Source organism: Peromyscus leucopus, chromosome 20, assembly GCF_004664715.2.
Source record: "Peromyscus leucopus breed LL Stock chromosome 20, UCI_PerLeu_2.1, whole genome shotgun sequence".
NCBI classification, from domain to species: Eukaryota; Metazoa; Chordata; class Mammalia; order Rodentia; family Cricetidae; genus Peromyscus; species Peromyscus leucopus.
In genome coordinates, this window is record NC_051080.1 from 35794716 (window position 1) to 35859851 (window position 65136).

Genomic DNA, 65136 nt, shown 5'->3' on the forward strand with positions numbered 1-65136 from the left:
AAAAAAAAAAAAAAAAAAAAAAGTAGGACATTTGCCTAACATGAACAAGTTGTTGTTTTTTGTTTTGTTTTTTCCTTTGTGTAACAGCCCTAGCTATCCTGGAACTCACTCTGTAGACCAGGCTGGCCTTGAACGTAGAGATCTGCCTGCCACTGCCTCCCCAAGTCCTAGGATTAAAGGTGTGCATCACCAGGGCTAGAGAGATGGCTCAGAGGTTAAGCACACTGGCTGCTCCTCCAGAAGACCCTGGTTCAAGTCCCAGCACCCACATGGCAGCTCACAAGTGTCTGTAACTCCAGTTCCAGGGGATCTGACACCCTCGCACAGAAACACTTTCAGGCAGAACTCCAATGTACATAAAACTAAAAAAAAAATAATAATCTGTGCTGTGGCCGCCACTCTGCTAACAAGCCAGGTTATTATCTGACCCTTATCAAGTCACCTCTTCTGAACCTCTCTGGCTGCTTCCCTGAACCCCATTAGGTGGGAGGCAGTGGCTGGAGCCGGCATCTGCCAGGGCACTGGCGCCTGCCCTTAAGTGCTGCTGTGAAGGCACGTGCTCTGTCTGTACTGTCCACTGTCCCTCCAGATCATTCTTATAGCACGTCTCCAAGGAACCGAATGTAGCCAGGGCCCCACCTTGCCCCGAAGGATTCTGGAATCTTGGCCCCATTTGCTTCCACCTTTCAATCCAGACACACGGAGCACAGAAGAGGTCTCGGTTTAAAAGCATCACTGGCCTGAGAGACGTGGCCCCTAGCTATGTCCCCACCACATCTACCACAGGGGGATGACCTAGGCCTCCCTGCTCATGGCTTCAGCTGCTCTAGAATGTGTAGAAATGGCTGTGGTCACAAAGTGTCCCCTATGACCTACTGGAAGTGATTAGCTGCTGGTCATACCCAGTTTCCTGGCATCTCCAGCTTCTGAAACCCTCGGACTCCAGACACACCTGAGTCCACAGGCTTGGAGGCGGGGGGCGGGGCTGGTGGAAGCTGAGCCCCGGAAGTCACATGGTATTGAGCAGGCTATGGCCAGGTTTGGAGGGAGGTAGGATAGTTTGGGTGAGAGGGGAGATAGTTTGTTTGGGTGGGAGGGCCTTGCTTTATGCTAGGGCCATACAGACCTTTATAATCTATTGGTTATCATCAGCCCCGTCCCCACCTGCCCTTTTCAGACAGACTCTTTCTATGTAGCCCAGGCTGGCCTCGAACTCATAATCCTCCCATCTTAGTTCTGGCATTGCATCACCAGGTCTGCCTAATTTATTTATTCTTAATTGTATTTAATATTATCCTACCAATTTAACATTTGTAAGATTCTTCTTAATGTTCTCAATCGTTTTTTTTTTTTTTGTGTGTTTATGATAGACAAATGTCACCTCATGTAATTCTCCTCCTGTCCCCTAGGGGGTGGCTGGAGTTAGCATGACAGTTTTATAGGTGACGCAATTGAGGCCAAGTCACCTAGCCGAGGTCTTGGTCACACCTCTGTCTCCCTTGCATTGACAGTAAGGCCCAGAGAAGGGAAGCCACTGAGTGAGGTCATCCAGCTGGGATGGGACCCAGGTCTGTTAGAGGCAGAGACTGTGAACACTGACTGGGCAGGAAATCAGAGCTGGGGACTGCCCGCTGGACCCAGTCACATGAACAGGGGGAGGGGATGGGGCTAAGGATGAAAGCAAGAACCAGGTGCCATGTCAGCCCGGGGTGCATGCTGGGTGGGGCCTTTGGAAGTGCAGGGCTTGGGTTGAGAGTCCGCTCCCTCCCGGCCTTCATGCCATGCTGTCCGTCCCCTGGGTAGTCAAGGCGCCAGGCCCGGTTGTGGATCTGACACCTCCGGCTGCCTGGCTCTGATCAGAATCTGGCTATGGGGCAGGTGTGAAACTGAATCCTGATCGGCTCTCTTTGGCCTGGATGTGGCTGCAGACCCCGAGCCCTTCCTCATCCCAGCCTGGCCTGGCTCATGGTGGCTTTCTTGAATTCTAGAGCACTTCTGCCCACCCAGGGCACTGCCTGGGCTACAGCCTCTGTCCCAGCCGCCGGGCTCCAGGGTCCCCAGGGAGACTCCCACCGGGCCTGCTCTCAGGTGAGCCGCCAGGATCGGGTTCCTCTGGTTTCGTGTCCTGCATTGTTCTTGGCTGGGCCCCGGCTTATGAAACAGTAATGAAGGGCCCTGCTCCCGAGGCTGGCCCCTCTAAGGTTTCTACTGCCTGGAACACCACAGCCGCCGCGGCCCAGAGTCAGGGCCTGGGCGGGCGGCAGTGTGGGGGCCTGAGCCGGAGCCCCCCGGGAACGAGGGTGCTGACAGCCGCCAGCTGCCACGGCCGGAGCCCGCTGCCCAGGTAACCCGAGAGGAGGCGGGGCACAAGGTGCCATGGCCCTGTCTCCCACCACCAGGGGAGGGCCCCGCCATTCTGGGAGGTGGAGGGAATGGGGGGGCCTTCTTTGAGGGGAGCAGCCGTTCCTTCTGGCTGAGCCCAATACCAGCCTTTCCAGGGGTGGCCTTGCTGTGGTGTGGGAAGCGCCAAGGGTGCACCTCCAGCTTGGGGCTGTGACCCTCTACTCTGGGGTCCCTGCCTCTCCTGTAGTGGAACAGAACCCTTCACTTCTTCTAGATCTTGCTGGCCCCTCCTCCTTCAGACCCCTTCTTCCATTCCAGACGAGGCCGGTTCTCTCCTTCCCTCTCGTTTTCTGGATGCAAGGCTGCATCGGGGCCTCTGGTGCATTTCCCATTCTCAGGCATGAACACATGCATTTGTGCTTGTATGATCTTGCACACATATATGCATTGGTGTAGCTGACAGGCTTGTACACATGCAGTTGGACACATATCCCTCAACAATGATGTAACACATGGGTGCCCCAAACCACAGGTATTTATCCGCATTACACACACACACACACATGTACCTCGACCCATGCATGTACACATGTGTGCATATGTACTCCAGGTACCCTGCTGACTCTAATCAGAGTCCCCAGGGCACCTCCAGCTGATGGAGTGGCTAGTCTTGAGCAGGAGATCCCAGGAGATGACTTCTGGAGACACTCACCAGTCTCAGCTGGGAGGGGCTGTCTGGGGGAGGGAGAAGGGGAGCCCCACGTGGGCCTGAGCTGTCTCCTCTCTCCACTGCGGGCCCAGGAGCCTCACAGCCCTTCCAGTGCCGAGGCACCTTACTGCGACTTGCCCTGCTGCCCACCGGCCTCTCAGGACCCGCTCGACACCACCACCTGTGCTGGCCACTCTGTGGAAGGCCTTGGCCTCAGGCAGGGGTCTCAGAGGTGGGTAGAGCCCCCGGCTCCATGGACGGGTTCCTTGAGGGGAGAATGCCCACACTTTCCCTACATGCAACTCTTCATGATGGCAGTGTCCATCTACAACAGCTGGCATGGGTCACGTGGCCAACCCACAAAGTCTGGGCACAGAGGACTCTGACAGCGAATGTTTTTTAGGGGTCCTTGGGACCCCTGGAAAGCTCACATTGACCTGTTCTTGTTTTATCTGAGTCTCTGACCCTGACCCTGGCTGTCTTTCCTGATGGCCCGGACTGTCCCATAATTCCATGGGGTAGGGGACAGCTATGTACATCTCCTGGTTCCTGTGTGCGGTTTTAAAAGATTGAAGGAGCTGGGTGAGGTGGCAGATGGATGTGATACCGGCACTCAGGAAGTGGAGGCAAGAGGATTTGGAGCTCAAAGCTAGCTTGGGTTACATGGCTAGATTCTTTCCCCCCACCCCCCTAAAAGATTGAAGGGGCCTCTCAGCCAGGGCACCTGCTGTCACCCCTCTAGGCCGGAACAGACCCCAAGTTCTTTACTGGGGTCATGAGCTTGGGAGGCCGTGGCTTGGGGGTCCAGAGAGCTGGATCCCAGTTTCACGTCTGCTGTGATGGACTGTGGGAGCTTGGGCATGCTGTTCCGTCTTTTTATTCCTCACTTTTCCTGTTTGCAAAGCAGGATGGGCTGAGAGTGTAGCGCGGTGACAGGCGGTGTGCCCAAGATCCTGGGTTTGCTTTCCAGTACTGCAGAAATAAGTTTTAAAAAAGAGTGGCTGGACCAATTCCTCGTTGTTTGAGGGCACGTGTTCCCCTCGGGTGGGCATCATTTTAAGAGAAAGAGAAAAGGGAGGCTCTGACAGTCGGTGTATTTCAGGAAGTCCAGGACAAATTACGAGGAATTTTTCCTGTAGGACTGTCAGCGCGTTTGATTTGCCAACCTGCATTGCGTGGTTGAGGCACGAAGGTTGGGGTGTGTGTAGAATGTTCTATATTTCTTTCTCTATAGATCTCTTAGCGCGTCATGACGCCTTACTATTTTATAGGCCCGTGTGTGGGTCACTTTGGGAATGCCGTGAGCTGTACACCTCTCGAGTGGGGGCCACAGGGACCACTGCTGTACGGTGCACTCATTTCCACAGCTCTTGCTGTTGGAACACACTTTACCTCACAACACTTAACTGCCTTCACCTGCCAGCCTGGCTCAGTGTCCCCACACCTGTTCACTGAAAGGGGCTGGGAATGGGGCCTTGGCCAGGCTCTTGACCCCTCAGGGCTGGCTTTCTTCATCTATATGGTGGGACTCTCTCCCTTGGGAGGCTGCTACAGCTCTAGGAGGTGGCCCATATAGAGCCCAGCCCAATGTCCTCAGCACTGGCTTCCTGTTCTGTGGCTGCAGCCCCCGGCATGGTATGAGCACACCTGCATGTCCCTGGTGGGCAGGCAGGACCCAGTCCCTGACGCTGTTGCCTTTTAGGGGGAAACAATTGGTCTCTCTCCTCTCCCAGGGTCTGCTTTCCAACAGCAGCTCTCCCTGCAGAGAGCCTTGCAACTGCCCCAAGGAACAGGCCCCAGGACCCTGAGGTGGTACCCTATCTGGAGGGCTCGACCTGTAGTAGCTGGGACAACGAGGACCCCAACTCTGACACCAGCTCCAGCCAGGACAGCAGCACCCCTCATGATACCAACACTTCTTCCTCTGTGGTGAGCTGAGGGCCAAAATCTGGGAACAAGAACAGGTCATCCAGGGTCCTCGGCCCTGGAGATAAGAGCGCTAAACCTCCAGAGGAGGGCTGAGCCTCTCACAGCAGAACCCTGGGCCAGGCTTGGCCGTTGCCTTCGCTGATGGGAGGGTGCGGCTTCTGCTGGGCTGCCTCGGGGCGGGTGTGGGGTAGTGTAGACAGGTGGACAGAGGCATTTCAGTCCAGTAGGGACTTTGGGTGACTCCCTAGTCGGTTCAGGTCTCAGGGCTGGGAAGCAGGCGTGAGGCTGGCCCCAGCTCTGCCCTGGCCACATGCCGCTGAGACCGAGACCGTGACCAGTCCTGGTGCTGATTTCCAAAGGCAGAGGGAAGGGAACAGGCTTGGGAACTGGCAGGAGCTGGTGGGAGAGAGGAGCCAAGAGGCTCAGACCCTCCCCCCCCTCCCCCCACCTCCATGAAATGACGGGGAAGAATGGGTTCCACATAAACATCCCACCCAGCCTGTTCACGCGTGTGGTGGGTACCATGCAGAGGTCTCAGTGGATCTGAGCTCCTGCATGGCTCTCCATCACCCTCTATGCTAGAGACTGCTGTGGTCCTGTTAGGGGAGGAGGCCCAGAGCAGGGAAGTAACTCACCTGAGACCACCCAGCTGCAAAGCAGTAGGGCCTAGGATTCGAACCCATTTCTTCCATTCGTGTGACTTTGGCCCAGATTTTGATTTCAACGGCTGGTCCTCTTTCTCAAGGTTGACAGAAGGTTCGCTGAGTTATCACCGGCCGAGAGCCCCACTCAGGTGGCAGGTGCCCTTAAAAACCTGTTCTTCTGCCCTTCATGCTGGGATACAGGCGTGGGGCCCTCTTCTCCTCCCCGACAGCTCTTTCCTCTCCCAGCAGGATTGGGACACTGTTGAGAGGCCAGGGGTGGTCCCCAACGGGGACAGACTCAACGTGATGATCCCGAGGAGGCCTCAGGAGGGGCTGAGAGCTGACAGTGCTCGTAGGGCCACCAGGTCCCCGGCCAGAGGAGACACAGCGGGCCAGAGAAAGGAGGGTGAGTACTTCCGGGGTCGTCTCACGACCACGAAGTGGTGACGGCTTGGGTCCTCCCCCAAACAATCACCTCACTGCCTCGGCTTCCTTTGAGGGGCAGAATCTCTCTCTCTCTTTTTAAATTTATTTATTTGTATTTTATGTGCATTGGTGTTCTGCCTGCATGTATGTCTGTGTGAGGGAGTCAGATCCCCTGGAACTGGAGTTACAGACAGGTGTGAGCTGCCATGTGGGTGCTGGGAATTGAACCCAGGTCCTCTGGAAGAGCAGCCGGTGCTCTTCACCACTGAGTTGTCTTTCCAACCCCGAGGGCCCGAATCTTAATAATAGAAGTTCTTATATCATGTGCCCTGCTGCCCAACTTAAGGACGCTTTCCTCAGTTGAAAGATTGGGAATTCGAAGTTCTAAGAGGCGGAAACTGGCTGAACCCAAGTGGAACACCTGCCTTAAGTAGAACGGTAAGGGTGGGACTTCAGGGATGGCTGGACCCAGGTGTTCCGACGGTACCCAGACCTCCTCTCCATTCTGCCTTCCGCGGAAGTGGCTTCATTCCTGGTCAAACACTTCTCCAATAATAACGTGATGACCACCAGAGGGGCCAGCCTGTGTCCCACGGAAGAAGGGCACATCTTTCCTATGACCACAGTTAAGTCTCAGGAAGGGTTATCCCAGGGACCACTGGGGGTCATCTCGATCACCAAGTCTGGCCTCCTGTGCAAACCCCACAGCCTGAGCTAGGAGGAGGGGAGAATCCCCAGAGGAAGCCAGGGTGCTGTTGTGAGAAAGAGAGACAGAGACAGAGAGATGGGGGAGGGGACTACTGTTATGTCAAGTTCATGGAGGTTGGGGAGGTTGGCCAGCATCTTGCTGGGATGTGAGTTCAGTATAGTGGGCACCCAATTCTGGCCCTGGTATCTCTCTTCAGTGGGTCAGGAGTTGGGGCTAGAATGTCAGAACACCCACCACCTTCCCTGATGGCAGTCCTGGCTTCCATGGTCCTTAAGGAGTCTTATCAATATGCATGTGTGAAGTTTGGGAGAAGATGCTCTGGGATCTCAGGGGGAGTTAGATTGACCCTTGCCCTGGAAAGCTCAGCATCTAGCAAAGGACAGACAGAAGCTAGCTCTAGTGGTCCAGGACAGAGGAGGAGCAGACACCGGCATGGGGGAAGAGAAGGAGTCTTTTGTTTTGGTTCCTTTTTGCTTTTCCAGGCAGGGTTTCTCTGTGTAGCCCAGACTGTCCTGGAACTCACTTGGTAGCCCAGGCTGGCCTCAGAGATCCGCCTGCCTCTGCCTCCCGAGTGCTGGGATTAAAGGCGTGCGCCATGACTGCCCAGCTATGGAGGGCCATTTTTATTCAAGCCACCACAGATGGGTACAGGGCTGGCACAGGAGAGGAGGGCTGTTAGGACCGAGGAGAGCCGGACAAGGAGGCATGACTATGTGGCCCGTTAGCAGCTGCAGTTTAAACGTGGATGGGGTGCGCACCAGGGGCAGGCTGTGCTGGGCCTCCTCGGCCTTGCCAAGGGGTTGAGATTCTCTTCTCTAAGCCAGGTTTGGGCAGGGGGTGAGGAGTGATGTTATCGAACCTAGGCCTTGGGATGGTGCTGGGTGCCAAGTCAGAATGCATTGGAGCCGAGTGAGGCAGGAGAATGGGAAGTCACGTGAGCCACCTAGCAACACCTGGTTCAGCCCGGAGTTGTCACTGGCTGATGGAATCTCACTTTAGAGGTTTCCCGCCAATGTTCCTCAGACCACACTTGACCTGCGTGCGTGTGTGTGTGTGTGTGTGTGTGTGTGTGTGTGTGTGTGTGTCTCCCTGAGGCTTGAGAGCTTTGCAGATGCCTCCGCAGCCAAAGAGGCCACTTAGTGTCCCCATGTGGGACAAAATGCCCCTCCCTGTGAGGCCTGGGGACAGGAGAGGACATAGCACCTCATCCTTTCCTTTTTAAATCCTGATGCTAAAATGTTCCAGCTGGGTGTGGGGGTGCGATGTCTGTGATCCTGGCTCAAGTGAGCTTTGGCCTCTATGTAGCTGAGGCTGGTCTGGAATTCCTGATCCTCTGGTCTCTGCTTCCTCCGTGCTGGGATTACAGACAGGCCGCACACACCCAGGCTTTGCTTTCTTGCTTTGAAAGTCCCTGGGCAGTGGGTGGTAGCCTCTCTGTGACCTACTTAGAATCTGTGGCCGCTGGCCACCTAGTGGCTACTTGCAATATTGCAGTCAGGGACTGAGCCTCTGCTGGGCACGTCCCAGTCGGGCCCCTCACTGGGGGAAAGGCGGATGCAAGACACAGGTTGCCCAAGCACAACTGTGTACCGGTCTTGCATGGAGGCCTCATCCTGTGAGAACCGGGCTCCTAGGGCATCTTGATGTGGGGTAGCAGGAGACAGCCAAGCCAATATATGGCACAAAGGGTAAGGTCACTACAGATGAGGCAGAAACAGAGCCAGAGGTGGGAGCACTGTGTGTACTGCACACCTACTGGGTGCTGAAAACCTCTGCAAGTCCCAGAGGCACCATGGGAACACCAGGCCATATCACACAGGGCCGCTAGGGGAAGAGCAGGTAGTCAAGGAAAAAGACATGAGGAGGGTACGTGGAAGGCAGCCCTTGGCCAGGAAACATAAGTTCTAGAAGGATGCTGTCCGCTTCAGACAGAAGCAGCAACAAGAGCAATGGCCCTGGGTGGTGAGGCTCCTGTGCTGTGCTGGAGGACCTCAAAGAGTGGGTGCTGGACCCTGGCAAGTGGGCGAGGGTGGGGTGTGGAGGGAGACAATCCCTGCACAGCCTGGGTCTTGGTCCAAATCCCGCGGGAAGCCCCCAGAGGGTATTTTCTTTCATTTTGAAATCATCTTAGATTTTCCAAGATGGTAGCTATGGTGGCTACTGGACCCTTGACCCAGGTCTCCCTGATGTTGTTAGCTTCACGTACAGGTATGCAGAGGCTGGAGTGAAGAAATTAGCATTATCCCAGCACTCTGTGAGTTTGAGGCCAGCCTGGTCTACAAATCGAGTTCCAGGACAGTCAGGGCTACAGTTACAGAGAGAAACCCTGCCTCGAAAAACCAAACTACACAAACAAACAAATAAGTCAGTAACGTTGGTGGGGGCTGGGATGTGTCTCAGCACCTGCCTGCAGTGTGAGACCTTTGACCCCAGCCCCAGAAACAAAAAAGAACACGAACACAAGAGCTGTAAACTACAGATGAATCAGGTCCACTTCTCCTCCTCCTCCGATCTCTTTGGGTTTGTTTGTCTGTTACAAGATCTTGTTCTGTAGTCCTGGCTGGCTTCAAACTCTGGAACCCTGGGCAGCCTCAACCTTGCGGCAATCCTCTGGCATCCTCCATCTCTCGGGGTTTAGTGCTAAGGTTATAGTCTCCAACAGTCCGAAATCCTTCCCTGTCCCGGGACATGACGCAGGATCTCACTGCATTTAGTCAGCTGATCTTCTCTGGTCCTTCCTCCTGTGACAGTTTCCTGGCCAGTCCTTACCTGCCAGCCCCTCAAGGTTGTGAGCAGGGCAGACCTACTCACGGTGCTTTGTGGGGGAACGATAACTCTGGGCAAAGAGCAGCCATGCTGTAGGGGAGGACTACTGAGATTGAGCAAAAATGACAGTGACCTTGCGGAGGGGGGGGGGCTGGGGATGACAGAAGCAGATGGATTTAGAGGACGTCTTGAGGCGCCTCAGGGCCACTCCAGTGTTGAGAGTTCAGACTCTTCAGGGACACCAGCTACCAGTGTAGCAAGATCGGAGGGGACAGGGGTCGAGTGTGAAAGAAGTGTCCTCATGAAGGCAGCCATGGTTTGCTACTGCAAGAGGAGGGACGGGAGCACACACAGCCGATGGTTAAGGGATTGAAAAGGGTGGAGGTTGACCCCAAGTTCACGGCAGCCAGGAGCCATGACGTGGTCACTGTTGAGGGCAGCTCATTCGTCTCTAAGACCAGCACCCCTCTGACGCCCTCGAGGTGCCTAAAGTGTTAGTTGCTTTATACCTGACAAAAGAAATTTCAGGAAGGAAGGCCGAGGATAGATACAATCCAACATGGCAGGGGAGGCTTGGTGGGAGTGTGATGGCTGGTCATGATGGATCTGCAGTCAGGAAGTACCTACAGCTTCCTCCCTTCCTTCCTTCCTCCCTTCCTTCCTTCCTTCCTTTCTTTCTTCCTTCCTTCCTTTTTCTTCTTTCTTCTTTTTTTTTTTTTTCCGAGACAGGGTTTCTCTGTGTAGTTTTGGTTCCTGTCCTGGATCTCGCTCTGTAGCCCAGGCTGGCCTCGAACTCACAGAGATCCACCTGGCTCTGCCTCCCACGTGCTGGGATCAAAGGCGTGCGCCACCACCGCCCCCCCCACATTGTTTCTTAACCTTCCTAAGGCTGCAAACCCTTTAATATAGCTCCTCATGCAAGTGATCCCCAATCTTGCTGTTATTTTTGTTGTTGTTGTTGTTGCTACTTCATAACTGTAATTCTGCAACTGTGACGAATCGTAATGTCAATATCTGTGTTTTCCTATCATCTTAGGCGACCCCTGTGAAAGGGTCATTCGACCCTCTGGGGGTCGCGACCCCCAGGTTGAGAATCACCCGACCTAGACCACCACCGGTGCCCAGCACAGGCTCCCTTGCCTCCGCGTGTCCTCGCTTTTTAAAAGTTCATTTATTTATTCGTGTGTGGGTGTGAGTTTACACACACGCTCGCGCACACGTGTGCACGTGTGCCGAGGAGCTGGTGTGACGATCAGAAGAGAACCTCCCTCCTGGAGGAGTCGGTCTTCTCCACCCCGTGGGTCCTGGGGATCAAACTCACGTCATCAGGCTTAGCCGCAAGCACCTTCACTGGCTGAGCCATCTCGCTGGCCCTTGCTTGCTTTGGTCCTTTTAATTCACCCTGGAACTCCAGCACATGGGATAATGCTCCCCATATTTCAGCCGGGCCTCTCTTCTTCAATCACCCCAGTCTAGCAACGCCCTCCCAGACACGCCCAGAGGTTTGTCCCCTGGGTGAGTATATCCTGTTGACAATGTTAACTGTCACATGCGGTAGCCTGGTTAGGTGCCCGTTCTGCTCTGTGCTAGCCCTGGGCGTCTGCAGCCCTCACAGACACATAGGCGCCCTGTCTGTGCATATTCCCAGCACCTGGCATGAGCCTCTGGGGCAGGAGGGGTGGGAAGAGTCCTCGGGCGTAGGCACGGGCACTATGCCCTGGCACCCATGAAAAGGATTTCTTAGAAGGGAGGATGATTTGTGGACATCCCACCCAGGAAGTAGAAGTGAGGAGTCAAAACCATCAGACAAGCTGCTCCTGGTCCGCTTCTGCCTCTCTGGGGTCACTGCTCTCTACACCCTTGATCTCCTGTGACATATCCACGACCTTCTTGCTCTGGCCACCATTCCACGAGTCATTGTGAATCCCTGGCCTGGCAGCAGATGGGTGCCTGAGCCTGGTCTCAGCCTGAATGGGAAGGGTGCACCTCTTTGACTAGACACTGAAACCTATTAGAAGCAGGCTGGGGGCTGCCCCTGGATTTTTCTGTCCTTCCTGGATCCCTCTCTTCACCTTAAACATCCTCGTTTCTCTCCAGATTCTGGCAGTGGGGGAGAAAGTGCTGGCCAGCACTGGGCGAAGCTGCGGGCAGAAAGCGGCTACTTCTCCTTGGAGCGACATCGCTCAGGGCAAACCCAGGCTTCCTCCGGGACACCACCGGGTGGACCTCGGACCGCCACCCAGGCTTCTTCTGCTCAAAGAGATGTTTTCCAGGATGCTTCTTCTGCACAAGCACCCTCCCAAGCTTCCTCTCTACCCAGAAACACCCAAAGGGACGCCCCCAGGACCTTAGCCACACAGCGGAACACCCCCAGAACGTCCTCTCCTTCGAGAGGTTCCCAGAGGGACACTCCTAGAACCATGTCCACCCAGAGAAGCAGCACTCCGCTGTCCTCTCCTCTCAGAGCCCCTCAAGAGGGCCTCAAGACCTCCACACCACAAGATGGCCCCCACGTTGCATCGTCTCCTTGTGCCCAAGCCTCCTCTCCCAACAGAACCACCCAGCGGGAAAATCTCACGACTCCCTGTGCCCAGAGGGACAATCCTAGGAGCTCCTCTCCCAACAGAACCACCCAGAGGGACAACCCCAGGACTCCCTGTGCCCAGAGGGACAATCCCAGGACTCCCTGTGCCCAGAGAGACAATCCCAGAAGCTCCTCTCCCAACAGAACCACCCAGAAGGACAATCCCAGGACTCCCTGTGCCCAGAGGGACAATCCCAGGGCCTCCTGTGCCCAGAGGGACAATCCCAGAAGCTCCTCTCCCAACAGAACCACCCAGAAGGACAACTCCAGGACTCCCTGTGCCCAGAGGGACAATCCCAGAAGCTCTTCTCCCAACAGAGCCACCCAGAGGGACAACCCCAGGACTCCCTGTGCCCAGAGGGACAATCCCAGAAGCTCTTCTCCCAACAGAGCCACCCAGAGGGACAACCCCAGGACTCCCTGTGCCCAGAGGGACAATCCCAGGACCTCCTGTGCCCAGAGGGACAACCCCAGAAGCTCTTCTCCCAACAGAGCCACCCAGAGGGACAACCCCAGGACTTCTTGCACACCTCAGAACACCCCCAGGAACCCTTCTACCCAAGGAGGCAAGACTACAGCCTCCTGTAGCAGATGGGAACATCTCCGAAGCGCCTGCACCCAGCGAGACAACCCAGGACCATCATCATCATCTTCCTTCCCACGAGACAACCCCAGGGTTTCCTCTCAAGGCTGCACCCAAAAGGACAACCCAGGAGCATCATCTCCCCGCCGGGCCACTCAGGGGAGTAGTTCCCGGAACCCTTCTCCCCACTGTACCAACAAAGATATCCCCTGGGCCTCCTTCCCCCTTCGACCCACCCAGAGTGACGGTCCTCGAACCTCATCGCCATCTCGCACCAAACAGAACCAGGTGCCTTGGGCATCCATTTCCCTCCGGCCAACCCAAGGGGACAGGCCTCCGGCCTCAGCTCCTACCAAACTAGCCCATCACGACCCTTCCCAGCACTATTCGCCGTCCCCGGCCACCTCCTCCTCTCATAACCCAGGCCATCCAAGCGCCTCTCGGACTTCATCGCCTCCACACCCAGCACCCCGAGGGGCCCCCCAGATCGCTTCCGAGTCCGCCCAGCCACCATGTGCTGTGTGCATTGGGCACAGGGATGCCCCTCGCGCCTCTTCACCCCCTCGCTATTTTCAGTACGACCCTTTCCCCTTCTTTCCAGACCCCCGCTCGTCTGAGAGCGAGTCGCCCCACCACGAACCCCCCTACATGCCACCTGCAGTGTGTATCGGGCACCGTGATGCCCCCCGGGCTTCTTCACCACCTCGCCATACCCAGTTTGACCCCTTCCCCTTCCTCCCAGACACATCGGATGCCGAGAACGAGTCCCCCCAGCATGATCCTCCGCAGTTTCCCCCACCAGTGTGCATCGGGTACCGTGATGCCCCCCGGGCCTCTTCCCCACCGCGCCAGTTCCCAGAGCCCTCCTTCTTCCAGGATCTCCCCAGGGCCAGCACAGAGAGCCTTGTCCCTTCCACAGACTCTATGCATGAGCCTCCCCACGTCCCCACGCCTGTATGTATCGGACACAGAGATGCTCCCTCCTTTTCCTCCCCACCACGCCAGGCGCCCGAGCCTTCCCTCTTTTTCCAGGATCCCCCTGGCGCCAGTATGGAGAGCCTTGCCCCTTCCATTGACTCTCTGCACGGCTCCCCGCTGCTGCCCCCCCAAGTGTGCATCGGCCATCGGGATGCACCCAGAGCCTCCTCCCCTCCCCGCCACCCACCCGGTGATCTAGGTCTCCTGGCCCCCTCCCCTCCCCCAGGGAGCTCAGGCTCTCGAGGCTCAGCACCCCCAGGGGAAACCAGACACAACTTGGAGAGGGAGGAATACACCATGCTGGCCGACCTGCCCCCACCCCGGAGGCTGGCCCAGAGGGGGCCAGAGCCCCAGGCACAGGGCAGCAACGAGGGCCGGACCCGCAGCCCTGGCCGGGCGGAGGTGGAACGCCTCTTCGGGCAAGAGCGCAGGTGAGCCAGGGCAGGGGCAGCCAGGTGGGCTGGGGAGGAGAGCAGTTGGAAAGTTCCAGAAGCAGGAGTTCAAGCCCGGCTGCCCACTGGCTGGGCAGTCTTGGGCAAGCCACTGTGTCTCTCTGTCTGTACCTTAGGATTTTTTTCCCCCTGAGGTTAAAGTAACAGCGTGGGTAGCCAAGTAGTTACAAACCAACAAACAGCTGGTGTCTGGCAGGCTTAGTTTAAATCTAGGGTCAAAGCTACCCGGTATCCTGTGATACCTGCTTAGAGCAATTGAATCTGCTTGGGCCTCAGTTTCTTCCTCTGTCAAATGGGGAAAAACTAAAAGCACATTGATTTCAATGAGGCGGAACTCTTGAAGGGTTTGCTCCAGAGCAGTGGGTTTAGTGTTTCTTCCCCGCATGAGGGAGGAAACAGAAAGTACCCATGACTCTTTCCCTGTGCTTTGTAGGAAGGCAGACATGCTTGTTTTACATGTGCAGCCAATGGCTGGGGTGCAGCTCAGTGGTGGGGTGCTTGGCAGCATGCACAGGCCCTGGGTTTGAGCCACTAAGTAGATAAATGTCCTGGGTTTCATTCCTCTGGGTGCTGGGGATGGATCCCAAGACGTGCGCCTGCCAAGGAGATCCTCTGCCCCCATCCCAGAGCGGTCCACAAGAGCTCCTAGAGTTGCTGACTTTCGAAAGTTAGGGATTACTTTCCTGGGACGTGGCCACAGAGTCCCAAATCCTAGTGGCCTGTGAATGTCCTAAAGCGTCAGTAGCAGGTCACATGAGAGGAGAAACATCCCCCTCCTGCTCTGGCTGGGATTTCTGTCCTCAGCAGAGCCAGCCCCTGAATTTTTAGAGATGTAGTTCCACTAATCATAGACAAGAGAAGGGGGGGGGGGTGCCTAGAAGGCTGGAAACTTTTTGTGTATTATCTAATGGGCTTTAGATCCGACTGAACAGAGCAGCCCTCATGGTGACATAATTCTAGATCATTTCCAGCACTCTGCCCCCCTTTTTCCTTTTGGTTTTTCAAGACATAGCCTTGACTGTCTGGAACTCACTCTGTAGACCAGGCTGGCCTCAAACTCACAGATCCGCCTGCCTCTGCCTCCCGAGTGCTGGGATCAAGGGTGTGCGCCACCACCGCCACCGCCACCACCGCCTGCCTCCAGCACTGTAAGATTCTTCTCTTCACTGCCCCTGAGTGCAACATTTCTATAAGATCTGAATTTGGATGAGAAATCTTTTTTTGTTTTTGTTTTTTGAGACAAGATTTCTCTGCGTAACACCCTTGGCTGTCCTGGTACTCACTCTGTAGACCAGGCTGGCCTGGATCACAGAGATCCGCCTGCCTCTGCCTCCGTGCTGGGATTAAAGGCGTGCGCCACTGCCACCGCCCAGTGAGAAGTCTTATTTCTTATTCAAATGATCATTTCAGTAAACTGTATCCGTTCACTATCCAAGAGAGAACCTTTGTTGACCCCCCACACTAGTGTATTTCTCTCTTTGGTCTTTACAAAAAGGAAAACCATTTTTAGGGGAGAAATGGGTTTGAGACAGGTTCTCGTTGCAGCCCAGGTTGGCACTGAAGTCACTGGGTAGCCGAGGATGACCTTGAACTCCTGATCTTCCTGCCTCCCTCTCCCAAGTGCTAGGTGTACAGGAGTACGTCATGCTGGCTCTGCAATAGAATTCACAAATAAGTCTACACATAAGTATTCTCTCTCGTAGTGACTCATTTTTGAAATAGGGTTTTGCTATGTAGCCCAGGCTGGCCTTGGACTCTAGGTCCTGCCCCAGGTTCCTGAGTGTGGGGATTACAGGCATACCGCACCACACTGGGCTCACACAGTTACTTCTGTTCTCTGTCCTAGAATATTGTCTTCCCATCTCAGTTTTATAACTTTGGGGTATTTTCCCTATCTAGTACTTTTCCGGGTGAAATACCATCTGCCCTCTGAGGACAGCATGTATTTTCATAAGAGGCAGAATTTATGAGGTTGGGGGATGGGGGTGTGCAGGGTTGTCTTTTCACCGTCTCCCATTTACTCCTCTGACATATATTTATTGAGCATCTACTTTGTCCAAGCATTGTTCTAAGCCTGGGACATTTTTCTAGAAGGATCATGTCAAAGACTTAGGCATTTGGCTGGTGTTTTGGCCATCCCCCCACCCCCAGCCCCTTAAATGCCTGAATTTTGAAACAGTCTTCCTTGGATCTGCTAAACATGGTGTCTTTGTTTTGTTTTGTTTTTAAACAGGGTCTCACTATATAGCCCTGGTTGGCTTGGAACTTGCTATGTAGACCAGGCTAGCCTGGAACTCATAGAGAGATCCACTTGCCTTTGTCTCCCAGTGCTGGGGATGAAAGGTGTGTGCCGTTCTGTTCTGTTCTGTTCTGTTCTGTTGGTCCTTTGACACTATTTGGAGGCCCCTACACCCATCCAAGTATCCAGAGGAAATTTATTTCCTTGGTCATCCACGGTGCAGCCACATCAACCCTTGGGGACAGGTGGCTCTGGGTGGGTCCTGTTGCAGAAGAGCTGGGTCCCCATGGCATGGGGCTCAGAATCTTCTAGAGTTCTTCAGTGCTGTCTTTCAAAGCTTATGAGCAATAGGGGAAGATGTATTGGAAGGAATGGCCATTGAGCAAGCTGGAATTTGTATGGAAAGTGCATGTTTGAAAGAGACCAAACATTTGTGCTTCCCTGCGAGGTCCCCATCATTTTGGGGACTTTCATTGAAGCCCTAGACCCCAGTTCTGGGGGAAACTTGTCCAAAGGCCTCAAATTTGATTTTAAATGGAGCTTCACCTGGGTGTGGTGCACACCTTTAATTCCCAACACTTGGGAGGCAGAGATAGGCAGATCTCTGAGTTCAAGGCCAGCCTGGTCTACAGAGCAAGTTTCAGGACAGCCAGGACTGCACAAAGAAACCCTGTCTCAGGGGGAAAAACAGAGCCTCATTCGGGGAGCCCTCAAGCTTAGAATTCAGGGACCTTAGGACAGCTAAGGACTCCAACAGCTTCCAGATCTAATTCTAAGGACATCAGCAGAGGCCACAGGACAACAGCAAAGCCTGATGCCACATTTTCAGTTGGTTTGAGACAGGGTCTCATGTAGCCCAGGCTGGTCTCCAGCTCTCCATGTAGCCAGTGATGCCCTTGATCCCCTGGCCTCCCTGCCCCACTTCCTGAGCACTAGGATCGCTCAGGCGTCATCACCACCCACGGTCCATTCCCTCTGCAGACCTCATGGTTCTTCAGCTGTGGCCGGACTTTAGAGACAGTCTCCACAGACACCTGCACAGCCCCCCTCGGTATCCTTTGGGGACTCACCCTGGGCTGGCTGAAAAGGTTTCTCCTTCCTGGTTCTGCTCAGCCACCAGTCATGGCCACTGACTCATGTATTTTACTTATTTTTGCTGTGCTGGGGATGGACCCTATGGTCTCTCACATACCTCTTTCCATGACCAGTTTAGATGAAGTCCAATAGTCAGACCCCACAGGAGGTATCTGTTCATGAAGGCCGAGTCTTTTGTCCCTTAGTAGGAGAGAGGACAGACTGCCCCCAGAGTCTGTTAGCTTTATAATGGCAACACCATGTTGAATATAAGCATGGCCGATCGTTTGTTTTTGTTTTTGTTTTGTTTTTTAGTTTTTTTTTTAAGACCGGGTTTCTCTGTGTAGTTTTGGTGCCTTTCCTGGAACTCACTCTGTAGACCAGGCTGGCCTCAAACTCAGAGATCTGCCTGGCTCTGCCTCCAGAGTGCTGGGATTAAAGACGTGCGCCACCACCACCCGGCCCTGGCCACTCATTGTTAACCCACACAAGACGGGGATTTTGGCGCAGGCTGAAGGTGATCTCTGTTGGGTATGGTGACATTTGCTGGTGACCTTTCTGGATTGCTGGGTTGGAGAGAATGTCTCTTTGTAGCCACCTGGCTAGGCTCTCTTTCACCAATGGCTGGAAGGGTTTTCGAAGCTGAGTACTGGAGTTCTGTGAGCTCCAAGAGGAACACCGAAGGCAGCTGGCTTGAGGAATCCTCATTTTGCGTGTGGATGGGGAAAGGGCAGAAAGAGCGGAAAGCGAGGCACCTAACGCTCCCCTCTCTTGTCCCAGGAGTAGGCTGTGCAAGGTTAAGTGGGACCTGGCACACACGAACGCTTGGCATCTAGAACATAGGAAGTGCTCAATAAATATTTTCTTAAACATTGTGATTATTTTTTGCTCAGTGCCTGGTACACAATAGATGCTCAATAAATCTGAGTTCCCACAGGGCCCAGTCTAACCCTTGTCAGGGGTGGCTGCTGGGTAATAGGAAGTGCTGAAGGAGGTGGGAGGGAGCCGTGGCCAAGAGCTGCCTCCTCCCCACCCGCTGCTTCCACTCTCCTGTGTCTTCATGGCCTTAGAAGATGGTGCTCACTGCTCCCATTTTCCAGAAGGGGAAGCTGAGGCCTTGAGAGGGTCATCCTCGCTTTGGGCTTTCAATGAGTCTCTTCTCTGGGGTGGGCTGGGAATGCTGGGTGCTGGAACGGAGTCCCAAAGGCCCTCTGGAACAGCTACATCTACTCTTAGGAAGTCGGAAGCACCGGGGGCCTTCCAGGCTCGGGATGAGGGACGGTCCCAGCGGCCCAGCCAAGGTCAGAGCCAACTTCGAAGACAGTCCAGCCCCGCCCCCAGCAGGCAGGTGAGCTCTGCTAGCCACCAGCCCTCCCCATACCCTGGGTTCCAGGCAGGTGTCCTGGGCAGGGAGGTCCTCTGTGAGAAGGGCAGGGCCCCAGCATGGGACCATACTGCACTCTCTCCAAGGGCCAGAGGCCCTTGACAAGATGTGAAGGACTCCCTACAGATCCTTTGAAGACAGCCCCTCCGAGCTGTTCCCATGGAGGCATCTGCTATCTTGAGATCTCAGAGAGCCTCAGGTGCATTGGGGCCCCCCCTCGTCCAGCATAGGGATTGGATCTCAAATGAAACTTAGAGGACCAGGCACACCCCAATGGCACAGTTAGCCATGGTGGAAATTCGGGCACCCGATAGCTCAGGTTGGAAAGACTATCTTAGGGAGGGGAGCCCAGAAAGTGAGCAGCTCTCTGCAGATCTCTTTCTGCAACCGAGAAAACTGGGTGAGAAGAGAGAGGGTGCAGCGTAGAGGGAGCCCCGGCTTTCCACCTGCTTTGGCCTAGGCTTCTAGGAAGACACAGCCTCACCTCACAGCCTCCCTCCTTCTGGGGCTTGGCTAAAGCAGACAGCCGCTACCCAGTGCAGTCCGGAGCCTCACCCACCCCTTCACCTCATCCACAGGTGACCAAGCCCTCTGCCAAACAGGCAGAGCCAGCTCGGCGGAGTCGAACAGAACCCCCGCATCCGAAGAGTCCCGAGAAGCGGCCTGAGGGAGACCGGCGGCTCCAGAGGCCCTCAGCACCTGCCAAGACATCAGCCCGGCCCCCGGAGAGGAAGGCTCAGATAGAGAGACCTCTAGAGAGTGGTTGCACTGGCCTGAGGCAGCCTCTGGGAGGGTGGCAGAGTCAGGAGGAGCTGTCAGGACCCCAGAGTCCCAGCGGACACCCAGAGAAGAGCTGGGGAAGCCAGGAAGAGGGTCCAGGACTGGGGGGCTGGCCAGAACTTGGGAGTCCCAGCCTGGAGGGGATATGGAGGGGCCCTCCCCAGGAGCACAGGGAAAGGTGGGGACAGTCAGAGGCCTGGGAGCAGCCTCCCAGTAATGGGCTACAGGGGGGCCCCCCAAGGGGCCTTCAGGAGTTGTCCAGGCCTCACCAGCCTACAACCCCCCCAGACAACTCCCGGGCAGGCCCAGCAGAATGCGTGTGTGCCCGGCAGCCTGAGGGCACCGCTGCTATGGGCTGGAGGGCTGAGGGAGCATCCTCACATCAGTATAGTCCTGAGAAGGCACCCGACCTTGACTGGAGGGACCTGCTGGGCCTTCTCCGGGCACCTGAGGATGGGGCCTGGACCCGGCTCCCAAGGCTGGACTGGGAAGGCCTGCTGGAGCTCCTGCAGGCTCGGATGCCCCAGAAGGACCCTGCTGGGCACTGGCGTGACCCAGCCAGGGCTTCAGGACCAGAGCTGGGCTCCCCGGGAACAGAGGACACCCTGAAGACAGAGCCGCAGACCCAGCCTGAAGGATGGGCCAAGGCCACCCAAGCCAATGGACACAGCCTTGAGCAGCGGTCCGAGAGCCCAGCACAGCTACCCAGCCCTGTCTGTACCTCCACCCAGTGGCCAACAGCCAAAGTGACAAGTGGACTGGAAACGTCAACTCTGGCTGCTCTGGAGCAGACAGCTCACCTAGGGAGCCACAGCCCACCAGACCTGGGGGTAAGTCTGCCCCATAGCTCAAGGGTGCCCAGCAAAGGGTGTCCACTGTTCCAAATTATGTGCACCCCGCCCCCTGACAGCCTCTGGCAGTGGTGTGACCAGGTCACAGGCAGTGTGCTAGGCCACCCATGTGCCATTCACGGTGAAGAGACAGCTGCCGCTGCCCCCAGTTTATAGATGATGAAACTAAGACCCGTACTCAGGGGCCATACCTGTGGGCGTTTTGATGGATGCTATTAAAGTACCCGCTCCGGAACCTGTGCTGCTCCCCTTGAGGCCCTGTGGAGCCCCCCCTCTCCCCCACCACCCTGTGGCTGTTCTCAGTTAACTATCTAATTCAGCACCAGGACACCAGGGGTGCAGGGTCAGATGACGTGGCCCCTACCCTTAAGTTGCCATCAGGCTATGGGGAGGCAGGGCGATTGCCGGATGCTCAGCAGAGGGGTGGGGTGGGGGTGGGGGTGCAATGCTGTCCTCCAGTGGCCGCTGGCTTGCTGCAGTCCGACTTGTCACAAGGGAGGTGGGAGGTCAGGAAGACTGGGGTTCCTCTACTTGAGGCTCAGGATCCCATGGAGACTAGGGGGATGGAGGGATGGAGGGATGACTGGAGGGATGGAGGACCTCTGGCCACTTCAGTAGCTCAGGCAGGGAGAAGACTGCAAAAGTGCTCACTGGGTAAGCGTAGTATCCAGGATGGATCCAGGGTTGTCCTCGGTGATGCCTCCAAGCCCAGAGCATTGATGGGGGACAGGGGTGGCCGCACTCTGACTGCGGCTCTGTAGAAACACAAGGTGTCACACCTGTGTCAATCCAGCATGAAGGACATCCCATGGATGACAGAGCAGAGAGCTCACAGGTCCTGCTGGGGCTCCAGGTACTTCTCTAGTGACGATCCTTGCCACCTCATTCAAGGCCCCTTCCTCTTCCTTCCTCCCCATACTTTCCTCTCACTGTGCGGAGCTGGATGGAGGACTCTGTGTATGTTTTTGCACATACTGTTCCTGTTGCTGAGGTTGACGCGATCTCCCCTTGTCATCTACCAAATGTCTGGCCATTGTCTAAGTCTGAGGTCTAATGGTCTGTCCTCCAGTACTGACTCCACCCCAGGGCTGCTGACGGTCCGTCAGTCACGTCGGATGTTCACTTCCCCTTAGAATCATGGGCACTAACTAGGGATGTGGCTCAGTGGTAGAGCCCGTGCCCAGCATGCCCAAAGCCCTGGGTTCAACCTCCAGCACCATAAAGCAAGCCAACGTGAGCTCCACGGAGGGAGGGGCTGTGATCACTTTATCTCTGTACCTCTGCCTCTCAGCCCAAGGCCTGATAGAGAGGAGGTGTTCGACTCGGTGGATGGCAAATCATTGAATTCACAAATGCTTCATTGTACATGAGAGCAATTGGATGGGACAGTAGCTGGGTGGTGGGTGGGCAATGAATGAATGATGGCTGAATGAATGATGGTGGGTGTTAGGTAGACGGGGGTGGGTGGGTGGGGGTGGGGGTGGGTAGTGGTGGTTATTCGGTGATGTTTGAGTATATGGTTGGGTGGGTAAACATTAAGTGGAAGATGATGGATGGATATAACGTGGATGAATACATGTTCCATCGATGGCGAGTGACAGCTGGAAGGATAGAGAGATGGGCGGATGCATAGGAGGATACATGATGGTAGACGGATGGCTAGATAATGACTAAATGAAGGGTGGGTGTAGACTGGGTGATGGGTAGTGATGTGCAGCCGGTGGCGTGAGGACAGTATAGGGTAGATGTGGGCTGGTTGGACTGGCAACATGGATCCAGTGATGATGGATGTACAGAAAAAATAACCGGAAAATTTAGAAGGTGGATGGATGGGTGAATCATGCGGGATGAGCTAGGCTAAGCTGTATTCTTTCTTATCTTCAGTTCCAGCCAGAGGAGCCTGAGGCGTCAGAGCCGAGCAGAGTCGAAGACTCGCTGGATGACCAGAAGCAGGCTGACTCGGTAGTTGGGTCCTAGGCTTGGGCACATGGGGAGGGGAAAGGAAAGGAAATCAGGCTGGAGGTGGAGGTGGGAGGAGCTCCCCCAAAGAGCTCTGGAGCCATCCAGACCCAGGCTGGCTCTGCTATGGGGCTTTGAGAAGAGAAACTTAGGAGGAGGTGAGCAGACCCACCCATCACATGGGACCTCGGTGGGGATAGATAGTCCTGGGGTCAGAGTTCTGCTTCGGACTTACTGGCACACTGTCTTTCCCTGAGCAAATGGCAACTTGGCCCCACTAGATCCTGAGGGCAATGTTCTTTTGGGTCTAGAGGGCTGGGCCAGGCTTCCTGGGTGGGGCTGGGCCATGCTTCCTGGAGCTGGGGTCAAGAGTAGAAAAGTGAGTCGAAGGAGGTGCAGCGGCAGCCCTGAAGGCCGTGGAGACTCTCCAGGGGCCTGGAGACTGGAGCTATATGCAAGGGCTGGACCAGGGGGCTGCCTGGGGCCCGGCTGTTGCCGCATAGCTGTGCCCTGCTCCTCTCTGCAACTTGCAAACAGACCTTTCTCACCAGAAACCTCTGGAGGGTGGAGGCGGAGGCAGAGGCGGAGGCAGAGGCGGACAGCAGGCGGGAGGCACAAGCCAGGAGACTGTGACCACGCTTTTCTCTTCCCCACGGTCCCCTGGGCTGCCTCCTGAAAAGCCAGAGGTGACGGGTCACCTCAGTCTGGCCCGGCCACTGGTCATAGCTGGGGACAGGCGTATACTATCCAACCCATTTGTGCAGACAAGGAAACAGCCAGTGTGTGGCTGGACCCAAAGAGAACCCAGGACTCTGGTCCCCTAGCTGGGGCTCTGTACCAGGCCTTTTCTTTTAGGGTCACCAACCAGCTCCCAAATCATGACACAGAGACTCATCATTAGTTTTGAATACTCAGCCTAGCACGTTTCTGCCTAGCTCTTTCAAATTAACCCGTTTCTCTTTATCTACCTTTGCCTCCAGGATTATTACCTGTCTTCCTTCTGTGTATCTTACTGTCACTGCTTCTGGCTGGCTTCTTGCCCGGATGGGTGTGTCCCTCAGTCTCTCCTCCTTCTTCTCTTGTTCTTCCCTCTCTCCAGCCTAGATTTCTCCTCCTATTTATCCTCTCTGCCCACCAGCCCCACCTATCCCTCTCCTCCCTAGCTATTGACCGTTCAGCTCTTTATTAGACCAATCAGGTGCCTTAGGCAGGCAAGGTGAAACAAATGCAACACATCTTTACATAATCACACACACACACACACACACACACACACACACACACACACATCCTTACATCTTTAGACAAAGGCAGTATGAACAAACGTAACCCACCTTCACACAGTTCAAGTAATGTTCTGCAGCATAAACAAATGCAACACATCTTTACATAATTAAACAAATGCAGCATGAACAAATGTAACACATCTTTGCCCAGCTAAACTAATATTCCACAACAGGGCTCCCTCTGCTCCCCATCCCCGCCTCTGTCCAAGTTGCTTCCTGGCTCTGTCCTCTCTATGTGTCTCTATCTGCTGGGTGGCCAGTCTCCCCTTCTGTGACATGGGGAGGGGACACAGGACTCCCATCACTGACAACTCACTCTTCCTCTTTGGGGCTGATTTCTTCATGCTTCCTGGGGCTTGGTCTTTGTGAGCAAAGAGGAAATTAGCAATATGGAAGGCCTCTCCCCCACCGCCCCAGGCCACCTCTACCGAACAGAAGTGTTACTACCTCATCCATTCACTCACTCACTCATTCCTACTCAGAACACTTAGCGAACACCTTCTGTGTGGTGGTATGAGTTGAGGTGAGCCAGAGCGGTGCCAGTGTGGTGGTCAGGGCTGTGGGCTGTGATGGGATGTGATCATGGGGGGCACTCCTTCCCTAAATGCTCTCGGGTACTGTGTGTGCTCTGATGCTTCAAACTCCACTCCAGAGACTTGCAGATTCTAGCCAGAGAACAGGGACATTCTGCCCCCCACTCCTCAACCTGCCGTGTGGCTTTGGGCGGGTCCCTCTGCTTTGCTGGTGCCTCAGTTGCCCCAACAAAGATGACTTTAAAATGGAAGCTCTAGGACTATGCGATAGACATCTGTATTAAGTCCGTGACTCATTCCTTTCATGTTAATGCCCCAAGATCCAGGCAGGTAACAAAGGTGCTAAGAACAGGAGTTGGGGGTCACATGTGTGACCCCCCATGTCCCCAGGGGTTTGCTGCTGAGCATACAATGGACTTAGAGTCTCCACAGCTTTCCGATTTTTCAAGACAGTTTCTCTGTGTAGCCCTGGCTGTCCTGGAACTCACTCTGTAGACCAGGCTGGCCTCGAGCTTGCCATGCTGCTGAAACTAGTCTCGAGCTCTGGTCCTCCTGGCTCCACCTCTGAAGAGCTGGGATTACAAGTGTGCACTACCACACTTGGCCCAAACTTCTTGGTTATTAATGTTAGAACCAGATGCAAGATGATGGACGTGCACCGTGTGAGCCAAATATCTGTGACCTGTACCCTTCTGCTTGGTAGTTTGACCTAGGCTTTTGGACACAGATTCCAAGGGTGTGTGGAGTCCTAGAGACCTTGTTGCTCAAACACTATGTAGTGTGAGCAAGATAACCAGTTTTTTTTTCCTTTGTAGCTCTGATGGGGGAGGTAGGTGGGAGCCCTGGGCCTTTGCAGTAGCAGAATGGTCAGGGGAGGCTGTAGCCAGAGATGCCCCATCCCACCAAAGGGACCTACAGCCAACACTGGACCCTGTTTGACAGGCAGACAAGAGGCCAGCAGAGGGCAAGGCTGGGAGCCCACTCAAGGGCCGACTGGTGACATCATGGCGGATGCCCGGGGACCGGCCCGCGCTGTTCAATCCATACCTGCTGTCTCTGGGGGTCCTCAGGTGGCAAAGGGTAGGCTGGCTCCTGAGGGATTGGAGGGGAGAGGGTGGATAGAGAAGGGAATCGGGGAGGAGGCTGGGGCGAGCCAAGAAAGAGTGGGGGCTGAAAGGGAGGAGTGGGGGAACCCCGTGGATGGAGAGGATGCTACAAAGCTCTGTCAGGCTTTGGAAGGTGGGCTTTTCTGCCTCTCCTGCAGGGCACGGATCCTGAAAGCTTTTAGGATGAAGGACTTTTGGGTAATCTCCAATCAGCAACTGCTGGCCTGGGCCAGGGAGCCAGGTGGTGGGAGGGATGAAGGAGGAGGGCCCCAAGGGGCTCTGGATTACAGAGTGTGTCTCAGACCTGGGCCCAGGCCAGTTTCACAAACATCTGGCCTTACGTAACCCATCTCCTGCCCAGAGAGGCCTGTAAACACTGGGGCCTCTGGTCCGGGCTTCCTCCAGGGCAGGGAGAGGAGGTAGCTATGACTTGTCCCCTCCCAGCGGGCAAGAAGCAACCAAGGGCTGGTTTTGGGGGTTAACTGTGTCAGGAACTGGGGGAGGCCTGTACTTTCCTGTTGGTGCTGGGCCCTGACACTGCAGGGCCCTCGGGGGCACATGCCCATTTGACAGAGGTGGGCACTGAGGCTCACAGAAATGAGCGGACAGCCAGGATATCGCAGGGCTGGTTTTTAACTCAGTCCCAAGTGAGAGAGTTCCAGAGGAAGTCGGGGCGCTGGATACCATGTCTGTCTGTCACGTCTGTCCGCTGGGGTGATTGATGGAGCTGTCCAGGGCTGAGGGGAGGGTACCAGAAGCTTGGGATGCTCAGAGGCTGGGGGAGGGGCACTGCCCGAGTACTGCTTCCCATCTGTGTCAAGGATTCCTCCCTGCCCCTCCCTGCAGGCAGGGGCACCCAAGGCAGCCAAGCGAACATGGCTATCTGGGTGCTGTGGTCCTTCGAGCCACGGGCAGGATTTGCCTTATCAACCTAACTAAAGGTCACCAACACACGCAGGGCTGCGAGGAGTAGCAGGGAAGGCCTTGGCGGAGAGAGGGTGAGAGAAGTGGGGGGTATGATAATAGATGTGCTCTGGACTCCAGGAATCCCCCGGAAGGGCAGACCTTTGTACTCTAGACTACCATGTCTGTGTCTCCTCTACATCACCGAAATTGTAGTTAGTGTAGCTACCATACTCCCCACCCCACGCCCCACGAAAGACGCGCCTGACTGTGTTTGGTCCTCTTCTCAGGGACGATTAGATTCATGTTTTCCACTTGCTAATGAGGAAGTGCAGTCTCTTGTCCCATGTCACACATGGGTGCGTCTGAGATGCAAACCCTGCTCTGGCTGGTCTGAGCATTGAATACTTACAAACGTACCCCGGTGTTGCTGATCTCCCAGAGCTTTCTGGCAGCCCTTAGTTCCCTACCAGACGTGTGGCAGCTGAGGCTTGGCAGAGTCTGGGACAGCGCTCTTTTTATCTGGGGACTAGAATTGTAAGTACCGGAGACCGAACTGCCTGGGGCCTCTCTGAGGATTGCCGAAGAGCCAGAAAACTGGCCAGAATTCTATCTCTGCCCGTACCAGGCTGTGTGGCTTCTTCCCTGAACCATACCTTAGAGTTCTCAGTAGGAACATGACGCTGAATATCCCTGAAGTGTGGTGGCTCCAGTCTTTGCCAGCAGGAGTCACTTCCAGGCCCCTGAAGCTCTGCCTCTCTCTTGGGCTAGGGTGAGCTGTGATCACTTCATTTGTATATCCATACAGTTAACCAATGTTTACTGAGGGTATACTGTAGGCTAAGGCCCTGGGCCGGCCTCCAAGACAGAGAAAGACATGCTCCATTACTGCCCACAGGGAGCACATAGAGGCGAATACCGTGACAGGCACCTGGGTAATTTGACACTGTGGCAGAGGGACAGGCAGAGGCAGGGGACATTAACAAGGGGTCAGATACAGGGAGCACTTGACAAAGATATGGATTCGGGGAGCATGGGGCATGGAGTCACATATCGGGAGCACTGAGTGAGGAGCAGGTTGTAGGAAGACAAGGGGAAAGGGAGACAGACAGAGGGAGCATTAGGGAAACGGATGGGCATAAGGGGATATGGGCAAGGAATCGGGTCAGAAGCAAGGAGCACTGGATGGAGGGGTAGATGCAGGGAGTACAGAGCAAAACCATTTTGTGTGTGTGTGCCAGGCTGTTATCATGTAGCCATGTCCCTGACCTTGCTGAGAAAGATGAAAGGAACACTGGGTGAGGAATGTGGGCATCGAGCAGTGAGGTTCTAAGTCTGCAATATATAGCTGTTTACTTTTTGTGGGGAAAGAAAACTCGTGTGTGTGTGTGTGTGTGTGTGTGTGTGTGTGTGTGTGTGTGTACACGTACAGGTGCTTACAGAGGCAGGGAGGGAAGTGTTCCAGACATGGGAGTCTAGAGTACAAAGGTCAGCCCTCCCAGAGGATTCCAGGAGTCCAGCATTGTGCCCTTCATATGGAAGAGGCATGTATAAAATTTAGTGCAGTCCCAGGCAGGTTATAAGGGAAGCTGCCTGGGCAGAATCCTGTGTGCTGGGCTGATCACCATCACTCTGGTCCCTGGGTTGAGGTTACCAGAGGTGACTCTCAGTGGCCAGGAGCCAGGAGGCTGGTGCTTGCTGTGCCCAGGCACCCGGTGGTAGGGGGTTTCTTCTTCTTCTTACTTGATTTCTAAGGGCTGACAACCTTTGGGGAGTGCAGGGGGAGGGTGGGAAGCATATGGGTAGCAAAAGGCCAGTGTCTAGAACAAGTGAACTTAACATGTGGATTTGTGTGTTGTGAGGAGACTTCAACAGAGATGCTGGGGGAAAAAAACTCAGCTTGCTGGGCCTCTGAATCCCTATCTGTGAAATGGGCAAAGAATCGGAGCACTGTAGTAAGTACAGAATACAATACACATTTATTTCTTTATTTTTGAGGCAGGGTCTTAATGTGTAGCTCAGTCTAGCCTTGAACTCACTATGTGTGGTGATCCTCCTGCCTCTGTCTCCCAAGTGCTGGTCTTATAGGGAGGGGTAAACTCTCATGTTTTTGTTTGTTTGTTTTTGGTTTTTTTTGGACAGAGTCTTGCTATATGTAGCTCAAGCTTAGGCTAGCCTAGAATTACATATGTTGCCTAGGATGAATTGGAACTCTTTTTTTTTGTTTGTTTGTTTGTTTGTTTTTTTGTTTTTTTGTTTTTCGAGACAGGGTTTCTCTGTGTAGCTTTGCGCCTCTCCTGAAACTCACTTGGTAGCCCAGGCTGGCCTCGAACTCACAGAGATCCGCCTGGTTCTGCCTCCTGAGTGCTGGGATTAAAGGCGTGCGCCACCACCGCCCGGCGGATTGGAACTCTTGATCCTCCTGCCTCACCCTCTTAGCCTAGACCAGGATGCCCAGCAAGAGAATGACTTTGAACTCCAAATCACGATAGCAGAGTATCGGCAACTGCAAGTAATCCAGGCTCCCTGGCCCACACCCAAGAGTAGCTGACTAGAGAAGTTGTTCTAGTTTCTTGACTTGGTTAACGCTCATGGGTCATTGCATCAACTCATTTTACCCAGTGTGAGATTGAGGCAGAGTACTCAAGCACCTTGCTCAAGCTACACAAGCTTCGGGTGCATTCAGCAACCAATTCCCTCCTCACCTGGAGGACCACCATGAGCTTCCACAGGCAAAGAAAATACTGGGGACATGAGCAACAGGTGCACACCCACACCCGGGGAACCCAGCACTTCTTAACGGAAAGTCCCACTTGGGAGATTTCGAGGAAGCTTTCTCTTTCTCTCTACCACTCCAGAAACTCATCTTGTGCGCAGCTTACGTGCTAGAATTCTCTCTACCCCATTTCTCTCACCCTCGGCCCCACCCCGTGAGACTTAGGGCAAGTAGGTCCAACAACTTTGAACCACTGTGTTCTCCTGGGTAAAACGGAAACAAATGAGCCCCCTTTCTCAGGTCTGTGGGGAGTACGAATGCCGACTCGCCAGAAAACGAGTGGGGCTCCCTGAGTCGTTAGTACTGGGCGCTGTACTCCGTTCGCCTTGCAACCTCGGCACCAAGGCCGGGTGCATCCAACATTGGGGCGCTGTGGGGCGGGGTGGGGGGGGTGACGACGATTCAGGTTCTCCGCCCCAGCCGTGAGCTCGGGCCGCCCCGCCCCTGCGCTGTCGCCCGCAGAGTCACCTGCACGCTGGCCCTTCCTTCCTGCAAGCGGCCGGCCGGAGCCCGGCCCTCCCTGCCCGCCGCCCCATCCGCCCGCCCCGTCGCGCAGGCCCCGCCCCCCGCGGCCCGGCCCTCGCTCCCATTGGTCCTCTCGCCGCCCCCGCCGCTGTTTGCCCCGGCTTCCAGGCCTCCCATTGGCCCTCCCGGGTCCTCCCAGGAAGTTTGAAAAAAAAAAAAAAAAAGTTTTATGGGCGGATGGAAGGGGCCGGGGCAGCTCCGGGGAAGGGAAGGGCTGGAGCTGAAGCGGCCGGCGGCCGAGAGGGGCGGCGGGCTGGGTGCGCCGCGGAGCCCGGCCCGAGAGTCCCCAGCAGCGTCCCGGGGCGCCGCCATGACGGTGAGTGGCCCCAGCTGGGACCCGGAGAGGCCGGGAGCTGAGTGCGGGGCAGCTCGATCCAGACCTGTCCCCCGGGTCCCCTGCCCTCCGCCCTCCCGCGGAGCCCGTGCGTGCGGTTGAGGGCACTCGTCACTGACAGACCCAGGGCGACACTTGTCGTCCCCGCCTGCCAGCCCCCTTGGTGGAAGTCCGGCTCCCCACAGGCTTCCTGGCTTGGGCCTCGGGAGAGGTGCTCCGGGCCTTGGACGGGTCGCTCTGACCTGACCTGTGATGGCTGTCCAGCCCATGTGGGCTCCCGCCAGAGTTTGGGGGGGTCCGGCCCCGCCCACCCCCACGGTTGGGAGACCCCCTCCTGGGGCGGCTGGAACTGGGTTCTCCCAGCGTTTGGGCGCTGGGGCCTGGGGCGGAGTCAGAAGTTTCAGTTTCTCTTGGAGGTGGGCTCTTACCAAGATTTGTCAATCAATGGCTGTGCCCTGAGGATCCTATCGAAATCTCGCAGTTGAGAGCACTGTTCTCCCCATGTCACAGCCAAGCGAACTGAGGCTTGGGGAGGGGCGCTGGTGGGGTGTCCTTGAGTGTAAAAGAAGAAACAGCCTCTTTGCCAGGTCGGTCTGACCACCTGGCCGGTGATGTTCTGGAATGGAGGGGTGGGACTGCTTTTGATTTCTGCCCAGTGCCCCAGACAGGCTCTAGGAGTCTGGTGACCCTCCTGGGGTTGGGAGGAGGATGAACTGGGTGTGTGTGCGCACATGCGCAAGGGTGGGCCTGGTGAGGGGTGGGCTGTGCTGCTGGGGGCGTGGCCTGTGGGGGCCCCTGCTGTGTGTGTGTGTGTGTGTGTGTGTGTGTGTGTGTGTGTGTGTGTGTGTGTGATGACCTGGCTCTGCTGCCTGGACTTCCTCGGCCTCCGCACATCCTGCCACCTCCCTACTGGCCTTTCCTGGCGTCAGCAGCCTCCCCTTCCCTGTTATTGAACAGAGGGATGTTGGGGGAGGAGTTGAGTCAGTGTCCTGGGCTGGGGGGAGGTGGTTGCCTGGCCCAGAGTGCCTGCCAGATCCTAAACTGGATGCTTTCATAGTGCCAGATTGATCCTTTTAAGGTTGATGATACCATCCCTGTCGTACAGTTGGGGAAACTGAGGTGGACAGGAGGGAAGTATGGCCTTGGTGATGCTGCCGTTTGGCCTTGCCTGGGCCAAAATTTATATCCTGGTCGGTTCTCAGTTTGCTTTCTGGGGAGAGATAAGAAATGTACACAGTTGCCACTCCCAGGAAGCACGTGCTAAGCAAGGGTGCGTCTGCTGAGCGCCACATGTGTGCCTGTATCCTGGACGAGGGGTGCCAGGAGGAGGGCTAGAGCATCCCTGCTGGTGGGAGGGGGGCTTCCCGAGGGAGATGTCCTCTGATTACCAGTCTTTGTCAGATGGTGATGGACTGTGGAGGAAGGGGGTGTGTCCATAAAGGCTCATGGCCATCTCAGGGATGCCGAAAGCTTCGAGAAGGGGTCTGAGAAAGGACCACAGCCTGAGCCGGGATCCGCGGGGAGCCATGAGTGGTTTGGAGCAGGGCATAGGCGTGTGGTTACCATTCACGGTGCTCACTGGGCTCATCCTGGGCACCGCTCAGACCCGAGCGTGTCCCAGGTCCTCCTAGCCTTCACCCTCCATTCATGTCTGCAGCCCATCTCCCTGACACACACACCCAGCTCCCAGCGGAGTGTTCTCTACAGAGCAAGTGGCCAAGGGCTGGGCTGGCTAAGAGAGGCTTCAGGGAGCTGGTAGATCCGGGCCGACCTGGTCCAGGGCCTCTTCCACATTTCGTCTTAGTCTTTGTTAAGGAGCCTCATTCTGCAGCCACTGCCGGGCATCAAATTATATACTTGTTCTTTGTGTTTACTGTCTGTCTCCTAAGCTCTCCACCAGGGCAGGGGCCACAGCTCTGTTCACAGCTGATTTCTTGCCCTAGAACAGTACCTGGTGCCTTTTCGTTGTTGTTGTTGTTGTTTTTTTTTTTTTTTTTTTTTTTTTGGAGACAGGGTTTCTCTGTGTAGTTTTGGTGACTGTCCTGGAACTCGCTCTGTAGACCAGGCTGGCCTCAAACTCACAGAGATCCACCTGCCTCTACCTCCTGAGTGCTGGGATCAAAGGCATGCACCACCCCCACCACCCCCAGCAGTACCTGGTGCCTTTAAAAGGGTTTTGTTTTTTGTTGTTGTTTTTTTTCTGCAGACTCTGAGCCCATCTGTACTAAATCTTTTGTTTGTTTTTTTTTAAGTCAGGGTTTCTCTGTGAAACAGCCCTAGCTGTCCTAGAACTCACTTTATAGACCAGGCTGGCCTCGAACTCCCAAGGATCCACCTGCCTCTGCCTCTGCCTCCTGAGTGCTGGGATTAAAGGCCTGTGCCACGCCCTCCACCTCCACCTCCCACACGTACTGGATCTTGATCAGCCCACCTGGCGGGAAAATTAAAGTGCTTATAGCAATCCTAAATGCAACAGGGGCCCTGCAGGGGGGTGTGGGAGGTGGCTGTGGGCAGTAGGCGGGCGGTATGGGGTAAGTACTGCCGGGATGATGCTGTTAGGCAGGTCTGAAGGCATGAGTAGGGATTTGGCTTGGTCAGTGGAGAAGGACACTTAGTATCTCAGGTTGAGGACATGGCAGATGTAAAGGACTTGGGGGTTTGTCACCAAGTGTTGGGGATCTGTGAGCGCAGTGTGGTGGAATACTTGGAATAAGTAGGTGGGGGCAGCAGGCCAGGCTGGCATGAGAGATTAAGGCATCTGATGACCCCCCTGCAAGGTCCCTTTGAAGGTCTGTGCTTAGAAGGGGCTGCAGCTGTGGCTGAGGTGACAGGCAGGAATGACCTGTGGTACTGGTTGGGGAGGAGGGCATGAGAGCCTGTGGGTGTTCCTCACGCCGGTCTTGTTGGTGGAGAATAGGCAGCTGAGCCGGAGGAGCTGGGGAGGTGGCGGCTTTCTGGATGCGGCTTGTCGGATTCGGTTTTATTTGTTCATTCGTGCGTGCACACATGCGTGTGTGTACCTGTGTGTGTGTGTGTGTGTGTGTGTGTGTGTGTGTGTGTATGTGTGCACGCACCGACATCTGGAGGAAGCTAGAGGTAGATTCTGGGTATGTTGCACCTTACTTTGCAGACAGGATCTCTCGGCTGAATCTGGAGCTTTCTAGTTTAGCTAGGTTGACTGACAGCATCCCCAGGGATCCTCCTCCATCTTTCCGAACTAGGATTATACCGTTGCACCCAGTTTTTTATGTGGGTGCTGGGGGTCCAAACTCAGGTCCTCGCGCTTGTGTGACACATGCTTCCCTGACTGAATCTCCCTAGCTCCTGTCAGATCTCTTAACCCTGCCCACAAGTTCCCCTCCCAGAAGGATTAGACTCCCTTTGCTGGTCTTCTCTCCCTGGAGTTACCATGCTAGGCCACACCAGACCTGACACACCTCTGTTGGTCCTGGTCTTGGGAGTCACCTAGGAGCTGTCCTAGACTGCAGTACATTCAGTCACTTGCCACATATGAGCCAGAGCCTGGAGGGGGCCAGGCATGTGTTCTAATTCGGCACTCTGGGTCCCTGTCTGTCACTGTGCCTGGGGGGCCTTCTCTTTTGGGTCAGCCTCATGGTGCCAGCTCCACAGACCCAGCCCTGACTTTTGGCTCCTTGGGGCCAGTTTGGGGTCAGGAGATCTGCCCCAAAGCCCAGGAGTTTGTGACAAGAAGATATTTATTACACTGCTTCTCCTGAGACCTGTTGTGACTAGGCCTCTCTTCCAGGTCCTGGGGCTGTGGAGGTGGGAGGACCACGCTGAAGGGAAGTGGAGTCAGCTGTGGTTGGGTCACTGTCTCCAGTCTTAGTTGGGGGAGCATCCTGGCTTGCCTTGTCCCCAAGACCGGGAGACGGTTTGACAGAATAGAAAGCAAACAGGACGATCACAGCCCCAGGGCTTCCGGGCTTGGAGCACTGCCCGCCTCCTCCCTCAAACAGGTATGCAGGGTGAGGGAGCCCCTGCCAGAGCTGTGGATAGTTATAGGTGTTCAGACTGCTGGCCTGGGGCTCTCTCAGCACACTGACTCCACCTGAGGGAACTGGGGTACTCTAGAGGAGAGCAGGCCCACAGAGATGGCCGGGTCAGGTGGCTCTGGTTCCCAGCTGCTGCCCGCCGCCGCCGCCGCCGCCGCCACCCCGCTGCACTGTGCCACTGACTCCCTTCCCGCAACCAGACACCTCGGCCCGGTGAGGCACACTTGATGCAGACTCTGATAGGTGGGCTCAGAGCCATGGCAACAGGTGGCCACCTCCTCCCTGCCCGCCTGTTTGGTCCGCCCTGTTCTCTCCAGTGGGCAGGAGCTGAGGCTACTGAAGGACGAGGATCTAGATAGACGAGGGCCCTAGTGGACAGGGAAGGCTCTGGGGATGATACCCTCCAGATGGGCACATCAGGATGAGCAGCTTCCTGTAGGCCTGGGCGGAGAGACCTAGCTCACAGCCTCCCTGTGGAACATGCTGCAGCTGGGGGGCCCCAGACTCCAGGGCTGTGCCTCCCTGGGTAGGACCTGCCAGGTAGGCATAGCCAGGATTGAGGTGTCATGGCCTGTCCAAGGAGACCTAGGGGAAAGAGGCCATCTGCCCTCAGCCGGGGCCTGGCTCAACCTTTCAGGGTCTCGGAGAGATGAGGATTGGTGGGCGGATCAACAGCTTGGGTAGAGCACTAGGTTGTGTTCCAAATAGTCCACCATGGTCTTGTTGAAGAAAACTTGGGCATTTGCCAGGCTGTTTCTCAGGGTTACCCTCTGGACTCCCTAGAGCTCTCTTTATAAGCAACATTGCCTCTGTCTCCTCTCTCTCCATCTTGGGTGGGGCCAGGGAGCTTGGACATCTGGGTATGTGTCTTAGCCACTTAGCCCAACCTCTTGGCTCTCAGAAGATGCCGGGGAAAAGGGCCAAAGCTGTCTCAGTGGCCGGGAGCCTGCGTGGTTCTGCTTGGTTTGGGTGCAAGTTCTCTGGGTCCTTTGCCCTCTTCATTGGTCTCCCAGGACCTCAGTGTCACAGGACTTAGGGCAAGATGCCTGTCACACTCCCTCCTGGCGGCCCGGTGGGCCTTCCTACTGAGTCTGACCGTCTGCCTTTCCATCCACCTATAGCCTGATCTGCTCAACTTCAAGAAGGGATGGATGTCGATCTTGGATGAGCCTGGAGAGGTAGGAGGCTGGGCTGGGCCGATGCAGGCCTTCTATGGAAAGGCCCTTGGGGTGGGCACGGGGTAAAGGTGAGGGCCAGGTGAAAACCCTAAAGGGATTTCTGGTCCAGGGAAAGGGAGGCCAGGATGCGTGGGAACTCAGGAGGGCCAGGTTGCTGGCTATCAGCTTCCTCACCAGCTTTAACACACAAGTCACAGAGTGGAGCCTCCCTGCCTGCCATGCACACTCCAGCTCCGATCCCCAGCTCTCCCCAGGAGCAGCTTGGCTCTCCTTCCTGATGACAGTGCTAGCTATGGGTCTGAGGGTCTTGGGCGAAGGCTTCCCCTGAGTTGTACAGATTTCCAGACACTGGGGTACAGAGTGGGGCACAGAGCACAGACCCCAAAGTCTCTCCAACCCGGGGCCCTGTTGGTGAAATCACAGCCTCGGTCACCAGGTCTAGGCCGTGCAAATGTTGGACAAAGTGGAGAACAGAGTCACAGAGGTCACTGGGTTGAGGGGGCCCAGAAGCCTCTGTGGCCTGCTGGGAGCTCAACTCCTCACCCCTTATCTTCCCAGTCTTGGAAACATCCGAGGCAGTGCTGCTCACCAGCTCGGCTCCGTCAGCTGCCAGGCAGGCTGGAGGCTGGCAGCTAGGCTGGCTCCCTGCCTACTCCGCCTGCATGTGCCTGTGGCTCAGATCTGCGTGCGGCCCGCATGCCGGGCAGGGCTCCGAGCCAAGGGGAATCGCATTGTGTTTCCTGCCCACGCGCTTTCTTCCCCGCAGCCAGCAGCCTTCTGTCCCTGCTGCCTGCTCAGCGTCCCTCGGTGGCTGCTCTCCAGGCTCACACAAGGCCTGGCGCCCGGCCAGTGACCCCTTCCTGGCCTCCCTACCCAAGGTCCCTGGAGGGCAGAGGGATTAGGGGCCCCACCCAGAACTGGCCGTTACTCATGTTCTTTCATGGGGTTTTGGAATGTCCACACTGGAAGGGCCTTGGGAGTGCAGCCAGCCCGGCTCCCTGTGCACAGATGGGAGCCAGGCCCACGAGAGCGAGACCTCTTTCAGGCTAAGTGATGCCGTGGGCAGCTCAGGCCTAGACCCTGGTACCTTAGGCCCTCAGAGCTCCATCCCGCTGCACATAGTGACAGAGTAGGCCGAGAGGGCCGAGAAACCATTTTCCACAGAACCCACCCCCTTTGCAGAGACAGGTCGAGGTCCCAAGTGGTACCCGAGATTAGATTGTTCCCAAGATCCAAGATCTCACATGCCATGAGAGACACATGAGGGATGGATGCCTCCAGCCTGACCCAAAGCCTGGGGACTTCTTCTTGTCCTCCACACTGTGCAGTCAGACCTCTGAAGACTGGGGACATTGCTACTCCAGCTGAAGGGCACACAGCAAGGCAACACCCATGCTCTGGTTTGCTGGTGCTAAACCCTCTTCCTCAGGGAGACCACAGAAAGAAGTAGAAAGCAACACCCTCGAATGCTAGAAACCGTAGCATGTCCTTAAGGAACAAAAACAAGAAACAGCCGGGCAGTGGTGGTGGTGGTGGTGGTGGTGGTGGTGGTGCACGCCTTCAATCCCAGCACTCAGGAGGCAGAGGCAGGTGGATCTCTGTGAGTTCGAGGCCAGCCTGGGCTACATAGTGAGATCCAGGAAAGGCGCAAAGCTACACAGAGAAATCCTGTCTCCAAAAACCAAAAACCAAACCAAAACAAAAAAAAACCCAAAACCTCAAGAAACAGTACCTATAGGGTTGGTGGTGTCAGGGGAGCCCCAGGAGGACTGGACTGGGGGACACTGATCCTGGCAGGGGGCCGATCCCAGCTGCCAGTAAAGTGGGAAGAGCCTGAGGGAGGCTGAGGTTGGCGCGTGGAGTGCCAGGTTTGCCTGCCTGCCCCTTCCCCACATGGCGTGGCGGCCTGACCTTTGCCTCCCGAGAGGCAGTGCAGGGACACTCAAACTGCAGAATCACAAATGTGAGCGTGAACTGACGCGCTCTCACAGTGGAACATGTGTGTAACCCGCCCACAGCAGGGATGGGGAAGCAGCATTGGGTGGCCTGCCCCAGGCTTCTTTCTAGTCCTTCTGTCTGAGAGATCTTTGTCCTTGACCCTGTGTCAATCCAGTGGGCCTGTGGAAAAAGACTTGAGAGGTCTGGGCCGACTTGGTCACTGACTTGCTAGGCATTTGACCTCTCAGAGGTCATGGGCACTGGAGAAAGGCACACACTGAGCTCTGATGTGTTCAGAGGGCTCTGGAATGGGCTGAGAGTCCTTCAGTTGATAGTATCATTGTCTACCAGGCATGACTGCTGGGTTCAACCCCCGGCATCACATAATCCAGGCATGATGGCGCATGCCTGTAATTCTAGGACTCAGGAGGTGAAGGCTGGATGCTCTGAAGGTCAGGGTCGGGCCAACCAGACCGTTTAACTGGTAAAGCACTTGCCATGGCAAGCCTGCTGACCTGAGTTGATTCCAGTTGATTCCTGGAATCCAGGAAGGGTAAGAGTGATGGAAAGGGAACCTCTCCGCAGAGTCGACCCACATGTACACTGTGGCACATGTACCCACCCATACATGTGCTGGTTGGTCATCCTGGCTACATCGCAGATCGAAGGCCAACCTCAGCTACATGGGACCCTGTCTCAAAACTACAAAAACAGTAACATGGGGGTGTCAGCAAGCCAAAGGAAGGTTGCCCACTGGGCCAGTTCGTAGCCACTGTCTGCCTGGCTCCAGATCTGCCGTTCTGAGCTGTGGCTCCCTTCCCACCCCCCAGCTGTAAGAATGGGAGTAAGGGATGGGGCAAGCACACACAGGCTCCTTCCTCCCTCCCCCGCCCCTCCCTCACCATCTCCTCCTTCGCAGTGGAAAAAGCATTGGTTTGTGCTGACGGATTCAAGCCTCAAATATTACAGAGACTCCACGGCTGAGGAGGTGAGGTGCCTGGGTGGGTGGGCCCTGGAAAGGGCTGGGACCCATGGTCGGGGTCTGTGAAGCGGGGCTCCTCAGGGCCCATGTAGACCATGGTGGATCCTCTTGCTTTAGGCGGATGAACTGGATGGCGAGATCGACTTGCGCTCCTGCACAGACGTCACAGAGTACGCAGTACAGCGCAACTATGGCTTCCAGATCCATGTGAGGCTCCGTGCAGATCGGGGGGCAGGGGGTGTAACCCCAGGCCCTGGGCAGGTGTTGGCCTGACTCACTCCTTTGCCCTCAGACGATCCTCAGCCAGGCAGCCGTGCTAATGCCCATGCTTAGCATGTCTAGGGAGACCTGGAGCGGGGCACTTTCCACAGGCCGGCAGAAGGGTTTCGTACCCTCTGCCACTCAGCCTTATAACACCCTCTGGGGAAGAAGGACCACCTCCACACGGGGAGGGAACACAGGGCTGGCCATGTGGCAAGTTACATGTAGATTGCCTTTGCAGACCAAAGATGCCGTGTATACCTTGTCGGCCATGACCTCGGGCATCCGGAGGAACTGGATTGAGGCTCTCAGGAAGACTGTGCGTCCAACTTCAGCCCCAGATGTCACCAAGTATGTGTTGGGCTGGGCCCTGGGGAGGGAGTGATGATGCTGTGTCCCTGAATGGGGTTCTGTGTTCTCACCTGAGGGCCCTGCAGCTGTATACGTCCTGGGGCTCCATTCCTCTAGCAACAAAATTCAGGAAGAATCGTACATGCTCTTGGCCATCCAGAAATCCACTGAGAGCTCAGGGTCTAGCCTTCTGTCTCATTGGGTCCTTTACATTCGAAAAGCTGGAGAAGGTCTTGGTGATGTACAGAGGAGGCTTGAGAGGCAAAGAGGGCTCTTCCGGCTGCTAGGCCCCCTCTGCACATGGCTCCCCCTAGCTGCCCTGGTAGAGGGCGGGGGTAGGGGGGCTGTTTGTGACAGTGTGTGGGGAGCTGAAGCTCTCAGTGTGGTCTTCAAGGGACGCAGCATGGATCCCCAAGCCTGGCTACACCCTGGTTGTTCGGCCAGCGGCCAGAGGCTTTCCCGTCTGCATCCCTCACCTGACATGCTGGATATCGTGTCTGCACCTCGGTAGGCACGAGTCCAGGGCCCTTGGTGAATCCTGCAGAAGATGCTTTTGGGCCATTTAGTCTGCAGGCTGGAGTGCCTTGCAGGGTTGGCCTAGAAGTGTTAGTACAGGCCTGGTGTGCCGCTCAGCAGCCCTTAGCTCACAGCTCGGTCGTCAGGACAGGGGGCACAGCTGAATTGCTGAGGAGGTCCTCTAGAGGGAGGTGCTTCTACCTGTCCCCCCCCCCCCGTGTGGTCACATGATCACATTGCTGCAGAGGATGCTGGGAAGTGTAGTTTGGAGCTGAATGACGAGGAACACTGGCTGAGCTGCCACTGTCACTCACGGTCTCAACGACCTGTGCTCCGTTCACTTCCCTCATCAGCCTTGCCTACACTGAGCCTGACCCTAAACCCAGGGCCTGCCTAGCCTTATGCATTTTTAAGTGTATTTTGTTTTGTGTGTGTGTGTGTGTGTGTGTGTGTGTGTGTGTGTGTTGCCTGCATAGACGTATGTGCACCATGTGCATGCAGTGCCCGTGGAGGTCAGAGGTAGGTGTCAGATCCCCTGGGTTGTGAACTGCCGTGTGAGTTCCAGGAACCAGACCTCCTAACCGCCGAGCCAGCCCTCGGCCCCCTGTACGTTTTTGTTGTTGTTTTGTGCCCTGAGTAGCACACGCATCAGCATTTGCAGAGGATCTCCCATTTGCTCTGCACCCTGAGCCCCGCAGCCGTGCCGCGTGAGGCTTTGCCCGCCCGTGATCCAGATACAGTGACTGGGACTAAGAGGGAATCTGCAGGCAGATGCTCTCGCTAGGGTCCCCCCAGGGTCTGACGATAAGGAAGCGTGAGTTCTCCACCGCTAGTCAGGACGGCTTGCCCGCTGGAGTCCACGTCCCGTCCCTGGCCTGGAGCCTGGCACATGGGCAACCCCTCTGAAAGCGCTTCTTTGAGCCGAGGTGGGCCAAAACTCCCCCCCCCCCCCCCCCCCCGCCCTGACGTGGCTCTGCTGACGTCCTAGGCTCTCAGACTGCAATAAGGAAAACACGCTGCACGGCTATGGCACCCCGAAGGGCTCCCTGAAGATAGGGGAGCAGCGGACAGGCTCTGAGGTTATCGGCCGGGGTGGCCCCCGCAGAGCGGATGGACCACGGCCGTCGCTGGACTACGTGGAGCTCTCGCCATTGACCCCGAGCTCCCCGCAGCGCGTGCGCACTCTGTCCCGCTCCACTCCCGAGCGGCCGACCAAGCAGGAGGATCTGGAGCGGGACCTGGCTCAGCGCTCCGAGGAGAGACGCAAGTGGTTCGAGTCCACGGACAGCCGGGCCCCGGAGACGCCCAGTGGGGATGGGCCTCGCAGGGGCCTCGGTGCCCCCCTGACGGATGACCAGCAGAGCCGGCTCAGCGAGGAGATCGAAAAGAAGTGGCAGGAGCTGGAAAAGCTGCCCCTGCGGGAGAACAAGCGAGTGCCACTCACCGCCCTGCTCAACCAAGGCCACAGCGAGCGCCGGGGGCCCCCAAGTGACAGCCATGAGGCCCTGGAGAAGGAGGTAGGCCTGACCTTGGCCTGGCAGCCAGCCCTACAGCCATGAGCTCACCCCATGTCTGACCTGCCAACTGACCCCTCAGTCTCCTCACAGGGGACTGTTTCCCCCAGGCCGTAGAGATGGCTTTGTCTCTGTTCTGTCCCTAACCGCAGGGAAGAGAGGAGAGGTGGAGAACAGTCCCTTCACCGTGTGACTTGGGCACCCTAAGCTCTGTTAGGGGCCTCTTGGCCCCCCATGACCTCTGACCTGCTAAGCCCCGTTTTTTGACACATGGGAAGTGAGGCGCAGGGATGTGCCCCCAATACAGTCATGGGATGATAGGTATCTGTGCCTACAGTGTGCGGTTCCCAACCTTGTCTGGTCATCTCTGGGTCACAGCTCACCCGGGGCCATGGACCTCGCCATCCTGGACCCAGCCACAAAGTGTCTGTCTGTACCACTCCCTGGGGCTACCGCCCCTGCTCCCAACCGGAGCTGTGACTGAGCACCCCAGGGAGCCCGCAGCTGTGTGGAGGTAGTAGCTGCCGGCTCCTCCTTGTCGTCCACCAGCTCCCTTCCCCATTTCAGGACACTGACACCCATTGACCTGGTCTTCCTGTGTCCCAGGTCCAGTCTCTCCGTGCCCAGCTGGAAGCATGGCGTCTCCGAGGGGAAGCGCCTCAGAATGCCTCCAGACCCCAGGAGGACGGCCATATCCCTCCAGGCTACATCTCACAGGTAAGGCTGCTCTGTGGGGTGGGGGGCAGGTTTCCGGTTGCTGTGTTGTCAGAGAGCAGCCACGTGTGGGGAACCCTCTCTGTGTGTGAGAATCCCTGTCAGGCATTTGCTACACATCATGTCATTAATCTCCCCACAGCTGGTGGGCATGATCACTGTGCCCATTTTACAGACAAGGCCACTGAGCTCTGAGAGGGTCTGTGACGTGCCCGAGGTTCCCCAGCCTGCAGGTGTCAGAGGTGGGATGTGAGCATGGGCCCAGCTGCCTGCAGAGCCTGTGTGGGAGTCCCTGTGCGACACTCTGCCCTTGGACCTCTTTCCTGCGTCACTGGGGAAGTGGGGAGCCGGTGGCCCCGAGAGTCACTCTCTAAATACAGGGAGAGGCTTCCCCTGCCTACCAAGGAGGTCTGCGGGACTTGGGAGCCTCCAGTGTGCCCTCAGGAGTTTGCCTGGGAGAGCGGTTCTCAACGAGGGAGGAGGACTTTCTCCCTCCAGGGCCACTTTGTCCTCCCTGGGAAATGACTTTGTCCCCTCGGGACAGTTGTCTGTGTCTGGGAATGACTTTGGTTCTCACAACTGGACAACTAACTCACCAGAAAAAATTGTGTGTGTGTGTGTGTGTGTGCATATATTTATTATAAATTATAAAAGGTTGTCTAGTAGATAAAGTATAAATAAAGTATACATTCCTTCTTATTGTGAATTCCATATAGAAATGGATATTTCTCAGAGTGCTTTAATGATTTCTCCTTATCCTTGTGGCCACAGCTGGTTAACATACACGGGTGGTTCTCATGTGTGCTGATTGCTAACGAGTAAGATGAAGAGACGTCAGAACCTCTCAAGATCAGTGTTGTAAGCAAATCCTTTGCTGGACTGAATGATAGCTTTCTGTTGAGGCCGAGTATATTCTAGTCAGCGTCGTTCACCGTTTTTGTGCTGTATAAATGTCATTCTAGACCTGACACTGTGTGAGGCTGAGTCTGCGTTCCTGGCATATTCTCATGACTTGCTCGGTTCCAGGCAGTGTAGCAAACAATAAACTGAGTCCCCGTTGGAGACGCTGAGCATTCTCGTGGCGTGAGCCTCCCTCTGCGGCTGATGTTAAAGCTGTGGTCCGAAGGCCCTGAGCTTGGGATGGGTCAGCATCCGCTGCAGAGGGCTTCTGCTGTCCAGGCTCAAGGTCAGGATGCACACACAATATAAATGAATGGCATCAGGAGGCGGACACATGTCGAGCATCAGCCGTGACATTTTCTTGTCTTGTTACTTTCTGTGGCCGTGATAAAATATCCTGACAAAAGCCACTTGAGAGAGAGAGGGTTTGTTTGGGCTCAGGGTCCATCATAACAGGAAGTTGTAGCTACAGGAAGCAGCCAGGAGATAGAGATGGGTGCTTATGCTCAGTCACTCTGTTACATCGTGTGCAGGCTAGGACGCCAGCCCGTGATGGTACTGCTCTCCTTTATGGTGGTCTCTCCACCTCAGGTAAACCAATCAAGGCCTTTCCACACAGGCACAGCCAGAGGCTAACCATAAATCATCCCTCACCATTGTCTGGAGACTTGTTGCCTAGGTGACTCCAGATTCTGTCTAGTTGATAATCACCACCAACCTTCACAACCTCCTTTAGTGAATTCATTCTATGTATTTAATTTTTTTGAAAGTACTTTTGCTTAACAGCTGAGTCAGAATTCCAAATAATTTGGCAGTCAGCTGTCTATAGTCTATACCATACATACCAGTGCCAAGAAGAGAAAGGAATGCTGGGATCCCTGGGGGCTTGGCATGAGGAGGTTCTTGGAAAGTACCCTGAGGGTCACAACTGATCTGAGCTCTAGTGGTGAGCGGGTGGGGATTTTGGCTATGGCAGATGGCCGAAGGCGGCTGGTGCCTAAGGTAGAGGCCCCAAGGACAAGCTGAGAGTTAGTCTCCTGCAGAGGCTGAGTTTTCCAGAGACATACAAGGTGATCTTAGAGTACAGTGGGTGAGGAGAGGACAAGGTCCAAGCCTAGGAGGCTAAGACAAGGCTGGCCAAGAACAGAGGTCTGATGGGAGACCTTGGGCCCTGGTGACTGGGGTCTGGGAGGGCAAGAGAGCCCTTGGAGTCCTGGGGCGGAACCGCCACACTAGCAGGGGCTGCTGCTTCATTACGGGTGGGGCGATCAGCTGAAGGAGCGGAGACTTGGGGGCTGGTGGGGAGGCTATCCTGGGCTACCTGGGCTAAGAGAGGAAACAGCCCAGGGCTGTCAGGTCCTGCCCTGGGGTGGGGCCTGGCATGCAGCCTGAGCCAGTACCACAGCCTGGGGTCACTGAGTGGAACTGGGAACTCCTCTCTGGAGAGGTCCACTTGCTGGGATCAGAGCAGCTGTGTGTGTTGAGTTTGCAATTAGAACCAGCTTTAGATTTCGTCTGAGGAAAAGCTTGTTTCACTCCACTGGAAACCGAAAAGCTCTACTGTGGCTCCTAAGCATCCCAGTGAGGAAACTCAGGCCCAGAACTATAGGCAGAGACCTGGAGTCCTTGCTTTCTGGTCCCCTTCTGTCCCATGGGCCACTTCCAAAGCTGCCAGCACTCCATCCACAGTAGATTGGGGCAGGCGTGGGGCAGGTAGGACCTGGGTGGTCAGAGGTGAGATGGAAACCGCTCAGGAAAAAGTAATGGCTGGGATGGCAGGTTCTGGAGAGAAGAGGGACCCGGTCACCTGTCCCTCTCAGCCACTGGAGGAGGTGGTTGGAAACTCAGCTGCTCCTGGAGAGGTGACTGCCGGGAAGCGATCCTCCAGCCTGTTCCGTCAGGCTGAGTGGGTACCCCGCTAGCAGGGCTGGGGGGTTCACCACTGCAGAACAGCCGTGTGGGGAGTGGGGCCTGCGGCAACACTCAAGTAGGCAGAAGGACCCTCTAGCTAATGCAACAGGGTCCACAGTACGTCTTCCTCCACCTCGATGTCGCGGCAGAGAGGTGGCCAGTGCCGAGACATCTTGGGCACTGAGGAAGGTAGGTCACAGTTGGCATCTGGCTGGCCCTCACCCCGTTGTTGCTGAGCTCCCCACAGATTTGGAATGCTGTGTCCAGGAGCCCCTCTGCCTCACAGGAGGCCCTCGTGAGGTCTCTGTGATGGAGGTCGAGGCTCACGGGGGACGCATGGTGGAGTGTGGTTGGCTGTCTCTCCTCCCTAGGTGGCCTGGTCTGTAAGGGGACAGTTAGAACAGGAGCAAAGACCCAGCAGGACAGGTATCCCCTGGACACACTCAGAACATCTGGATCCAGCCTCTCCCCACTGTAAGCCTACTGTGGTCCCAGGAATAGCTGCAGAGGTAGTGTGCGTGTGGGGGTCTTGGTGAGGGAGGAACTATATTCCTTCATGTGGCCTTCTGTGACTTGGGTTTCTTCCCTGCCCCAACCCTTTTTTAGTGATCTTAAATGTGTTTTTTTCCTTTGTCTTTATGCATGTGGTATACATGTGTGTGTGTGTGTGTGTGTGTGTGTGTGCTAATGTGGAGACCAGAAGTTAATTGCTGCTGTTGTTGTTGCTTTGGTCTTTTGTTGTTGTTTGGTTGGTTGGTTTTTGTTTTTGTTTTTGAGACAGGGTCTCTATGTAGCCCTAGCTATCCTGGAATTCTTAGAGATCCACCTGTCTTGCCTCCTGAGTGCTAGGATTAAAGGCGTGCGCCACCACACCTGCCCAGTCTCTTTACCTTTTTTAGGTCAGAGTCTGTGTGTGTGTGTGTGTGTGTGTGTGTGTGTGTGTGTGTGTGTGTCTTGTATGTGTGGACACTCACCAAGGTCAGAAAAGAGTTTCAGAAACCCTGGAGCTGAAATTCCAGGGGGGTGAGCCACCTGACCTAGGTCCCCTAGAAGAGCAGGAAGTGTTAACCACTGATCCATCTCTCTAGACATCCCTTCCTCTTTTCTTTTTGAGATCAAGTTTTACTGTGTACCCTTGGCTGGCCTGCAACTTGGAATGTAGACAGACTAACCTCAGATTCACAGAGGTCCACCTGCTTCTGCCTCCCAAGTGCTGGAATTAAAAGTGTGCACCACTATGACCTACTATACCTTACGTTTTTCAGACAGGGTATCTCACTGAATCTAGCACTTGCTGGGAGTTGGGGATCTGCCTGTTTCACACCCAGCACTAAGGTACTGGTGTGTTTTTATGTGGGTGCGTGGATGCTAAGGATCTGAACTCAGGTTCTATGTACAGAAAGTAGCTTACCCATTCAGCTGTCTCTTCAGCTCCCAAACATTTTTTTAATTATATAAGAAACATAGCCCGGCATGATGGTGCACACCTTAAATCTCAGCACTCCGGAGGCAGAGGCAGGCAGATCTCCATGAGTTCAAAGACAACCTGGTCTACGTAGTGAATTTCAGGGCAGCCAGAGCTACATAATGAGACCCTGATTCAGAAAACCAAAAAAATTGCCTGGCAGTGGTGGCACACACCTTTAATCCCAGCATTCAGGAGGCAGAAGCAGGTGGATCTCTGTGAGTTCAAAGTCAGCCTGGTCTACAGAGTGAGTTCCAGGACAGCCAGAGATACACAAAGAAACCCTGTCTCAACAAAACAAATCAAAAACTAATAAAAAAAAATTATACAAGAGCCACATTTACATTTATTATTTTTTTTTTTTAAGTAACACAAATGATGGTGTATAATCTCATTGTTTGGGAAGCTGAGGCCAGATGGTAAAGATGGTAAGATCAAGGTCAGCCTTAGCTAGAGGCTAAAGTATTAGACCAAGACCTTGTCTTAAAAAAAAAAAAAAAGTCAAACGATGGGTTGGGGTTGGGGCTGTAGCTCAGTGGTAGAGCTTTCTCCTAGCACCCTCAACTCCGGGTTCCACTGCAAAATTTATCTAAATCAAAAGGTTAGAAACGAGTCCACAAGGGTCGTCGAGATAACTCAGTGGGTAAAGGTGCTTGCCTCCAAACCTAAAGGCCTGAGTTCCATCCCAGGGACCCGCATGATAGAAGGAAGGAAAGACCCTTTGGCCTCCACCAGTGTCCTGTGGCATTCATGCACCCCACCCCTAAAAAAAAAAATGTAAGAAGAAATGAGTCCTGATGCTGCCGCCAGCCCCCTGTGTACCTCTGCCCCCCATTGAGCATGTCTGGATCAGCTTCCTGAGGCCAAGGGGACAAGTACCATCGACAGCTGGGTCAGTGACACAGACTTGCCAGGTCCTCTTGCTAAAACCTGACACAGGCTGGGTGGGGTGGGGGTGGGGGGCCTGGATCACACTCCTTTCCTAGGCTTCAGGTGGGACCGTGGGCTCCACAGCCTTGCCTGTTTCCCAGCCTGTGTTCCCTACCCTCATATCAAAGCTTTTCACTCACTGCCACTCTCCTGGTCATGTCTCTAGATGTTTGTCTTCTGCGCCCCCACACCTCCCCCCCTCCATTCCTCAGGCCACCAGATTGTCTAGGACAGTCTTAGCTGGTTAAAAGCCTTAGTTTCTTTTCTCATGGACTTCTCAAGGCCGTCCCAGGTCATGTATGGATATCCGTGGAGAGCTGTTATTCAGCCTGCCACACTATCCTTCCAGCATTTTCTGTGTTTTTGCATACCTGGACCAGGGCAGGCAGTGGCCTGTTTTGCACTCAGGAGTATTGTCAGCAGCCAGCTTTCATTCCACAGCAGTCCACGTGGCATCTCTGCCCTCCAGCTGCTGCCCGTTGTCCTTTGCAGATTAGAACCCACTTGTCCCCTCGTCTTTGTCCACAGGTGACTTCCTGTGGGATGTTCCTAGGAGTGGGCCTGCCCAGGCAAGGGCTAGAGTTGCAAAAAAAAAAATGCAATGATGCCTGTAATCCCAAGCACTCAGGGAGGCTGAGGCAGGAATGTTGTGAGATCAAGGCCATCCTGGCTCCATAGCAAGACCCTGTCTCAAAAGGATGACGGTGGCACCAATCTGTCCACACACATCGGGCGCGGTGGGCGCTCCAACAGTAGACATTACGGGTCTAACTGCCTACCACCTTGTCTACAAAACCATTTTTACGACACCAGCAGTTCCAGCTCATTTACTAAGGCCCTGCCATGTGACTTACCCTGGCCTGCACCCCAGGCCTAAGCTGGGTCAGGTGTACCTTGTCACCAGGCTATTATATTCCCGGAGAACGGGAGGCAGACGAGAGGCTGCCCAGAGGCAGAACTAGTAAAGGTGTTTAAGATGGGCTGGGGGGGGTGCGGGTGCTGGAGAGATGGCTCAGAGGTTAAGAGCACTGACTGTTCTTCCAGAGGTCCTGAGTTCAATTCCCAGCAACCACATGGTGGCTCACAACCTTCTGTATGTAATGAGATCTGGTGCCCTCTTATGACCTGCAGGCAGAACACTGTATACATGATAAATAAATAATGTTTTTTTAAAAAAATGATGGGCTGTGGGGAAAGCGAGTTACCCAGGAAGTAGGGCATTCCCACTGCAGGCAGGATAGCATCGGTTTTTCTAAGTTGTTATTATTGAGAGGGGGTGAACGCATGCATGCCATGGCATGTGGAAGTCAGCACACAGCTTCATGGAGTCAACTCTTGCATTCTCAGGCTTACAGGGCAAAGTGCCTTCACCCACTGAACCGTTTCACGGTCCCGAGAACTGGGTTTAGAACCGAGCTTGCTCGGCAGAGATGGGACTGTGGGAGCCAGACTTTATCCTGCAAGTGGGGAATCGTTGCAAGATTTGAAGCAGAAAAGGGGCGGGTGAAGTTGGCGCTTGAGGAGGCTTGGGTGGCAGTGGGAGCAGGCATGGACTCACGGTGTCGCATTGCAGAGCCGGGTAATGAGCCTGGCCCTGGGCAGGCTTACACTGAGGCTCGTAGCCTGGAAGGGCTTCTAGCCTGGGGGGGGGGGGGCAGCCTCGTGACCTCCCTGGCCTCTGGCCCGCAGGAAGCCTGTGAGCGCAGCCTGGCGGAGATGGAGTCCTCACACCAGCAGGTGATGGAGCAGCTGCAGCGGCACCATGAGCGAGAGCTGCAGCGGCTGCAGCAGGAAAAGGAGTGGCTGCTGGCGGAGGAGACCGCAGCCACAGCCTCGGGTGAGGACCAGGGCCGTGCCACGGGCGGGGCCTGGCGCTTCCGCATTGGACTGGGAAGCTCCTAGGGTAAGGGGCTGGGGTAAGGAGTCAGTAGGGGTTGGGAGCCCCAGAAGTGATCTGTGGCCCAGCTTGAAAAGGAGAAAGAGAGGCCGGAAGAGATTCCCCTCAGCCGGGCGGCGGTGGCACACGCCTTTGATCCCAGCACTCGGGAGGCAGAGGCAGGCGGATCTCTGTGAGTTCGAGGCCGGCCTGGGCTACAGAGTGAGTTCCAAGACAGCCAAAGCTACACAGAGAAACCCTGTCTGGAAAAATGGAGAGAGAGAGAGAGAGAGAGAAAGAGAGAGAGAGAGAGATATCTCCCCTCTCATGGGTCGTGACTTTTCTTCCTTGGGTTCTGTAGACATTGAGGGGTAACCTCAAGCCACACACCACCTCCATGCTAGGGGAAGACACCCATCAGCTACAGTCTGTTCTGGTAGAGTGTCACCTGCCCAGGTACTTGTGCCAGACCCTGGGATGCTCGCGGTATGGTTGTGACCTTGGCACTAGGCTGGCAGTGTGTACCTCTCTACGCCCCACACATTGCTCTTCACGGGAGCCCCTGAGTGTTCATGGTAAACAGGGAGTGGGGAAGCCGGGCCTCAGAGTGGTTAGCGACCTGTCCCAGGTGGCACAGCGTGGAAATGAGAGAGCCGGGCTTTGAGCCCAGAGCCTGTGCTCTGCCGGTGAAGCTGGGCCCCGAACTGCCTCACTCTCCCCAAGCCAAAAACAGGAAACACCCGAGACAGACAAACTCCATCCTCCTTTTTTGTCTCCTGTACACCTGCTGTGTGCCCGGCACATCCTGGGCAGCCCCTCTGGCTTTGCAGAGTCACGAATAAGGTCAGATGACCTGGAGCTTGCATCCTGCCGATACCGGCCAAGTGTTCCCTGTGCTCAGCTCCACACGGTCACTTCTGCCAAGCCTTGGGCTGTTTTCACATTTTAGGACAGACCCACCCAGCAGGCAGCCTAGAGTGGCTGCCTCTCCCCAACAGGATGCAGGCATTGCCCAGTGATGCAGCACCAGAGTTTCGACAGTGAACTTGAACTTGATGGAAGTGGCGCTGGGTTGAATAACAGACCACCAGGGACTGCCACCGAGGAGGAACGAGATCCTCCCAGTGTTCAGAGGTGTTGCGTTCTGGAATTGTGGCTAAATCTAAGGCTGGAGGCTTGTAGACTCTCCACCCTGCCCTGCACAGCGTGGGGAACATGGTGGGTTCTTGGGAGCTCCCCATTAGAATCAGCCAGCAGGAGCCAGTGCTTGGGCCTTGCTCTCCATGTCAGGCCTTAACTCTAGTCACCTCTGGAAAGGAGGCGCCATGGTTAAGCACCTTCCAGAAAGGGTCCTGAGGCAGGGGGATTGAGTCAGTTACACAGCTTTGTAGTGTCTGCAGAGCTTGACCTCTGGACCACAGGCCAGGCAGGGCCTTGATGCATGGGCCCTTCCGGGCTCTACAGGGATGGCACGGAGCACTGTGAAAGGCTAGCCGGAAACCACAAGCAGGAGGTAGCAGTGGTTAGATACCAACCTATCACCCCAGGAGAGCCCATCACACAGGATTACTTCAAGGAGGACCCAGAGAGGCTGGCCAGCTCCCCCACAGCCGCTGGCTTCAGGACATAGCTTCGGCCACGCTCTTTGCAGCCCTCTGGCCCCGTCTGCACCAGTACAAATGGAATCGTGTCGACCCCCTTCCAACCTGCCCGCTGCCTGTCTGCTCTGCTCCTAGCCATTGAAGCCATGAAGAAGGCATATCAAGAAGAGCTGAGCCGGGAACTGAGCAAAACACGGAGTCTCCAGCAGGGTCCGGATGGCCTTCGGAAGCAACACCAGTAAGATGGCCGCGGGGTCTGGGGTCTGGGGTCTGGGGTGGGTCTGCCTCTTGAGTCTATCGTTCGCCCTGATAGGTGTGACTGGGGCTTTGCTGAGGGCCCTTGGCGGAGGACACGTGGGTCATCAGTGCCCAGTCCTGACTTCCATACCCCTTTAGTGTCTCCTAGAGCTGGGTTGCAGTGTTGCTCTTGACCACTAGGTGTCTCCCTGCCCCGGCACCAGTTCCGGGTGCCTGGGCTATGGCGGTGTGAATGGGAGCCCCCGTGACCCACCTCTGTCCCCTCCCGTGCTGGCCAGGCTGGACATGGAGGCTCTGAAACAGGAGCTGCAGGTGCTGTCCGAGAGGTACTCGCAGAAGTGCCTGGAGATCGGCGCCCTGACGCGGCAGGCCGAGGAGCGGGAGCACACCCTGCGACGCTGCCAGCAGGAGGGCCAGGAGCTGCTGCGCCACAACCAGGTAGCTAGAGCGGCCCCCCCGGGGGGGGGCGGCGAGAAGGCAGCGGCGGCGGCGGGGCTGCTGTCCCCACCCTGACCGTCCCTGTTCCCTCAGGAGCTGCACTCCCACCTGTCGGAGGAGATCGACCGTCTGCGCAGCTTCATCGCCTCGCAGGGCACCAGCAACAGCGGCGGGCGCAGCAGTGGGAGGAGCCCCTGTGAGCTGGAGGTGAATGCCCTGCCCTCCCCTCCCCTCCCCTCCCCTCCCCTCCCTTCCCCTCCACTCCCCTCCCCTCCCTGGTGCCCGGCAACCCCTGGCTCCCTAACGGGCTGGGTGTCACCTGCAGATGTCACTCAGAACTCTGGGGCCCTCTAGGCGAAGTCAGAATTCTAGCGTTTGATCCAGTTCTGTCATCCACCTGCTGTGTGGCCATGCGAGTCCCAGTAACTTAAAAATATAAAACAGCTAGCATGTTGGGCACGGTGGTGCACACCTGTAATCCCAGGACTCCAGAGGCAGAGGCAGGCAGATCTCTGTGAGTTCAAGGCCAGCCTGGTTTACATAGCCAGAACAGCCAGAACTACAGAGAGAATCTCTGTCTCAAAAAACAAATAAATAAATAAATAAATAACCAGGCAGTGGTGATGCACGCCTTTAATCCCAGCACTCAAGGCCAGCCTGGTCTACAGAGAAAGTTCCAGGACAGCCAGGGCTACACAGAGAAACCCTGTCTCGAAAAACCAAAAATAAAAAAAATCAAGGGGTCAGGGGTAGCAAGCCCTCTTCTTATGGGGGATGTTGAAAGGAGAAAGTGTGAGTGATTACAGGGTCACCCAGCTCTTGTTTCATTTATTAGCAAACATAATAACCTTCCTAATGCTGCCACCCTTTAAACAGTTCCTCAATGCTGGGCATGGTGGTGAATTGAGTTCCAGGACAGCCAGAGAAACAGTGTCTTGAAAAACAAAACAAAACCCCAAAACGGTATCTCATATTGTGGTGACCCCCAACCATAAAATTATTTTTGCTGCTACTTCATGACTATAATTCTGCTGCTGGTAGGAATCATAACGTAAATATCTGTTATGTAGGACGGTCTTAAGCAACCCCTGTAAAAGGGTTGTCCATCCCTCAAAGGGGTCGTGACCCACAGGTTGAGAACCACTGCTGTAAGGCGTGCCTCTGTGCCTAGAAGTTCTAAGCCCTGTCTGTTCCCTTCCATCAAGCTCATTAGACACGCACTGTTACTGTCTGCATTAACCCGATAGAGAAACAGAAGTTAATGGCCTTCCGGAAGGTCCCGCAGCTGTTGGTGTGGAAGCAGGGGCGGGAACCAGGCAGCAGACGGCCAGTCTGGAGTTTAAAGGCTTTCCTGCCCTGCCGAGCTTGCGTACCCCACGTATCAAAGCACTGCTCCTCAGAGTTCCGAGGGTCCTGCCACAGTGTCATAGCTACAGGTCACAGGAGGGCCAGCCTGTGTGTCACAGATCTCCTGTCACCCCCTCGGCCCAGCACCTCGGCCCGGAACAGTGTTAGGCTGCAATGTGGTAGCAGGGAGAGTCCTACCTGCACTATGTGTGGGGTACAAGTGAGGAAAAGGAAGACAGAGGCCGAGGGACCTCTGCGGCAGTAGACTGTGGGGTGCCGGGGCTCCCAGCGGGAGCTGAGGTCGCACTTGGGGCTTTACATCACAGAGGTGCCAGGCTGCAGGGCGGTGTGGATCGGGGGAGCCTTGGCCTACGGTGCTACAGGTCCTGGCTCAGCCCTGTGCGTGTGTCCCTAGGTGCTGCTGCGGGTTAAGGAGAATGAGCTCCAGTACCTGAAAAAGGAGGTGCAGTGCCTCCGTGATGAGCTCCAGGTGATGCACAAGGTAGGCAGCGGCAGCTGTGGGCCGGGTGTGCTCCAGGTGCCCGCCTGAGCCGGCCCCCGCCAGCCCTCGTCGGCCCCCATCGTGCCCCCCCCCCGTCGGCCCCTGGCCCCCGCCGGCCCCCCGCCGGCCCCCCATCAGCCGCCTCCTCTCCTTGGGCCTTCCCTGTAGGACTCACTATCCCACGGCAGACAAGCCTGAGAAGAGAGAGGGGTGTGACTCACCCAAGGTCACACTTGCGTTCAGGCACTCAAGGCCATTTGGCTTTATTATGGTTGAGCACCTACTAGGTGCCAGGAAGAGAGCTGTACACAGGACCGGTCCCTCTCCCAGCCCAGCTGTGGGTTGACTCCAAGTGTCGCGAGGAGTTGGGAAGCCCACTCAGTCGTGTGCAGCCCTTGGCTCCTTCCTGCCTTCATCAAGTTGTGGGGGTATGGTGACCCCGAGAAGATGAGCCAGCGCTGCACTGGCTGTGCCTGGAGAATGCGCAGAGAGAACTTACTGAACGACCAGAGCCCCCCCGAACATGCCCCTCCTGGGGCTCACCCTACCACTCATTGTGGCCGTGGGCAAAGGCTTCACCTCCCCAGGCCCTAACTGCCACCCCTCTAATGGGACAAGGAGGGACAATGAGGTCCCCATCACTGGGGGATCCTGGCCTTCTGTGCCACCAGCAGGGGGCACAGTGGGTGTCTTCCTCTGTTGACCTAGGACAAGCGCTTCACGGGGAAGTACCAGGACGTGTATGTGGAGCTGAACCACATCAAGACCCGGTCGGAGCGCGAGATCGAGCAGCTGAAGGAGCACCTGCGCCTGGCCATGGCTGCCCTGCAGGAGAAGGAGGCTGTGAGAAACAGCTTGGCTGAGTAGAGGTGGGTGGGGACCCGGCAGCGCAAATTCACGGTCCCCTCCATGCAGCTTGAAGGGCCAGCACTTCCTTTCCCTGGCCCATTTCTCTTTCTGTAAATGACTACAAAGAGTGGTTATGGCCCCACGACAGTCCAGAGTCTGCTGGGTCAACCCGTGCATGTTTGTCCCGAGGAGGATGACACATGGCTGGGTCAGGACCCCACCCACGGCCCTGCGTCTTCGACACTGTCACAGTCACCGGCCCAGTAGTCTGTCCTTCCACATGCTAGTGGTGACCCTGGGCACATTCCGAAGTTTATATCAGTGGTCCCCAGCCCCCAAGCTTAGTGCTGCAGCCAGCGCTGACCTCAGAGCCCTAAAGATGCCTTCCTTCAGAGGGCTTGCAAGGATACCATATGATAGGATATATGATGTGTAATAGGACGTGACCTGGCCTGTCTACCTCCTCATCCTGATCAGACTGGACTTCCTAAGGCACATGAGTCAGGCCACCCCAGGCCACCTTGAAAAGTGGCTCTGGCCCAGCTGCGGGGCCAGCAGCCGTGGGCAGTTCAGCCTGTACTTTGGCTTGGTCCACACCAGCCGGCCAAAGTGTGCGGGCCGCCTTCCCAGCACTCAGTGGTCACTCTTGCCTTCCAGGTCCCTGTGGTCCAGCTCAGCTGAGGACCCTCCGGCCCCAGGGGACCAGCCACCCTCCTTCTTTGGACAGAAGTCAGAAGCCAAGCTTTCTCCCCACCCTGGGTCACATGTGCACTCACACCTCACACACACACACACGCACACACACACACACACACACATGCACACGCACACACGTACACACGCACAGACACACACTGCGGATCTGAGCTCGTCCCTCGCACTGGGTCTTACCTTGCACCTTCTTCAGGATTTTATATGTGAAGAGATTTTTATATAGAACTTTTGCCTTTTTTTTTTTTTTTCCTAAAACACTTTAAACTTCTTCAAAAGGCAATTCTTGGTGGCATGTGCCTCTAGCACTGGCTCCTCTTCCCCTCCGGTGCCCTGCCTAGGCCTCCCTCCTTCCCTGGGCATCTCGAAAAGGCCCTAGCAGGGCCAGAGTGAGTTGACCAGAGGGGAAAGGCTGGAGCAGCCCTCTCTTCCTGCCCTACCTCTACTAACTACTTCTGCCCTGGCCAGGTCCACACCCTGGCCTCTGGACTGGGGAAACCCCTGGACAGAGAGAGGGACCCGTTGCTGTCTCCACAGCTGCACTCCTCTGAGGGGCGCTGGGTGCGGCCCACTAGCGCTACCCATGAAGACACATCTCTCCTGGTCCATGAGTCACCCTAACTTAATAAAACCTTCCAGCAGCTCTGGCTTTGTGGATGGCTGGGCAGGGTAGGAAAGGGCGACCAGGTTCTTAATGGCTTCTGTATTCCACCTTACCTGAAGCAGGGGTCTGTGGGCTTCTGAGGGTGGAGCTGAGTCCAGTTCTTCCCCTGGGCCTTGGACATCTGAGTGGTTTGAGGGTAGCAGCCGCGGTCGGGGAGCCCTGTCTCTAGCCTGACAGCAATCAGAAATGGTTCCCTGCTGGACCACCGATGGCTCATCCCAGGCCCACTCATCAACTGATTATCTGGGAAGCTGTGGAGCTGCAAAGAGAGGGCTGGCGCTGAGACTCTGCCGTCACCACACACACCATAACATCCTGCCCCCCAGCCTCAGTTTGCTTCTCCAGAAAATGGGTGTTTTCTGCACTGGGCTGAGATTATGCCCAGAGGCTCTTCACCCCTGGACAGAGGTACAAGTGGGAACAGTGAGTGTGGTCATCATGGCGGCCTGTACCCATGGTCACTTTCCCAAGATCCGGAAACCACATTGGGTTGAGTGCCAGGAGACTGGGGTCCCAGAGGAGACACTGGCCTGGCCTGATGCTGGTTGGAGAACCGGTTTTCCCAAATGGAAAATCAAGAAGGGTATTCCAAGCAGAGGCATCAGCGGGAACAACTGCTCTTTGAACATATCTGATGTGTTTTTTTGGGGGAGACCCAGCCCTCAGGGACCTCATAGAGCAATGGTTCTCAACCTGTGGGTCACAACCCCTGGGGGGGTTGGTCATCAAACAGCCTTTTCACAGGGGTCACACACCAGATGTCCTGCATATCAGATATTTATATTATGATTCATAACAGCAAAATTACAGTTATGAAGTAGCAATAAAAATAATTTTATGGTTGGGGGGGACTACAACATGGGGAACCATATTAAAGGGTTGCAGTGTCAGGAAGGTCGAGAACCACTGTCAGAGTATGGCAGTGCCTGTCTGCATCCTTCCCTGTGATTGGTTCAAGAGAGGCACGGATGGCAGGCGGCTCCACCAATGAAATGCAAGGGAAGTCTGTGTCTGGGTGCGATTCTGGAAGGGCTTCCTTTATTACTGTTCTTTTATGCAGAGACCCCCCCCCACGCCCAATTTTCTCAGAGATGGTGGCCATCTGTGGCCGGCAGCCCCAGCACCCACATACAGGCTTGAGAGCCCATGCCCTTCTCTGTCATTATCCTCACCTGCCTCCAAAGCCCTGGCTCCCGCGCTGAGGGTCACAAGTCACCAGGCGCTTCATAGTGGTCATTGCAAACAAAGTCTTCACTCCCCGGTTCTAGAACAGCTCAAAAGACCCGGCAGCCCCAAGTGTTAGCCAAGACTGGGACACCAGGGACTGCCATGCTCTGCTGGCAGGGGCACACTGTGGCAGCTTTTGGCAGTTTCTTTCTGGGATAAACTTACATCGCTCTGACCCAGCACTTCCCTCCCTTAGAGGCATCTGGAGCATTCATGTCCGCCCTATTCAAGGTTGCTCGAACCTCGGCTGCCCCTCAGTGGTAAAGTAAGTGGCCGGGAATGTGGCTGAGTTGATAGAGTGCTCTCCCAGCAAGCACGGAGCCCTGCGTCCAGTCCATAGCCCTGAGCAAGCCAGGGGTGGTGGTGATACACACCTGTTAATCCCGGCTCTTGGGAAGTGGAGACAGAAAGATCAGAAGTTCAAAGTCACCCTATACAGCTATACAGCAAGCTCCAGGACAGCCTGGACTACACGTGACCCCCATTTCCCATGCCCCAAAAAGAACAATTGTGGTCTGTTTGTACACAATGGTATATAGTACGGCAATAAACCGTAACTGCTTCGTGCAAAAAACATGGGTGTCTTCCAGACTTAATGGTTAAGCAGAAGCCATGAAGTTCAAAAGCCGCAGAACAGTGGTGCCCTGAGCTGGGGAAGAAGAGACACTGCCCCGCAGTGGGCAAAGGGATCCTTGGGGTGGCAGGTGTCTTCTGACTCAGTCTGGGTAGCGGGGACAGGGCACAAACCCATGTAAGGGGTACCACACTGCACACTTAGGTCTGTACAGTTTACTGTGTACAAATCCTGTTAGTAAACTTTTTAAAATATTTAAAAAATTTTATGTGTATGGGTGTTTTGCCTGGATGTATGTCTGGGCGCACCCTGTGGTGCCTGGTCCTCACAGAAGAGGGAGTCGGACCCCCTGGAACTGGAGTTACAGATGGTGTTAGCTGCCATGTGGGTGATGCTGGCAATCAGCTCAGGGAGAGCAGCTGATGCCCTGAGCAATGTCTCCAGCTCAGTAAACTGGCTTTTCAAAGAACAAACCCGATTTCCAGCAGGTGTCAGGTCAGCCACCTAGGAGAAGAGCTCAGGCCCCTCCATCACTGGATATTTGGCCTGAAGCATAGCTGTCTGTCTGTTCAGTCTGGTTATGGCCTCAGGCATCCAGCTGTTACTATGGAAACAGCCTGGACCAGCCTCCCTGACTCAAACTCCACAACTGCCTCCTGAAGTCATCTCCCTTTCTGGGCTCAGTTTCTTCATCTGATAAATGGGGCAGTAATGTTCATCCCAGGGGATTGTGAGTATTAAACTACTAACCTTCAGGTACCTGTTACTTTGTAAGCAACTACCATAAACTTGACGGCTGAGTATGGCAATGTTCTGGTCACTCGCCGGCCTGGGCCGGTCCTTGTGTCCTTCCTGCAGCTGAGCGCAGGTCACCCGAGGTTGCCTGTGGGTGTCTGTCATAGCTTCTCCCACCATAGTTGTGCCGTCTTAGGGGGATGCCTGCTTCTCTGTGGCTCTCCCTCTGCTTCCTGAATGCACGATGGTCTCGGAACCTCTACAGTCTGACTGCCTCCCTGGTGGCTGACTCCCTTAGGGCTTCGGCTACAGAACCCATGCTGCTTATGAGCCACACTTGGAAATGCTGTGACGTCACTTCTTGTCAGTCAACAACAAGTTAGGGCCCCCCCAGACTCAAGGGTAGTAACAGGGCCTGATCAGCAGAGGTGGTTCTTCAGGCTCGCTCTTTTCCCAGCCTCTTGTTCCTCTGAGGTAGGATCCTCTGTAGGGTCCTCTTCAGGGCCTGCCCTCAGCTCTTCTGTGTCTGGGTGTTCTGTTACTCGGACCTTGGCCACTTGTCCTTGGCTTCTCAACATCTGGCCACTAGTCTGTTCCCAGCCTTTTCTCAGAAACTCATACGGGGGGCGCGCCCATCCCGAGACTGACGTGGAGTGTGTCTTACCTCTACCCTGCACTTTAGCTCCTCCTTAGCCTGGGAGCCAACTTCTGGATGAGGCCCGAGGAGCCAGCCTCTCATCCTGGGGCTGCCCCTTACAGTCATGGGTCAGTGCTGGACGGGCCACCCTAGGGACTGCCTAAACATGCAAACCCTTGACCCTCATGCCAACTTATCCCACTTCAGGACCCAGAAAATGGATTTGCTTCTCTTCCTATCATGGCCCACATTGAACAAATCTTTTTCTGCTCTCCACTGTTAACCTGACTCTTTTCATTGAAGACGGGTGTCTGAACCTGGCCATGGGGCACAGGCTGTGGCCCCTAAGTTCAATAACAATATGACCTCAGGAAGCAGTTCCCACCCTGTTCCCCTGGGCATACCCTTCTGTCTCTCCCCTCACCCAGTACAGACGCTGTGGGGGGTTGAATCATGGAGAAAGGTGAGGTCTGAGAATCAAGTAGCCCTCCATCATATTCCTGTTCCCGGCTCCACAACCCTGGGAGGCTACACACAACTGCTCTGAGCCTCAGTTTCCTAACTGTACAATAGGCCACTTTGCTAAGTGTGTGCAGGTGGAGACAGCTAATGACAGGCAGGACATGCTGAGGAGAGCGCCTGGTGCCTCGTAAAAGGCAAAGCACACATTAGTTGTTATGACTGAGGTAGCCGTCACTCACCACATCAGGAGGGGCTGTGCCTCATGAGTCAGCCCCAGGAGGTCTGACTCCAGTCCTGACCATCCACTCCAGCAGATCCCCATGAGTGTTTCAGGGATTCCTGGGGCGTCATTAATGTTGGAGCTGACAACCACTGCTGGGCACAGAGCCCAAAGGTCCCTGATTGTGATGATTGAACTTGGGGTGCTTTGCATCCACAACACCGAAGAGACTCATGCTCGGGGGTAAACCTGTGAGTCTGGATCTCTGTCCAGGCCAGCACGGACAGGAAAGCAGAGTCCTGAGCCAGCCTCAGGAGCATAAGGGCACCCTGGCAGTGTGATGGGCCCAGTGTGTACGTACCAGCACATGTGGGCCATGGCGTGTGTGTGTGTGTGTGTGTGTGTGTGTGTGTGTGTGTGTGTGAGAGAGAGAGAGAGAGAGAGAGAGAGAGAGAGAGAGAGAGAGAGAGAGAGAAACAGAGAGAGAGAAACAGAGAGAGAGAGAGACAGAGACAGAGACAGAGAGAAACAGAGACAGACAGAGAGACAGAGACAGAGAGAGTCAGAAGACAGTTTTATGGAATTGGTTCTCTCCCCCTACAGCGGGTTCCTGGAATTGCACTCAGGTGTCAGGCTTGTATGGCAGGCCCTCCCAACACACTGACTGTCGAAAGCAATGACGTCCATGCTGTTTCTTCTCATGAAGCCCTCGGCAGGCACAGGAGCCCCTTGCCTGCCTTCCCTCCCTTCCGGCCCTGGACTCCAGCAGGCGGTCACATGCAGCTCTTCAGGGACCCAGCCATGCCCTGCCTGTCCCTACTGCTCTCCTGCTCTTCCCCTCGCTCCCCTCCCTATTCCGTGCCTTCTCCAATGGCAGTTCCCCCCCCCCCCCCCCCCCGTGCCACCTCAAGGCTCAGCTACCACCCGCCATCTCTAGGAGTCCCTCCCAGATGTCCCCGACAGAGTTAGAAGCCTGCTCTGAGCCCCACAGTCCCTCCACGTGGCATGCTCTTCCATGTGCTTCTCCCGGGATATCGCGCCCCTGGACCAGGGAGCCACCTCTAGTCACTCTGCCGATTAACCAGCACCTGAGGTCTCAGCTGGGTGGGTATTTGTTGATGGACTGACTGACAGACCGACTGGAAATGAATGACTGAGCCAAGCACCCCATAAGCAGGTCACAGGTATAGCCTCAGCCTCATGCCAAGCAGTCGGAGATTGTTTCGCCCCATCCCCCGTCCTGCCCCCAGGAACCCCAGAAGCTAACCTGAAGGGCTGCAGGCTAATAGCAGTTTCTGCACATAAAAGGGCCCAGCTGTAACTGTGACTCATTTCAGTCATCCTGGCGTCCCATCTGGACCTAAACAAGGGCTGGGTGGGTTCCGAGGCCCCGGGAGGGAGGAGTTTGCTTTGATGAGCATCTGCCCCAAGCACACTTCACACGCAGCATCTCTCCTAATGTTCACCATAAGCCTTCCATGCCGGCAGCTCGGGCGTTTTACAGAGGAGGAAACCCGTGATCAGAGAACAGCCATGATTCACCCAAGAACAATGAGGTTCGTAGCAACTCACAGCTTAGCCACATGGCTCCCAAGCCCAGATCCTGTCCTGCTCAGACAGGATTCCTTGCGTTGGCCATTGACAGAGGCAGGCAGGCCCTGTAAGAACCATTCACAGCCATCACACGTTCTAGTCCTTAGTATAGACTGTGAGTGAGGGGCACACTCGCTCCGTTTGCAGGACAGGGGACAGAACTCAGAAAATGACAAGGACCCATCTGGTCACAAAGCTGTTCGTCTCACAGTCCAGCTGGCCTCCAAGACTGACAAGGGTTTTTTTCATTGGAGACCAGGAACCTTGGGTTCCCCCCACTTGGGAGGAAAACATGGGAAGGTCTGGGGGGTACTTCCTGTTCTCCAAGGTGAGTTTCCTCTCAAAGGGCTAAGAAGATTGGGGTCCCCTAGAAGAGCATAAGGGTGCACTAGGTACCATGTTACTGCTGACCCTGGCAGCATGACCTCACCACATACATCATAGCCATGCCAGTCATTTGTGTGTGTGTGTGTGTGCGCGCACATAGTATGTGTGTGCCTATCACGTATTTCTTAAATGTTTAATTATTTATGTGTAAGAGTGGGGTGGGTGCATGGTGTGTACGCCTGTCATAATGTCCCTCTCAAGCCTGCTCCAGCATCAGGGGGACACAGCTGTGAAGAGACACGTCCTGTCCCCTGCCCTCACCCCACAGGAGTGAGAAAAGGGATGATGACAAGGGAAAGACTGTGGAGAGTTGATGGTGGCACCCCCTCACCCAGAAGAGCCAGGGAAGGCTGCCTGGGAGCTGTGGCATCAGTCTCTTCAAAGACAAATAGAGCTGAAGAGAGGCGGGGTGCCTACAGGAGGGGAACAAGACAAGGCATGACTGGGGTGTGCCGGGGATCCCTGCTGGGCACACCCCAGGAACAGAGTTGTAGGTACATTTGGTCAGGAACATCCTGCCTGTACCTGCCACCTCCTGTGCCCACCTGCTCACTCAAGACCATACTTCCAGGGGGCCTTTGGCTGCCCGGATGACCCCAGCTAAGAAGCCCTACCTCTCTGGGATCGGCCCTGCTGCCTCTAGCAGGTACAACCGTCGGCACAGAGGTGTGCCATACCCGAGACAGTACCTGTAGAGTTCTGAGGGTGGCCCTGCACGAGTCTAACTGCTTGTTGAAGTAAATGCAGTTCCTGCCCAGGAGTCAGAAACACCAGCAGTGAAGACAGTAATAAAAATGCCAGGCAGTGGTGGCGCACGCCTTTAATCCCAGCACTCGTGAGGCAGAGCCAGGCAGATCTCTGTGAGTTTGAGGCCAGCCTGGTCTACAGAGTGAGATCCAGGACAGAGCTACACAGAGAAACCCTGTCTCAAATAAATAAATAAATAAATAAATAAATAAATAAATAAATAAATAAATAAATAAATAAATAAATAAGTAAGTAAACCAAAAAACTAGTCCTCTTTTGTCTCAGCTTATCCAAGATGTGCTGATCTGTTCATGAGCTCTGGACTCCTTATTGTATACATATTACCCATATGCGTGCATATTTATATTTTAAAATCCAAATACATTTTGACAACATGAAAACTGTATCTGGAAGGTACCATCAATATCCATAATGATTAATTCCAAGGAGGAGAAACTGAGGCACAGAAAGGTGAGCTGGCTAATAACCTCCTAGTTCAAACTATTGGGGGTGAGATTTGAATCCAAACAGTGTGACTTTGTACAGGAAGTCCATCCCAACCCTTGGAACACATACAAGAGAGCAGGTGGGCCCAGAGAGGGTGAGTGAGCTCCCTCAGACCTCACAGCAACTAGGAAGTGCCTTCCACTGCCCTGTGTTATATCCTCAGCTTCATTCTGATGCCTTCAAGGCCAACAGGGAAAGTGTCTCCCGGGCCTTTGCAAAGAAGCTCTGGTGAACTGTGAACTCTCTTCTCTTGGGAGCAACTTTGCTCTCTACACACACACCCCACCTCACCCCACATTCCCCCACCCCCTCAGCCAGCACCAAGCATCCTTGGGACACCTGCAGAGAGCGACACCATCTGTGTTTGGCGCACACGTGGACAAGGCTCTGGACAGCTAACAGCCAGGCCCAGCATGTGGTCCAGGACCTCCCACTCTTGCTCTGGGTCAGGCTGCCTGCTGGAGCATGAATGAGCTCACAGTAACTTCGGTAGAAGAGGCTTGCTCTACCTGACCACTTCTGGGTTGTGGGATGACAATACCAGTGGTTTACATTTCAGAATTCTCTTTATTATTTACTTTTTTTTTTTTTTTTTTTTTTTTTTTTGGTTTTTTCGAGACAGGGTTTCTCTGCGTAGCTTTGCACCTTTCCTGGAGCTCACTTGGTAGCCCAGGCTGGCCTCGAACTCACAGAGATCCGCCTGCCTCTGCCTCCTGAGTGCTGGGATTAAAGGCGTGCGCCACCACTGCCCGGCTATTATTTACTTTTTCAATTTCCTCTTCTTTTGGCTTTTTGTTTTGCTTTGTTTTGGTTTTTCGAGACAGGGTTTCTCTGTTGTAGCTTTAGAGCCTGTCCTGGAACTTGCTCTGTAGACCAGGCTGGCCTTGAACTCACAGAGTTCCATCTGCCTCTGCCTCCCTCCCGAGTGCTGGGATTAAAGGCATGTGCCACTGCCACCCAGCTGCTTTTTCAATTTTAAAAATTATTTTCATGTATGTGTGTGCACCTGCATGTTTTAAGCCTTATCAGCTGCATGCAGTACCTTTGAAGGCCTGAAGAGGGAGTCAGATCTCCCAGAACTGAAGATAACTGTGAGCGGCCTGTTGTTGATGCTCCCGACCAAGCTCAGGTCTGCAAGAGCAGCCAGTGCTCCTTATTGCTGAGCCATGTCTCCAGCACCTAGACTTCAGAATTCTAACAGGAATAGTCCAGAATCCCTCATGTCCATCTTTCTGTTTTTCCCAATTCTCTTACTCTGGCAGCCTCTGTTTCATTCCCAAAGCTGGGTCTAGGAAGACCATGGTTCCTTCCCAGCAGCTAGAGGAGAGTAAAATATTGTGACGTGTTGAGGGGGGGGGGTGTTACGACTCACTTCTTTCGGAGGGAAGGGATGGGTGTGCTTTGCCAGCTTTTCCTGGAAGCTGTGTTTTTGCTTTGTGTTCGCTGGAGTCTGGCTACCCCTCCACCCCAGGGACCCTCTCCGTCCCCCCCCCTCCATGGGCAGGCTGTCTTTTGCTCACTCGAGAGGCACCAAGTCAAGCTCAGATGACGCCTTGAGCAGAGTCTGTGCTGAAAGCCGGAGAAAGTTAGTGCCAGTGCCAAATGTTACAGCTTTCTGAAAGGAAAAAAAAAATTAAAAAAGTCTTTCCCTCCCTAACCAAGCCCTGGGCACCTGGCAGGAAGGCCCATACCGAAGGGCAGATGCAGGCAAAAGCAGGAGCATCCGGGGCTTCCAGGACTCCTGTGGGTGCCTGATCACCCAGAGCTGGGAAAGAGCCATACAGAGAGCCGGGGACGATGAAGGACCCTGGAGCTGGGCTGGGGAGCCTCAGGCAAAGCCACAGGCAGTACCAGGGTCCTTGTCACCACACAGCTGGATCGACTGGTCCTTTTTTTTTTTTGTCGACTTGACACAAGCTAGATTCATCTGGGGAGAGGGATGCTCAACTGAGAAATCTCGATTCATTCCTGACTAATGCCTGATTCGGGAGGGTCCAGCTCGCCGTTGATGCTGCCACCCCTGGGCGGGCGGGCCTGCGGTGTATGAGAACCCAGGCCTAAAGCAAGCTGAGCAAGTCATGGGGAACGAAACACTAAGCGGCGATTCTTTGGCCGCTGCTTCAGTCACTTTGAGTTCCTGCCCTGACTTCCCTTCATGATGGAATATAAATTGTAATCCGAAATAAACCTTTTCCTCCCCAGGTTGTGTGTGTGGGGGGGGTTGTTTTTTTTTGTTTTTGTTTTTGTTTGTTTGTTTTGTTTTGTTTTTGAGACAGGGTTTCTTTGTGTAGCTTTGCGCCTTTCCTGGATCTCGCTCTGCAGACCAGGCTGGCCTCGAACTCACAGAGATCCGCCTGGCTCTGCCTCCCGAGTGCTGGGATTAAAGGCATGTGCCACTGTCCCCCAGCCACGTTGTGGTTTTTTTTTTTTTTTTTTTTTTTCATGGTGTTTTATCTCAGAAATAGAGACCTAACTAGGGCATGCCAACAAAACAAAACCAGCCAGCCAGTGGCGGTCAGTACACGCCTTTAATCCCTGTACTTGAAAGCCAGAGACAGGCGGTTCTCTGTGAGTTCGAGGCCAGCCTGGTCTACAGAGCGAGGTCCAGCACAGCCAGGGCTACACAGAGAAACCCTGTCTTGAAAACAAATGTTAGTAAATTTGCAAATACTTCTGGGGGCCAGGGTGTGGGACTGACTACCTCCTAAACCCAGACAGGATTAGGGCTAACCGGAAGTGGGGATTAGGGCTAAAAGGAAGGGACTAAAGTCTCTGCCCTGAGGATGGACCAGGAGCTCCATGGTCTGCAGAAGTTCCCAGCCCAGAGGTGCAGGAGGCTGTTGCTCTCAGGACAGAGGAGAGCAGGAGCAGGCACAGTGGCATCCAGGACCAGACTTGGGCTAGCCTTTGTGAGCTGGCAAGCTCTGCCTCAATGGTCGGTGCTGTTGTGGGCTGAGGGAGCGGGGCCACCAGATTTACTGGGCATCCAACACTTTTCCTCTGATTCTGTAAACTCTCAGAACTATAGGACAGCCGTGTGAAGGGATGGCGTAATAACTACCTGCCTGGTACCCGGGTTCACCAGCTGCCAGAGCTCTGCCATCTTCCCATTCTATCCTGTGCTCTCTGTCTGACGCACCTACATTACCTGTGCCCTCAGGATCCTGGGGGATGGAACACTCCGCAGGAACCACAATCAGGGATGATGAATCCACATACACAATGGTGTGATGTTTGCAAATTGGCTGTACACAG

General features: G+C 55.2%; 2 protein-coding genes across 3 annotated transcripts; both read left to right on the forward strand.

Moving 5' to 3' along the window:
* Positions 1-1965: 1965 nt before the first annotated feature.
* LOC119086315 (TRIO and F-actin-binding protein-like) lies at positions 1966-15120 on the forward strand. Its single transcript, XM_037197290.1, has 5 exons — positions 1966-2088; positions 3145-3284; positions 4786-4981; positions 5875-6031; positions 11624-15120. Exons 1-5 carry the CDS (start codon positions 1966-1968, stop codon positions 14104-14106), a joined length of 3099 nt encoding a protein of 1032 aa, XP_037053185.1. The 3' UTR covers positions 14107-15120.
* Positions 15121-29688: 14568 nt separating this feature from the next.
* Positions 29689-54772, forward strand: LOC114694245 (TRIO and F-actin-binding protein). 2 transcript variants are annotated; one of them, XM_028871110.2, is made up of 14 exons: positions 29689-29855; positions 35008-35064; positions 37922-37990; positions 38102-38191; positions 38487-38596; positions 40101-40629; positions 41233-41343; positions 48236-48383; positions 50159-50261; positions 50560-50719; positions 50813-50926; positions 52482-52568; positions 53277-53437; positions 54075-54772. In XM_028871110.2, exons 1-13 carry the CDS (start codon positions 29709-29711, stop codon positions 53433-53435), a joined length of 1884 nt encoding a protein of 627 aa, XP_028726943.1. In that variant the 5' UTR covers positions 29689-29708; the 3' UTR covers positions 53436-53437; positions 54075-54772. The 2 variants fall into 2 exon arrangements, with proteins under 2 accessions (XP_028726943.1, XP_028726944.1); XM_028871111.2 differs by lacking the exons at positions 48236-48383; positions 50159-50261; positions 50560-50719; ... (2 more) ...; positions 53277-53437; positions 54075-54772 and adding an exon at positions 41483-44829.
* The last annotated feature ends 10364 nt before the right edge of the window (positions 54773-65136 follow it).

What these genes read in the sequence shown, in the direction of transcription:
- LOC114694245 (XM_028871110.2), top strand. Translation starts at nt 29,709, where the DNA reads ATGGGCGGATGGAAGGGGCCGGGGCAGCTCCGGGGAAGGGAAGGGCTG. An exon ending in CCCGGGGCGCCGCCATGACG is followed by an intron (nt 29,856 to 35,007) that starts GTGAGTGGCCCC and finishes ATCCACCTATAG; the next exon opens with CCTGATCTGCTCAACTTCAA. An exon ending in AGCTCCAGGTGATGCACAAG is followed by an intron (nt 52,569 to 53,276) that starts GTAGGCAGCGGC and finishes CTGTTGACCTAG; the next exon opens with GACAAGCGCTTCACGGGGAA.
- LOC119086315 (XM_037197290.1), top strand. Translation starts at nt 1,966, where the DNA reads ATGGTGGCTTTCTTGAATTCTAGAGCACTTCTGCCCACCCAGGGCACT. An exon ending in CTCAGGCAGGGGTCTCAGAG is followed by an intron (nt 3,285 to 4,785) that starts GTGGGTAGAGCC and finishes CTCCTCTCCCAG; the next exon opens with GGTCTGCTTTCCAACAGCAG. An exon ending in CCAACACTTCTTCCTCTGTG is followed by an intron (nt 4,982 to 5,874) that starts GTGAGCTGAGGG and finishes CTCTCCCAGCAG; the next exon opens with GATTGGGACACTGTTGAGAG.